At 41.6% G+C, this 66,069-nt stretch overlaps 1 protein-coding gene and 1 long non-coding RNA gene across 3 annotated transcripts; one reads left to right on the forward strand and one right to left on the reverse strand.

The window, feature by feature from the left end:
- Nucleotides 1-1,249: 1,249 nt before the first annotated feature.
- On the forward strand, nt 1,250-46,577 carry LOC141512065 (uncharacterized). 2 transcript variants are annotated; one of them, XM_074220967.1, is made up of 7 exons: nt 1,250-1,319; nt 1,890-2,001; nt 4,572-4,698; nt 5,082-5,177; nt 8,864-11,028; nt 18,331-18,391; nt 45,021-46,577. In XM_074220967.1, exons 2-7 carry the CDS (start codon nt 1,969-1,971, stop codon nt 46,490-46,492), a joined length of 3,954 nt encoding a protein of 1,317 aa, XP_074077068.1. In that variant the 5' UTR covers nt 1,250-1,319; nt 1,890-1,968; the 3' UTR covers nt 46,493-46,577. The 2 variants fall into 2 exon arrangements, with proteins under 2 accessions (XP_074077068.1, XP_074077065.1); XM_074220964.1 differs by lacking the exons at nt 1,250-1,319; nt 1,890-2,001; nt 4,572-4,698; ... (1 more) ...; nt 8,864-11,028; nt 18,331-18,391 and adding exons at nt 33,384-33,516; nt 39,386-39,512; nt 39,916-40,011 and having other exon boundaries at nt 44,640-46,577.
- On the reverse strand, nt 12,563-36,521 carry LOC141512495 (uncharacterized). The gene is made up of 2 exons (XR_012475517.1): nt 36,368-36,521; nt 12,563-12,736 (listed from the first exon to the last, which is right to left on the reverse strand). It is a non-coding gene; the product is annotated as an uncharacterized LOC141512495 (long non-coding RNA).
- Nucleotides 46,578-66,069: the final 19,492 nt, after the last annotated feature.

Genomic DNA, 66,069 nt, shown 5'->3' on the forward strand with positions numbered 1-66,069 from the left:
TCTAGTCTGTCCTCTTTGCAAAGAGATTAGGAGAACTCGCCCAGTTCGGTGGCTGGCTGGGCCGGTCCCCCATGGTCATGGATTTCAAAGGGGCCCCAACAAGGCCCTGCATTCCTCCCACTCCTATTTTCAGCTTTCCTGGATATGTATAGAACAGCAACTCTGGCCAAGGGAGGGAGGGAGGGAGGGGAGCCCCGGGGGGGAGGGGAGGAAGAGGAAGGAAGGGGGGCCCCGGGGAGGGGAGAAAGGAAGGGGGCCCGGGGGGAGGGGAGGAAGAGGAAAGAAGGGGGGCCCCGGGGGGAGGGGAGGAAGAGGAAGGAAGGGGGGCCCCGGGGAGGGGGAGGGGAGAAAGGAAGGGGGCCCGGGGGGAGGGGAGGAAGAGGAAAGAAGGGGGCCCCGGGGGGAGGGGAGGAAGAGGAAGGAAGGGGGGCCCCGGGGAGGGGGAGGGGAGAAAGGAAGGGGGCCCGGGGGGAGGGGAGGAAGAGGAAAGAAGGGGGCCCCGGGGGGAGGGGAGGAAGAGGAAGGAAGGGGGCCCCGGGGAGGGGAGGAAGAGGAAAGAAGGGGGGCCCCGGGGGGAGGGGAGGAAGAGGAAGGAAGGGGGCCCCGGGGAGGGGGAGGGGAGGAAGGAAGGGGGCCCGGGGGGAGGGGAGGAAGGAATGGGGGCCCCGGGGGGGAGGGGAGGGGAGGAAGGCAGGGGGGCCCCGGGGAGGGGGAGGGGAGGAAGGCAGGGGAGCCCCGGGGGGAGGGGAGGAAGGCGGGGGGCCCCGGGGGGAGGGGCCCCCACGCTGCTCCAGGTGGGCTCCTCTCCAAGCTTTCCCCATCCGGGGTCAGGCACTCCATCAGGAGCCCCCGAAGGGCCTGCGGGCCCCAGAGGCCACGCGCCCCCGGGACCCCGGGGCCTCCCCGCAGCCGCTGCGCTTCGGGATCGCCTCGGGGCAGGGGAGGCCTCCGGGGCTGTTCGGGGCTGTTCGGAGCCTCTAGAACCTTCTGGAAGGGGAGGCATCCCCGCTCAGGCCCGGCGCCCCCTCGGCAGGGCCAGGTACGGACCAGGATGGGGGCCCATGGGGGAGGGGCGGCCCCGCCCCGTCCCGCCCCGGGCCCAAGGGGAGGGAGAGTGGGGGCGGGGCAGCGGAGGCTTCATCCCATTGGTCGAGGCGTGGCCAGAGCGGGGCGAAGGCGGGGCCTGAGGCCGCAGCCCGGGCTGTGATTGGAGCAGCGGCCCGGGGGCGGGCGGGGGCGGGGCCGGCGCGGCTCTCCCAGAGTGCTCTGCCGCCGCCCCTCCCCCTCCCCGGAGCCCGCGCGGCGCTGGGCGCCCCCAGGTAGGCCCGAGCCCCGCCCCCCATCTCTCGGGGAGCGCCGCGGCTTCCGGAGCCCCCCACAGGGCGGGGCGCCCCCTCGGGCCCCACGTGTCCCCCCGCCCCCGCTTCCCCTTCCGCCCGGCCCCCCGAGGGGTCCCCAGCCCCCCATGCGGCCCCGGCTCCCGGGCCGCAGTCTCCCTTTCGGGGTTCCCAGCCCAGCTCTCCCAGGGGCCCCTCGGGGCCTCCCTGCCAGGGCCAGGCTTAGCCCGGCTGGGCTCCCAGCCCTTCCCTCTGGGGGCCCCCGGCCCGCCGGGGCCCCCAGGCTCGGGCTTCCCCCCTCCTGGATTGCAGTTAATCTGTGCCCGTTGGGGGGAGCCCCGACCCGAGCGCCCCCAGCTGGGATCCCCAAGCCTGGAGGAGGGTGGGGGAGGGCGGCCCCCGTCCTGTGTTGGGCGGAGGGCCGGGGCCGGGGCCGGGGGACGGGGGACGGGGACTGGGCCGGGGCCGGGGGGCCGGGGCCGGGGCCGGGGCCGGGCCTGGGCCTGGCCTTCCCGCGTCCCGTGGGACCTCCCCTCTCCACCTTCCTCCTAGGCCGGCCTCCTCCTCCTGAAGACTACGGATCCCCCCTCGCTCCCAGTCCGCAGAGGCCCGGGCAGGAAGCCTGGCGGGAATGGCCCCCGGGCACCCCAGCCCCCCAACCCAGGTGAGTGTGGCCCCTCCAGAATTGGCCAAGACCGGCCATGGAGGCCCCATCGCTAGACACGCAAAGATGATGCTCCAGGAAAGTGCCAGGGCCTCACGGATGGACCATTTTCTTCGAAAAACAGGCTCCAGTAGTTCCCCCCCTTCAGAGGTCCAAAGTGAGCCTCCAGCGCTGTAGCCCACTCTCACAGTTTTTGTTCTCCAAGGATGACCACTTCCCTCAGTCTCTGGTCCAAAGGGATCATGTCTTTCTGTGGCTTTGGACCTGCCTGGCCCCTTCTCCATACACAAAACTTCAGGGATGGCGGTGGAAGTGGGGTTTGGGTGACCTTCCCTCCTAACAACTGAAGGTTCAGGAAACCTCACTGAGTCTTGTAGGGCAGAGCCCTGAAGCCTTCCCCAGCTCCTGCCCTCCACAGTGCAGTCAGAGCAGACAGTGGTCTCCTGGCGCTGCTTGGGGCCCCCCCAGCCTTCCCAGGCCTCTCTGAATCCCTCTTTTACCAGTTCTTAGGCCCAGTCCATAAAGACTTGAAAAGCCCCTACCATGTATCAGCACTGTTCAAACCTTCAGTAGCCTTAGAGGAATATGCCTTCCCCCCCGGGGAGCTCCCAGTCCACTGGGCAGAGAGCCTGAGAGCAGCTGTGTCCAAACCAGCCCTACACAGGGATTGTGGGAAGGTCTTTGAGAGGGAAGGGTCTGGCAGCTTCAGGGCCCAGAGAAATCACTTGTCAGATGTCAGAAGAAACTTGAGGAAAACCAAGAGGCTGGGGTGAGGAGGTCCAACTTCCCAGACCTGAGGACCCTTGGAAAGACACAGTCAGGTGAAGGGGGTCCTGGTTGAGGGTCAGCTTGGAGACCAGTCTCTAGGGCAGACCAGAGGAGGAGGAGGGGAGTTGAACTCATTTATAAGGAATCCTTCTGTTTCTTTAGCGTAAAACTGCCTGTTTTTTCTTTTCTCATTCTGGTTTTTCCGTGATTTTAACCTTTTTCATTTGCTTTGCCATTTTCCAAATTGATTTTTCTGCTTTCTTTTTGTCAATTTTATTAGTCTTTCCAATGAACCAGCTTTAAATTTGGGTTGTCATTTCTTTGGCTTTTCAGTTTTCAGTGGATCTGTTTCTCTTTCAATAGATTTTTCTCTCTCTCTTTATCAATGCCACATGGTTTAAGGGAATTTCTGCTTTAGAATATAGGTTGAGAGGTCTGCAGGTGCTGCTCCTGATTTTCATCATTGCCCTTGATCTTCTGGTTCTTTGGTTTTTCCCAAATGAATTTTATTGTGATTTTATTTAGCTCTTGAAAACATCCCCTACATAATTGCATTAGTGAGGGAGTTATTTATTATTTCTTCATTCAGGAATCATGTTCTGTAGTCTCTGAGAAACCAAAAAGCTTCTTTGTCTCTAGGGGGGGTGTTGGATCATGTTTTTCCTCACGAAGAAACTGGCAGCATTTTTTTTTTTTTGAATTTGTTCAAACAAAATCCAAGAGAATTAAAAATTGCTTTTTTTAGGTTTTTTTTTTTTTGCAAGGCAAATGGGGTTAAGTGGCTTGCCCAAGGCCACATGGCTAGGTCATTATTAAGTGTCTGAGACAGGATTTGAACCCAGGTACTCCTGACTCCAAGGCCGGTGCTTTATCCACTGCGCCACCTAGCTGCCCCTAAAAATTCCTTTTTTTAATTAATGAAACAACCCTCCCTTCTCTATTATTGAAACTCTTCTTTCTTAGTAGCAAAGTATAAAATTAAGGAAACTATTTCACAGACAAATGAAAACAAGCATAAAGCAAAAGTGTAAACTGTTGTGCCTATGATACTACATCCTAAGAATGACCTAAAGCCCTTTATGAAAGAAACAGATACCTCCTATTCATTTGCCTTGAACCACCTCATATCACTCAGTACAATTCAGATTCTGACTAACACTATCTCTTTATAATCTTCTGCATCTTTTTATCCAGAAAACATCATTTCTGCCATTCAGGAAGCAAACTAGATCTTTTCTTTAACTTTGTTATCTTTTAAGTGATCACATAAAACTCTCCACTTGCCCCTAGAATACCATGTGTTTGCCAACTTCTCAAAATGATTCATATATTTTTTTTTGTGAAATATCACTTATATCAGGTCATTTTCCCCTTTTCTCCCCAACAGATAAACCTGCATCACAAATTGAGCACATGCTTTCTCCCTGATTCCAAAGGAAGACATTTCTCAGCTCTTTTTTTTTTTTTTTGCAAGGCAAATGGGGTTAAGTGGCTTGCCCAAATCCACACGGCTAGGTAATTATTAAGTGTCTGAGACCATATTTGAATCCAGGTACTCCTGACTCCAGGGCTGGTGCTCTATCCACTATGCCACCTAGCCACCCCTCTCAGTTCTTTTTTTAACTAATCATTAGGCTGTTTATGACCATAGTTTTAAATGTTGACTTTGACACTGGTCAGGGATATGACCTTCATTTAAATCCTTTCTCTGTGCTTCAGTTTCCTCCTAAATTGATGATGGTTAGACTAGGGGAATTCTGAAGTATCCTATAACTCTATATCCTATTTGTTTTATAACTTAGGAGTTGGTGACATTCAAGGATGTGGCTGTGGATTTTACCCAGGAGGAATGGGGCCTCTTAGACTATCCTCAGAAAGAGTTGTACAAAGAAGTCATGTTAGAGAATGCACACAACCTATTCTCTGTAGGTAAGGATGCTTTGCCTCCTAACTCTGAACCTCTATTCCCTAAAGTGCAGGGTATTGGAGAATTTATCAATTATTGGAAAGCGAAAAATGCTGTTCTCCTGTGTCTGAATCAAGCTCCTCTTACCCTCCATTGTCCTGTAAAAGGTGTGTGATAGGAATCTGAGGTTTTCCCTTGTTGCTTCTGAAACTCTAAGTTCCTTCAGGGCAAAGATCAAATAGGTGTGGAAGAATCTCAAGTGGAACTAATCTCAGAGGTTATTTAGTTAATCACCACTTGATGGGAACTACAGATACGTGTTTAACCATACACAGCCCATTCCCTGAGGAGAACTAAATGACAAATTTCTCTCCAAGCTCATCCTTAACTGATTCCTCTTGTTCAGGGCTTCCAGTTACCAGAGAAGATATGATCTCTTATTTTGAGCAAAGGGGAGCAACCTGGATGTTTGAGCAAGAAGACCCAAGGAGTTGTTATTCAGGTGAGTAAGGTGAAAGAAGGTATATGAGAGTTATGTTTACTAGAGACTTCTCTGTGTTGTGGTGAAGGAAGTGCTAGCTTTGGGGGTGGGGTAGGAAAACCTGCCTTGGAATTCTTTTTCAGATTTTCTTTTGACCATAATTTCCTGGGTGTTTCCCTGAAGCAGTGAGTAGCCTTAGGTTTCCTGTTTGATAAAATGAGGGGATAGATTTTAACCTTTCAATTTTTGTCCAGTGATTATTCCATGTTCCTATATAAAGTCATTGAAATTTGAGGGTGTGTGGGGTGACTAGGTGGCGCAGTGGATAGAGCACCAGGCCTGGAGTCAGGAATACCTGAGTTCAAATCCAGCCTCAGACACTTAATCATTACCTAGCCGTGTGGCCTTGGGCAAGCCACTTAACCCCATTTGTCTTGCAAAAAAAAAAAACTACCTAAAAAAAAGAAATTTGGGGATGTGAAACTAAGTCTTAGGGTACAGAGGATGAGGTCTTTCTTGGGTCTTCTTCAGGTGAATAAACATTTAATTGGCTGCTCCTTGCCAGGCCCTAAGCACTAGTGACCTAAGGAAAGACAAGGGCCTTTCCCTGATCTCATGGAGCTCACCATCTGGAGGGACAGGAAACACATACGTTTGTATGTAAAAATATACTATGGACAGGATAAATTGGACATAACCAAAAGAGGCTAGATCCTAAAATTAAGGAAGACTGCAATAGACTGATTGTAGAAGTTGGACTCTTCATGGAACAGAAAGAGGTCCAGTTATTCAATGAATTATGAGACTAGATAATCAGTTGATAATATATGGAGAAAGGAAGAAGGATGCAAGAAGGGAGAGTGTGGGGTTGAAAGAAAAGATCTTGAAAAGCTCCTTTGTTGAGTTGCCTAGGGAGTCAATCAGGGAGATGTCAGAAGATTGCCTTGCCACAAGGTGGGCTCAACCTAGATGTAGAGCACTAAATTTGTAGAGCACTCAGCCAAAACAGTTGATTTTCTCTCTGTGAAGGGGGCTGCCATACTTGGAAATCATCTAAGGTGAAGTTTTGTATAAATCATCAGTTCAAGACCCTTAACTAATATCTGTAACTCCATCTCTGACTCATTCTTTGAGAATCATTGGCCAGGCTCATATAGGTGACCATGGGGAGCTGGCATGGGAGAAAGAGATTCTCTGGTGTTCCATAATAGGAAATTGTACAGGAGCCTAGACAGAAACCTCTGATCTTCAGCACTGGATCTGGTCAAGTCCTATCTGGGTCTCAAAGGTAATTGGGTGTTAGAAAGTGATACAATGATGAGTGAGGTCAGAACTTGCCTTTGAAACTAGGGAAGGGAGTAGAAGGCAAAGAATTGAGCTAGGGCCTGGTGCTTGGTGTCAGCCCTGGACCCAGTTAGTTCATCATTCATTGATGAAGCACCTTCTATCTTTGACCCATTGTGCTGTCCTGAGCATGCAAAAGAAGACCAAAGGCAATCACTCCTGTTACTGAGCTTCTATACAAACATGGCTATGGTTTGAGAAGAAGCAACAGATCATGAAACTCACACTTAGCTTATCTAGATAGAACAACTTTTAGTTCTACAGGGACATTAGAAAAAAGGAGTGATTGTAACAATAGTATAAGAAGGGTAAGCAAAATTGGGGAGGAAAGAGTAGAAATCAACAGAATGATAATAGTAACAGCATACATTTTGTTTAATTTCTAGTCATTTCTTATACTTCTTGACCCCATTTAGAGTTTTTTGACAAAGATACTAGAGTGGTTTGCCGTTTACTTTCCAACTCATGTTACAGATGAGTTAATGAAATGGGTTAAGAGATTTGCCCAGGATCACACAGCTATTAAAGTTGGAAGGCCATATTTGACGTACGGAAGATAAGTCTTCCTGACTTCAGACCTGGTGTTCTATCCACTGTATCACCTAGCTAGCATTTACATAGGGTGGGAGGAAGGGGGTGTGCTGTGCATTTTATAAATATTATCTTCTTGGATTCTCATAATAAAACTAGGAGATCTATACTAATGTTATGCCCATATAATGGATGAAGAAACTGAAAAACAAGTCTTTGACCATCATCACAGGATTAGAAAATTTGGGTCTTCCTGACTTGAGGTCCAGCATAATAGTCATTGTACTATCAGTAGTATTGCAATTTTATAACAGAACACTGAGAAAATTCACACATGCATATGTCAAAAAAGGAAGAAAAATTAGGCAAACTCTTGCTTCAGGATAGAAATGCTTATTTTCTTTTTAGCTCACTAGTCTCCAATAGTTGATTACTATATAAAAGATTTTCATCTTGGTTCATGAGTAGTGCACTGATAATGCTAAATGAACTGGAAGGTCAATTTTACATATTGTTTTGTTGGTTTTTTAAACTTTATTCTTTTGTTTTATTTTGGTTTTGGGAGGGCAATGGGGTTAAGTGACTTGCCCAAGGTCACACAGCTAGGTAATTATTAAGTGTCTCAGACTGGATTTGAATTCAGGTCCTCCTGACTCCAGGACTGGTGCTCTATCTACTGCCCCACCTAGCAGTGTAAATCTTTATTCTGAAAATCACCTCTATGTAAGGATAGAATTTTTCAGCCTTCAGTATCTCTTTTCTCCTGCTGTCAATCCATCTATACTCTTACTGAAACTCTACTGAAGGACTAATCTGTATTGCCAAACACTTCCTTGGTGAGACTGCCAGGGAGACAGAGAGTGAGAGAAGTTGGTGATGGTTCCCAGTAAGGAGGGTTTGTTCATGATGGTGACATTTTGCACAAGGAAATTTGGAAAGTTTAGAAATAATTTGATGTCAAGTTGAAAGAATAGGGTATACTTAGTCAGACATAGTCTATGATGTCATCACTTCACAATCCCCAGAAGCTTTATAGGTCTGATTGTAATGGTTTGGAATCAATGCAGACAGAATTTTGTTATGGTGTAAACCACACTAGGTATCAGAAAGGAAAAATTTCTTTGTAACAAAATTGGGCCTTTCTTTGCTGCTTAAGGTGCCAGTAACAAATTTGTAGCACAAACCCCTTGGATCACTGCCTAGAACCTTCAGAGGCTTTGTGAGCCACTAAATGGACAAGACAGCAAGCAGTTCATGGGGAGGCATGCTGTCCATTTCCTGACAAAAGGATGATGGACTCAGGTTCCTTTATGAGAAACACATTTTTCAGAGATGGAAAATGACATGCATTTTTTGAACTTGGGTTCAGTATCTGGAATTTATTTTTCTAAATGTCTGTATTTTAGGCATTGAAAGATAATTTTTATACAGAATCAATTACTGTCTTGCCCAAAAACAATAATGTGAAGCACTAAGGTTCAAAGTGGAGACAATTTGTCTAGTGCCATGGACAGAGCATGTCTAGTCAGAATGTTTGAGGCCCAGTCTCAGCTGATGGTATTTGGGTCAAGTCACTCAGCCACTCTGAAGTCATATCCTGAGTTATGCTTGTAATGAGAATGCCAGCCCTGCCTGTATCACAACAAATTTGTTGTGTGAATCCAGTGTGATTGTGAATCAGTTTCTGACCATTTAAGTTTGAAGAGTTTTCTCTTTGCCTGGGGAAACAGAATGTAAATCAGTTTGCATTCTACCAGTGAAGGTAAGAGGTTATAATTATACATGTATGGTTTTGTAACTATGTATATATTTTTAATATTTGTGTTCTTTAGAAGGAGACATCAAACTTGAAGACAAAGAGACTACTGAAGAGATGAGGCTTTCAGGGGAAAAAATGAACAGGCAAAGATTCATGAATGACATATCCTGTGAAGATTCTTGGAGAGAAATATGTGCTGTATATCAGAGAATTCCCACTGGAGAGAAACCATATGAATGCACTCAATGTGGAAAAACTTTCCTTAAAAAAGATAAACTTGCTAAACATGAGAGATTCCACACTAGGGGCAAACCTTATGAATGTAACCCACATGGAAAGACTTTTACAAGGAAGGTTGTACATCGGAGAACTGATAATGCAGAGAAACTTTATACATGTATTCATTGTGGAAAGATTTTCACACAGAGTTCCAGTCTTACTGTACATCACAGAATCCATACTGGGGAGAAACCTTATGAATGTAATCAATGTGGAAAGACTTTCAGAGGGAGCTCCTATCTTGCTGTCCACCAAAGAATCCACACTGGAGAGAAACCTTATGAATGTAATCAATGTGGAAAGACTTTCAGAAGGAGCTCCCATCTTACTGTACATCAGAGAATCCACACTGGGGAGAAACCTTATGAATGTAATCAGTGTGGAAAGACTTTTGGATTGAATTCTCATCTTACTGTACATCAGAGAATCCACACTGGGGAGAAACCTTATGAATGTAATCAATGTGGAAGGACATTCACAACAAAAGACATCCTTTCTGGACATCAGAGAATCCACACTGGAGAGAAACCTTATGAATGTAATCAATGTGGAAAGACTTTCAGACAGAGATTTAGTCTTGCCGTACATCAAAGAATCCATACTGGGGACAAACCTTATGAATGTAATCAGTGTGGAAAGAATTTCAGAAGGAGCTCCCATCTTGCTGAACATAAGAGAATCCATACTGGGGACAAACCTTATGAATGTAATCAGTGTGGAAAGATTTTCACACGGAGCTCTGGACTCACTAAGCATCAGAGAATCCACACTGGGGAGAAAACTTATGAATGTATGCAATGTGGAAGGACATTCACAACAAACTGCATTCTTGCTGAGCATCAGAGAATCCACACTGGGGAAAAACCTTATGAATGTAATCAGTGTGGAAAAACTTTCAGATGGAGCTCTGATCTTGCTGTACATCAGAGAATCCACACTGGGGAGAAGCCATATGCATGTAATCAGTGTGGAAAGACTTTCAGCCAGAGCTTCAATCTTGCTGTACATCAGAGAATCCACACTGGGGAGAAACCTTATGAATGTAATCAGTGTGGAAAGACTTTCAGACAGCGCTCTGGTCTTGCTGAACATCAGAGAATCCACACTGGGGAGAAACCTTTTGAATGTAATCATTGTGGAAAGATTTTTACACAGAGCTCTGGACTTGCTAAACATCAGAGAATCCACACTGGGGAGAAACCTTATGAATGTAATCAGTGTGGAAAGATTTTCACACAGAGCTCTGGACTTGCTAAACATCAGAGAATCCACACTGGGGAGAAACCTTACGAATGTAATCAGTGTGGAAAGACTTTCAGGGAGAGCTCCCATCTTTATGTACATCAGAGAATCCACACTGGGGAGAAACCTTATGAATGTAATCAGTGTGGAAAGACTTTTGGATTGAGCTCCCATCTTGCTGTACATCAGAGAATCCACACTGGGGAAAAACCTTATGAATGTAATCAATGTGGAAGGACATTCACAACAAAACGTATTCTTGCTGAGCATCAAAGAATTCACACTGGGGAGAAACCTTATGAATGTAATCAGTGTGGAAAGTGTTTCAGACGGAGCTCCCATCTTGCTGTACATCAGAGAATCCACACTGGGGAGAAGCCTTATGAGTGTAATGAGTGTGGAAAGACTTTCAGAGAGAGCTCCCATCTTTATGTACACCAGAGAATCCACACTGGGGAGAAACCTTATGAATGTAATGAATGTGGAAGGACATTCACAACAAAACGTATTCTTGATGGACATCAGAGAATCCACACTGGGGAGAAGCCTTATGAATGTAATCAATGTGGAAAGATTTTCACACAGAGCTCTGGACTAGCTAAACATCAGAGAATCCACACTGGGGGGAAACCTTATGAATGTAGTCAGTGTGGAAAGACTTTCATTCGTGGTTCCAGTTTTGCTGAACATCAGAGAATCCACACTGGAGAGAAACTTGCTGAATTTGCAGATCTGACAAAGATCCAGTTTGCAACAGGACTACTGTCTCCTCTTTTGAGTTGATCTTTTTTGTTATTTTCAGATATAATATTTGCAGAGAAAACATTGGGATTTCTCCTTTTCCAACATGTCATAAGTAGAATTTATTCAGTTACTTATAGTGATAATATGACCAGTTTCCTGCCTTACTCTCATTGTTTACATAACTGAAAGCCCGGACTTTTAAGTGCAATTAGAGGGGGACTAGGCTGTTTCACACAGACAGAGCCTGCCTTCAGATTTAAAACTGGAAAGACACAGACTTAGGGAGGGCAGAGGCTAACATTCGCACTTCAAAACCTCAATTAGAGTGTGCTGAAAAAGTTGTTGACCAGAAATACAGTGTATTAGAATTAGGCATTACCCCGCTTTCATCAGTTAGCCTTTACTGTCATGTGAAGATCAATCAATAAAGATTTAGGGAGATGATGGGCATATTGGAGGGAGAATGACATCTTTAGCACTTGGTGTTGTCAAGAGCTATGAGCAGGCAATGTAAGGTACATAAAGTGGGTCACACAATAACAGTGTACAAATAAAAGACAAATTGCAGAGATCAAAAATGGGCAATCACCTTTTGGTTCTATAGACTAGTTAGTTAAGAAGCACAAAACAGCAAAGAAATTCAGGTCCATTTCTTCTGGAGCCATCTGGTGCAGTTCCATGTCTTCAGATGTTGTTTCAGAGATTTCCTCAATCCAGGTTACATGGTAGTGATTTTCCTTTCAGATGAAAGAATTTTTTAGAAAACATTTTAAGCAAGTCAAAACCAATTAATTTTACTGCTCAAAAATGAAATTCTGGAGCTCTTTAGACCATTATGATTATTAGTCTTATTGTTATTCCCCATTTGGATGATGCTATGACATTTAGCCAGATAAACTTCCATAACAATGAAGGTTCCACTGCAAAAGTAATGCCAAAATCTCATACTAGCCTGACTGGCTATATGAATTTCGATGTGTGTAGAACAAATGATTTGAATTTGAAACCTAATTTTAAATACTGATCACCTGACATGATTATAGCATTTAACCATAAAGATCAGGGACATTAATGGACATGTTCCCCCATTGGGTTTTCTACTTTCTGTAGACTGTGACCCACCAGCATTTCTTAGATACCTAGACTTCAGACTCCAGACATGAAGTCTTTAACATTCAACTCCCTATAATAAGACTGATTAAGCTTTAAGTTTATAATCTAAAGGATCATAAAATGTCAGGTAGTAATTTCAGTGTTAAGAATAATAAAAACAGGGCGGCTAGGTGTTGTAGTGGATCGAGTACTGGCCCTGGACTCAGGAGTACCGGAGTTCAAATCTGGCCTCTGACATTTAATAATTACCTAGCTGTGTGGGCAAACCACTTAACCCCATTGCCTTGCAAAAACCTAAAGAAAAAAGAATAATGAAAACATCACAGGAAAAGAAATCACAAAATTTCATCCATATTGCAAGGTGATTTTACAATAAAAGACTTGGTAATAGAAAAATTTTCAAAAAGCATCTTTATTAATATGCTCACTTATCCATGTACAAGTAAACAACACACCATTGTTTCCAGAATCCTTTAAAAAAACTGGTTCTTAAAATATTTCTCCAGATGTTCAATGGTAATATCCAGATATCTTTGTAGAAAATGGAAAGAGAAAAGAAAAATGAGTCCTAAAAGAAAAAAAAACCAAATAATTGTTTTAAAGTATAGTAACCCTCATCTTATATCTTAGGTTGAGAACATTATCTACAATGACTTGTTTGATCATCGAAGAATTGCTACTAACTTTTTAAAATACAAAACTGTTAAAAAAGACAAAAAAAATCATACCAATCCTAAAAACGAAAAAGATTTTTCTGCATGATCATCTCATAACACTAATGTCAGTCTTATTTATGCCATGGAATGACAATAAATTTAGATCAAAGCAACAAAATTGTTCTACTTTAAATGCTTTTAATATTAGCCCAATAGTTACTTGTTTCACAAACTGTAACCTTGAAAAAATAGAACCTTCTATGACAGCTATAAGCAGTATCATCACATAGCAATAAGTTAGCTTACAGATTTGAAAATTTAGTAGGCTTTATAGAAATCACATATAAAGAATCAGTTATTAAAATTTAATGGCTAAGAGTGATGGATCAGTGGAATAAACTAGGAATAGCAGGAAATGATTATAGTAATCTGCTGTTTGATAAACCCAAAGAGTTCAGCTATTGGGATAAAAACTGTTGGGAAAATTGGAAATTAGTATGGAAGAAACTTGGATTAGACCAACACCTCATACTCTATACCAAAATATTCTTGTTAAAAATAACAATAAAATAGAGAACTTGTAAAGTGATAACATCTCTTATTCAGTTTTAAAGCAAAAATAAATCTTAAAATTGGAATTTGTCAAACATGAATTGGTATAAAATTGATTTTTATGCATTATAAAGTAATCCCACAATGTTTTTCAAATGCAGTAAATCCCAATTAGCAGAGATCTAAGTACCACTTTCCTTGAATTGAAGGGTTTTAACAAATGGATCTTTTGGTTTAAGACAGGGAGAATATTACTTAGCTCTGTGGCCTTGGGCAAGCCACTTAACCCCATTTGCCTTGCAAAAACCTCAAAAAAAAAAGTCGGGGAGAATATATACTTAGCTAAATTATCTTATCACAAATGACAAAGTTTATCAAGGTCTTAAGATTTACTCAAACACAATTTTTCTTTGGCCACATAGATGGTTTATTTGAATAGCACTGATAAATTTGCTACCTATCTTCTACCTTAAAGTATGCTTAAGTATATTAGACAAAACTTGTTTGACAATTTAAATTACACAACTACTCCCCATTCTGTGCAAGGATTTTGTCAGAATTTTGTATCTATAACACTGGATACTCTTGCAACAAGATTAACTTCAGTTCAGAAAAGTAATTAAGGAACTAAAAGTTGATTGACCTCATCTCAAGAACCTGAAAAATAGGATGGAGTTAGCTGTGTATATTGCCTTTAAAAATATGAGCTACAATGGTCAATGCTATTGAAACAATTTAAACATATTTTCCTTTTCAAAATTCTTCTATCATATTCTCTATTAGCTCAAATGAAGTAATTCACAATTTTTCATGTAGACAAACAACCTTAAGTCAAATTCCTTTAAAAAGATTGACTTTAAAGAGTGACATCACATGATTAACTCTTATTAGCAATTTATTAGCAATTAAGTTAATTCAAATGACCAAAATCAGGTGGCTCAAATTGTTAAATGTCCATCAGACATCCTCACAGAAAATTTCTAATAACGATTTATGACATATGTTCTAAATATTTTTTATGATTACAAGACTTTTCTTTTTACTTAATAATCTTATGAAACATCAGTTATAGCCAAAAAGCAAACAAAAAGAACCTTTGATTATTATAAGCAATAATAATACATAAGAAATGCAATTTTCCTTAATTCAGTTATTTGTTTACATCACAATTATAAACTATCAATAACTTACCATTGATTTTTTAATATTTGAAACTTCAGGACAAGAAGGGATCGAGTCTTAGGAGCTCTCTGATAAAACTCATCAGCTAAGGACTCTAACTAAACTTTCAAGAGACAGAACCCACAAAGGGACCCAGTGAGGCAAGTTCTCCTCCTCAAGGTAACCTGGAAAAGAGCAGAAAGGCTCTGCTCCCGGGATGGGAGAGGCGGCCTGCCAGAGGGGTGGCCTGCCAGAGCCAAAGAACTTCAGCTCCCAGAGGCAGCCCCAGGGTGCTGGGAGCCTCAGCTCACAGCAGCGGGGGAGTCTCCAGAGCTGCACCCCGAGGAGCACCAGGCACAAAGTGGGGGGAACTCTGCCAGAGCGTGGAGCCCAGTCCTCCGGACACACAGGGAGCAGCTAGGTCTTTCTGCAACCCAGACCAGGAAACAGAAGCAGGCGGAGCCAGTAAGCAGGAGCCCCCAGGGCATGAGCCCATTGAGCTGAGGGAGGGGAGTGAAAAGAAACTGCTAGCTCGGTCCTCTGCCACTGTAACAGGACTCTGGGGCTCTGACCACATTCAGATCCTGATAGCAGTCTAGGCCCCCCCATAGAACAGCAGGCCCCCCCCCACCTCAGCCCCGTGGCAGAGGGGGGCGCATATGGTCATTCACAGACCAGGAGGGAGGACAGAGCCTCACACACTGAGACCCTTAGTGTCCCAAAAGCTCAGGAAGCACCCCAAAACCAGGCCCAGGCTGGGAAAATGAGCAAGCAGAGAAACAAAAAGAAGACTATTGAGAAATATTTTGCAAATGAGCCCAAGAAGGTTCAAAATACTCAGTCTGAAGATGAGGAAACACAAGCTCCTGCATCTAAATCTCCAAGAAAAACAGAAATTGGGCTCAGGCTATGACAGAGCTCAAAAAAGACTTTGCAAATCAAATGAGGGAGTTGGAAGAAAAACTGGGAAAAGAAAGGAGAGAGATGCAGGAAAAACATGAAAATGAAGTCAGCAGCTTAGTCAAGGAAATCCAAAAAAAATGCTGAAGAAAATAGCATGTTAAAAACCAGCTTAGGTCAAATGGATAAAACAGTTCAAAAAGTTATTGAGGAGAAGAATGCTTTAAAAAGTAAAATTGGCCAGATGGAAAAAGAGATAAGAAAACTCTCTGAGGAGAACAAATCCTTCAGACAAAGAATAGAATTCAGGGAGATTGATGAATTTACCAGAAATCAGGAATTAATACTTCAAAACCAAAAAAATGAAAAATTAGAAGAAAATGTGAAATATCTCACTGAAAAAACAACTGATACGGAAAACAGACTTAGGAAAGATAATTTGAAAATTATTGGAATACCTGAAAGTCATGATCAGGAAAAGAGCCTTGACATCATTTTCAAAGAATTACTACAGGAAAATTGCCCTGATATTCTAGAAGCAGAGGGCAAAATAGAAATGGAGAGAATCCACTGATTCCCCCCCCCCCCCCCAGAAAGAGATCCCAAAAAACCAACCCCTAGGAATATTATAGCCAAGTTCCAGAACTCCCAAGTCAAAGAGAAAATATTACAAGCAGCCAGAAGGACACAGTTCAAATATCGTGGAGCTGCAGTCAGGATCACACAGGACTTAGCAGCAACTACATTGGAAGCTCGTAGGGCTTGGAATACAATATACTGGAAGGCAAAAGAGCTTAGAATGCAGCCAAGAATCAACTACTCAGCAAGGCTGAATGTCCTCTTCCAGGGAAAAAGATGGACTTTCAATGAACCAGGGGAATTTCAAATGTTCCTTTTGGAATGGCCAGAGCTGAACAGAAGGTTTGATCTTCAGATATAGGACTCAGGTGAAGCATGGCGATTGGAGGAGAGGGGGGGAATATGAGGGACTTAATGAGGATGAACTTAATGTATAGAAAAATGATACTGATAATATTCATATGAACCTTCTCAGTTAATAGAGCAGGTAGAAGGAGCTTTTATACTTGAAGCACAGGAGAAAGCTGAATTCGAAGATAAAATATGGTCTAAAAATGGAGTCAATAGAAAAAAAGGGAAATGGAATGGGAGAAAGAAAAAGGAGAGGGGGAATAGTCCAAGATATTTCACATAAGATTTTTTTTATTACAATGAGCTATGATATGGAAGGGGGGAGGCAAGGGGGAATGAGGTAATCTTTGCTCTCATCAGAGATGGCTAGGAGAGGAAACAGCATATATACTCAATGGGGTATAGACATCTGGAGTAAGAAGGAGGGGGGAGCAGGGGGAAGGGGTGGGGATGGGAATAAAGGAGGACAGGATGGACCATGGGGGGAGAGTGGTCAGATATAACACATTTTCTTTCTTCTTGCAAGGGGCTGGGATTGGAAGGCCTGCCCAGGACCATAGGGCCAGGTGGATTCTGGGCCTAAGGGGTGGTATGGGGGCTGAGGGCTTCTTGGCCCCAGGACCAGGGATCTGTCTGCTGAGCCAGTCAACGACCCTACAGCAGAGTCAGAGTGAAAGGAGAGAGAAAATAGAGTACATGGTAGTGGATAAATAAGAAAGGAGGGAGTTGTGATCAGCAATGGCAATGGTGGAAAAATATGGAAGTAACTTTTGTGATGGACTTATCATAAAGAATGAGATCCACCCATGACAGAGTTGTTGGTGTTGGAACAAAGACTCAAGCACATTTTTTGTTATTATTTGGGGGAGGGTGCAGGGCAAGTGGGGCTGGATGGCCCGCCTGGGGCCACATAGCAGGGTGATCTTTGGCTGTCTGGGGCCAGATTTGGACCCAGGTGCTCCTGGCTCAAGGGCCAATGCTCTGTCTACCACCCAGCCACCCCTACTATTATTACTATTTTAATTTATTTTGGGTCTTACCTACAATTATTACTATTATTTTTGTTTAATTTTAATTTTTTTCTCTCCCCTTCACTTTTTTCGCCCAAGCAAGTCTATCTATATTCATGGGGGAGGAGGGGTATTTTATTTACTTGTAAACAAGAATATTTTATTAATGTAAAAAAAGCATTTGTACAAAATGAGAATAAAAAAATAAATTTAAAAAATTTAAACTTCAGGAACATTACATAATACAAATTATGCATTTTTTCAGCTTAAAACCCTATCAATTTAATATAATATATTTAGAAATGCACAGAAAATCATATATGGTTCTCTAATTAAAAAGGTGGTCATGTAGCTTTAATACATTTCTTAATTTATGTCATCCTGTTACTTTTCCCTTCAGAACTAAATTTTTTATTAAATCAAATGAGATTCAGGTCCTTAGCTCCTAATACATGTATCGCTATTTTAAAAAATAATAATAAAAAACTTTTCCTTCTGTAATTTCTAATTGAAAAACTGTTAATAGCAGAATAACATTTTCAGCCTCTATTCTTCATTCTGAAATCAATACTTGATGATTTCATGAGAACTCTTCAAACCACCATGGTTTCATGATGTGAGGATTCCTTCTGACTCAAACATGAACACATCCTAAAGCATTTCAAATATTGGTTCCACACTCCCATAAAGATTACATTATTTTTTAAAGTCTATAGACATATATATATATATATATATATATATATATAGAGAGAGAGAGAGAGAGAGAGAGAGAGAGAGAGAGAGAGAGAGAGAAACAATAGAACAAAAAAAATAGAACAATAGAACAAAGAGTGGGCACTTGCTTCCAGTGTTTTAAGATTTTAGGAGCTCTGGCTTAGGCACCCCCTTAACACCAAGAAAAGCCTGGTGACCTCAGTTTTCCAGGACAGAAATTGGCTGTTCAGGGAGAGAAAGCTTATAATTGTAAGCACTGTGGAAAGGCTTTCACACAGAAACCCAATCTTATTCAGCATCAGAGAATACACACAAGAGAAAAACTATAAGGATCTAGAATGTGTAAAGTTTTTAATTCATGCTCTTCCCTTGCTAAATATCAGTGAATCCATGATGGTCACAAAAAAAAAGTTGGAAAATAGAAAAAATTCCTTAATATCCTTAATGGCTTATTCATAAGAATTTGCTCAATATCTCTAGCTGAATCCAATCTACAAAGATTATCATTTTCGTATCTCTTCCTGAATTCTTCTCTCCTCTCTTCCTGGGAATAGATATTGTGAGCAACACACTAGGGGCTTAACTAATAAGGCATGATGCCCTGATCTGAAGCCTAGGATTCTCTAACCTGAATTAATCTTCTGTCTCAAAATAGTTATGAGAAATTATTATTGCTTTCACAACAGCGATGAGGAGAGGAACCGAATATCTATCAGAAGAGTAAACTTGTCTGGAGATCATTCATTATTTGATATCAAAGAGAACCATCCTTCTCCAATACTATTTGGCTAGAGAGAGTTTGAGTTTAAGGGGGTAGAGCAAGGACTCTTCAAATTATAAAGTTTTTTTATGGACACAGAGGGGAAGTACAGGTCTTCCTTTCAAAGTCTAAGGAGGACACGTCTCATTCTTCACTAAAGCTAAGAAAAACTGCCGTTTAATCTTTTCATTCAAGATTCTTCCATATGCAGTTTTATACTTTTTGTCATGAGTGGTCAGAAAATGCAATCAGGTAAAAATCACTTCAAACTTCTAAAAACAGTCCCAGCCTTTTAGACCTGGGAGCACTTTTAGTTACTTAGTCAGAATTCGACAAACAACTTTCTTCAGTTTCTACTGAAAGCCTGGGAAGATTTTGAAAGAGAAAGGCCTTAGAGGTGTTCTGTTCCTGTCTAAAATTCCTGAGAATTTGCAATGTGTTTGGTATTTTTCCTAAATGATGTTATATCATTATTTGTTTCAAAACAAAATATGCCCAATTAATTTTTAAATATTGGAACCACATTATAAAATAGTTTAATTCATCATTCCATAGCATCAAGATCTAAAGAGAGGTTAATTTAGTAAGGGTTTAATTGCATCACCCTTATTTTTTAATTTGCAATGGTGAAAGCAATAATAATTTCTCATTACTGTAATGTAATAGATGATTAATTCAGGTTAGAGAATACTAGGCTTCAAATTAGGTCACCTTGCCTGACTAGTTAGAAATTAAGCCCTTGGTGTGTTGATCATGATATCTAGGGGAACAATGCTCAGAATGTGTGGAAACCACCCTTCCAGGAAGAGAGAAGAGAATTCAGGAAGAGATCACTTTCAGCCAGAAATATTGAGGACATTCTAATGCATAGGTCATTAAGGATGTTGTGTGAGGAATGTAGTGCTCTATCCCTGTGCCACCTAGCTGTTCCCTCTGAGAATAAATTTAATCTCTCATATTCATGACTTGTGGCTCAAGAGTTTTCTCCACTGCAGTATCAGCTGACCTTAATTTTTAACTACTGAAAACTAAGCAATGAGTTAATCCTCCTTTGAAGAAAGTGCACCAAGATCATATTTTCTGATTCCAAATTGAGTTCCTGATTTCTCACTCTCTCTCTCCAAAGCTCTAAAAAATCAAATGCTGTAGAAGCATCCTTAAATAATTCTGGGATCCATTCTGTGCTCCTTGCTTACCTACTCCTGTCTATGGCAGCATTAGCAGACTGACCAAGAATGAGTTCAACAGCAGGAAATTCTCACCTGAAGGGGCAAAACTCCCTAAATGAACAGAACACAAGGTTTTTATGGATCTCAGGGATTGAGGAACCGGTAGGGGAAACAGGGAAAAAGTCAGTTCATTATGGTCATTTATGCTTGGATTTGTGACTGATCTGGCACAATGACCTTTTTGATCTGTTTAGGGGTTAGTAGTTTCTGCTACAATGGAGCAAAAAAAGAAGGTGGTGGGGAGTTTACCTTATTCCCAGAACAGGTGAAAAACCAGGCTATTACAACACATCCTCTTTTGGATTATTGCATTGCATTGCAATAAACAGAAATTGTTCTTGTCCTTTGTTATTGAAGACCTACAAAATGATATCACTATGTTTGAGACAAATTGCAGTGTGTCTGACTGTGGCTGAACAGACCAATATGAGCTTGGAGCGCTCCATCATAGATCCAGCACAAATTGTCCATGTGAGTACCTAGGGATTCTAAATTATGTTTCCTTTGAGCTGCTTCAATTCTGCCTTCCTCATGGATTGCAGCACCCTCAATGATGATGCATGCCATGCTAAGCGGTCCTGTGCCAGTGTCTCCCAAGCTGTACAATCAATTTTAAAGTTCTTCAGCATGTCCCAGTATTACTACTTTTGACCCCCTTGTGAGTGCTTGCTCTATGTGAGTCCACAAAATAGTCTTTTTGACAAGTGTACTTCTGGCATTCTAACGATATGACCAGCCCATTGTAGTTGCACTCTCTATAGTAATGTTGGAATGCTAGGCAGTTTAGCTTGAGAAAGGACCTCAGTGTCTGGTATCTTCTCCTGCCAGGTGATCTTCAAAATCTTCCTAAGACAATTTAATTGGAAGCAATTCATTTTCCTGACATGGTGCTAGTAGACTGTCCAGGTTTTACAGGCATATAGCATTGAGGTTAACACAATGGCTTTGTAGACCTTCAGTCTGGTACGTAGTCTAATACTTCTCTCCCATTCTTTCTTTTGGAGCTTCGGAAAATAGGGAGCAAGTTCTGGCAATGCGAGTGTCAACGTCATTGTCAATGTTTACCTCCTTAGAAAGGACACTGCCAAGGTAAGTGAACTTGTCCACAGTACTCAAAACTTCTCCATTTGCTGAAATTGATGGTTCCACATATGGAAGGTGTGGTGCTGGCTGATGGAGCCCCTGGGTTTTCTTAGTGTTAATTGTTAGATGAAAATTAGTACAAGCAGCAGAGAATCAATCCATACTTTGTTGCCTCTCAGCTTCAGAGGCTGCACTGAGGGCACAATCATCTGCAACAGAAGATCATGCACCAACACTCAATGCTCTTTGGTCTTGGCTTGTAACCTTTTCAAGTTAAAGAATTTGCCATCAGTGCAGTGGCTGACCTTGAGGCCATGTTTATCCTCATAGGTATTTGATAACATGGCTGAAAACATCATGCTAAAAAGTTTGGGAGTAAGGACACATCCTCATTTTACTCCATTGATGACTGGGAAAATCTCAAGAAATAGTCCACTATCCAGAACCCCAACTACATATGCCATCATGAAATTGATGTACAATAACTTCTCCAGGCAAGCAAATTTGACATAATTTTCCATAATCCTGGCATTTTCCTGGAGTTTTCAGGCAGCAAACACCATATTGACTGTTCCTTAATTTTTTTTGAAGCCACACTGGTTCTCAGAGATGACCATCTTCCAGGTGAAGGAACAGCCTATTGAGAAGGACTCTGGTAAGAATCTTACCAGCAATGACTAAAAGAGAAACACCCCTGTGATTTTCACAGGACAATTCCTTCCCTCTACCTTTATAGATGGAATCTTTTTTTTTGCAAGGCAAATGGGGTTAAGTGGCTTGCCCAAGGCCACACAGCTAGGTAATTATTAAGTATCTGAGACCGGATTTGAACCCAAGTACTCCTGACTCCAGGGCCGGAGCTTTATCCACTGCACCACCTAGCTGCCCCCCTTTACCTTTATAGAGATGGACAATGGAGGCATCCTTGAATTCTTGGGGATAACCTATTCATGCCATATAACCTGAAAAATTTCAGTCAGTTTTTGGATGAGCAATGGACTCCCCATCTTGTAGATCTTAGTTGGAATAGAAGCAGCACAAGGTACTTTGCCACTTGAAAAGCACCTAATGGCATTCAAAAAACCACTTCTTCAGTTGGAACTTCAGCTAGGGATTCATTGACTTCATCTTGAGGTAAGCAGCCACTGATTGATGGTGGTCTATTAAGAACATTATGAAAGTATTTAGCCCATCTCTCTAGGAATATGTCCCTATCATTAAGCAAGGAGGCTCCATCATCACTCAGTAGTTGAGGTGCACCAGATGTCTTTGGTCCATAAATAGCTTTCAGGACATCATAAAAGCATTATAGTTTGTTACTGTCTGCATAAAATTGAATTTCATCTGCCTTCTTACTAAGCCAAGAGTCCTGCAGCTCTCTAAGCTTTACTTGGACTTTACTTTTAATGGAATTAATGCTGCCTTCTTAGAAATGGATTAACTACCCTGTGTAGTTCTCATTTTTCATTTAGCAGTTTCTGTATTTCCCTGTCATTTTCATCAAACCAATCTTGGTGTTTCTGAGTGTCCTGGTCCAGATGAGCAAATGCAATGCTGTATACGAGATCTCTAAAAGCTTTCCACTCCTTTTCTACTCCACTGTTGCCAACTGTATGTTGACTCAATTTCCCCTCCAAGTTCTCAACAAACTGTTCCAGCTCAGAGAGACACTCTATCTCTTCACATTATTTCTTCTAGTATTCATTTTGCCTTGGGGCTGCCTTGGCTGAATTGGAATATTTAGCTTAGAAAGGTTGAGTCTAGGGGTGGCTAGGTGGTGCAGTGGATAAAGCACCGGCCCTGGAGTCAGGAGTACCTGGGTTCAAATCCGGCCTCAGACACTTAATAATGACCTAGCTGTGTGGCCTTGGGCAAGCCACTTAACCCCATTTGCCTTGCAAAAACCTTAAAAAAAAAAGGATGCTTCTGGGATCAGTCCAGCATTCTACACTACACATTGCCTTTGACACTCTCACATCCTGTCTATTTCTTCTCCTTACAATCACATGGTCTAATAGATGCCAATGTTTCTCAGGAGGGTGCTTCCAGTAAGTTTTATTGCATTTAGGTAAATGAAAGACAGCGTCTGTGATGAGAAGGTCGTGAGATGTATGTTTTCAGTAGAAGATGACCATTGTTGTTGTTTCCAACTCCATTCCTCCCAAGGACTCCCTGCCATGTCTGATAATCTAAGCCTACTCTAGCATTATAAACTTGTCTATTTTTTGGTACTTTGATGATAAAGGTCTCCAGGTATTCATAAAATTTTTCTTTAACTTCATCAGTATTTGTCATGGTGGGAGTATAAGCACTGAATGAGGATGGCATGACATTTTCCTAGAAGTGGCAATCTCATTGTCATGAGCCTGTCATTCACTCCTCACAGTAGCATTCAAGAACGTTGACTATATTAGTTTTGATCGAAAAACCTATCCCAGGGTGACCAGGTGGTGCAGTAGATAGAGCATCGGCCCTGGAGTCAGGAGTACCTGAGTTCAAATCCGGCCTTAGACACTTAATTACCTAGCTGTGTGGCCTTGGGCAAGCCACTTGACCCCATTGCCTTGCCAAAAAAAAAAAAAAACACGTAAAAATAAAAGAGAAAAGAAAAACCTACCCCAGCTTCACGGCATTCCATTTCACTGTGACCACTCCACAAAAATGTGTATTCAGCTCCAACTTTAGGAAGCTGACTTTCATTTGCCAGCCTTGTTTCACTTAGGGCTACCATTTGGATATGGCATCTGCTGAGTTCTCTTGCAACAAGAGCTGTTTGTCTTTCAGGTCTATTGGAGCTTATCTATGAGTGTACACAGGTACAATGCACTGATGTTGAATGGAATCTTCATTGAAAAAACTCTTGTAGATTTTTTTGTGTCAAGTTCTTATAGATTTTTTTGTGGTTGAGACCACAGTGTGGGCCTGTAGTGGTAATCAAGCTAGGATTGGGTAAGCAGACAATTTTTAGGGCATCTTTTCTATCCCCTTCCTCACATCAGGAGGTGAGCAGTATGATCCTTAAAAGGGATTCTCAATCACCTAGGGGGCTGTCAAATCTCATCCAGGGGGCTGCCTTCAGTGGATAAATGACCCTAAGGCCCTGGGCTGCCTGTGTGTAGGGTTGTGACTACAGCTGCCAGTGTTTCTTCACCTGCTGCTTTGTCACTTGCTTGTCACCACAGGTCTTTGACAAATGATTATGAGTGGTGTCTTTTATTGTGTGCATAAATTGGATTGAAGTGAGGCAGAACTGCATGAAATCACCTGCTTCAGTCTCTCTTCCAGAGTCATCATGATCCAGCATAGCAAGGCAGAATCAAGACAACTGGTGATGACTTTAGATGCAGTGGATGATCCTGGTGTCTTTGATATCTAACCAAATCTAAGTGCTCCACAGTAGCTGTTTCATCTGGGTTCATGGCCATTGGAATCAATTGTTCTCCTCTGTTCATTCCACAGTGGAACACTTCACATGCTTTGGGTAGACCCTCCCCCCCACATACACCAACTCACTTATGGGTTTGAGACTCCCTCAGTTATTCTCAACCTGGTACAGCCTGCCTACTAAAACAACACTGTGCATGCTGCAGCTTCTTGGAGCCACAGGTGAAAATTAGGTGGCTCAGGTGAACAACAAAGATGGAAAGCAGCCTTGAAGAGGGCTCGGCAGCCCTCACAACAAGATACAGAGAGACAAATCTGTGTTATAGTTCACAGAATGCACACAGGAGGGAAAGCTTATGAACATCATCATTGTTGGAAAGTCTTCAGTCAACCTTCATTCCTTAGTAACCATCAAAAAATTCAGAATGTAGGGAAACCACATGAGTTTGGTGAGACTTATAGTGAATACTTATCCCGTATGAAATCAGAGGGTTCACACTGATAATAAACCTTATGAATGTAATCAATGAGGAAAATCTTTCAAACATAGCTCCAATCTTACTGCATATCAGAAAATCTACACTGGAGAGTAATAAGGAACAAGAAAGATATTGTAAAACTAAGGCTAGCTAATAGATGTCTTTTGGAAATTTTGTGAAGTATTCCTTATCAGGTGAGTGGTCTGACTTCAGAAAAGCCTGTAAAGACTTGCATGAACTGATGCTGAGTGAAGTGAGCAGAATCAGGAAAATATTGTACACATTAACACCAACATTGCGAGAAGATGGAAGCAACTTTTCTCAGAAATTCAGTGATCAAGGACAACACAGAGAAACCTGTTACAGAAAATGCCATCCAAATCCAGAGAAGAAACCATGGCTTCTGAAGGCTGAGCAAAGTGAACTAATGTTCATTTTTAAAAACTTATTATTTTTTCTTTCTTTCTCATGTTTTTTCCCCCACTTAGTTCTAATTCTTCTTTCATAATATGACAAATATAGAAATATGTTTTAAAAAATTTTTAAAGTTGTTTTATGTATTATGGTTTTTTCTCATTAATATTTTGTTCCCATTTGAATCTGCTTCTTCTTTCACAACATGATTAATATGGATCTATGTTTAGCATGGTTATACATGTATAGATTATATTAGATTGCTTTATGTCAAGGGGAAGGGGAGGGGAGGAAGAAAAATGTGTGACTCAAATACTTGCAGAAATGATTGTTGAAAACTACTATTGCATGTAGTTGGAAAAATAAATGAACAAAATATTTCACAAAGCAAAACAAACAAACAAACAAAAGTTCTATGCCTTATGTAAAAAAGAACAAGGAGGGGCGGCTAGGTGGTGTAGTGGATAGAGCATCGGCCCTGGAGTCAGGAGGACTTGAGTTCAAATTTGATCTCAGACACTTAATAATGACCTAGCTGTGTGGCCTTGGGCAAGTCACTTAACCCCATTGCCTAGCAAAAACCTTAAAAAAAAAAAAGAACGAGGAAGTTTCCTTGTAGTTCCTGAAGCTGCCTCGCCAGGGCTAGGTAGATTGAAATAAAGATCAGCTCAATGTGGAAGGATTTCAGATGTGGAACTAAACTCACAGGCTATTTAGTCCCACCTCTGCCTGGACATGAATATTGTTGGTAAAGTCTCTAAAAATGAGGAGGCAGCTTTTCCCTATACTAAATGAAACCTCCACACAAACATTAAAGCTAAAAATCTCACCCCCCAAAAAGAATCAAAACAAATTTTCAACGAAAGACATCATGAAGGATCTTTAATGAAGAACAGATCTTTAGTCTCTTCAGGGGGAAAAGGGGAAGTAAAACTCAGCTAGTTTTTTGTTTTGTTTTTAGGTTTTTGCAAGGCAATTGGGGTTAAGTGACTTGCCCAAGGTCACACAGCTAGCTCATTATTAAGTGTCAGAGGCCATATTTGAACTCAGGTCCTCCTGACTCCAGGGCTGGTGCTCTATCCACTGTGACACCTAGCTGCCCCAAGTACTATTGTTCTATAAGAAACCATGAATGGTTGGACTCAGAGAAGCCTGGAAAGAATTACAGAAACTGGTACTGAGCAAAGGGAGAAGAACTCATCGAATCTTGCACAAATTAACAACATTGTGAGATGATCAGCCCTGATGGCTGCAGCTCCTCTCAGCAGTTCAGAGAGCTCGGACAACCCTGGGGGACCTCTTATGGGCAATGTTATCCACATTCAGGCAAAGAAAAAAATAAAACAAAATGAACAACCCTCCCCCAACAGAATCTGAATGAACATTATGTTACTTTTACAAAATTTCTCTTATGTTTTTCCTTTCTATCCCATGATTTTCTTTCTTTGATTTTAGTCCTAATTACTCCTATGGAAAATGACTAGCATGTAAACACGCTAAACACAAATGTACAATGCTCACTAGGCTGCTGCTGGGGGAGGGGTGAAAGGAAATTATGTAACATATATAAGCATGTGGATAAATATTGAAAAACTTTCATAATATGTTATTGGAAAATAAAAATAAAATATCAATTAGGAAAAAAAGAATTATTACAAGGAAGACAAGGAGTGAAGCTAATAATAGCAGAAGGAGGAAAGCAGGATTAGGGAGGAAAAAGTCAAGATGATAAAATTACAGGTCCTTCTCAGAGAATATTTCACATTTGGTTCTAGAACAATGTAGCCAAGAAGGTCACAATGAAGCAAGTCACATGATTTTTTGTGCTAGAAAAGTTAATTTTACATTCTACTGGAGCCTATCTCATGATTGGGGTTTAAGGGTGTGTTCATGGAAGACTAGTGCCTCTGCTGTGAGGGCTGTTGAGTCCTTATCAGGGTTGCTTTCCACCTTCCATGTCCAACAGATCCACCTAGCTCTCACCTGGGGCTCCAAGAAGCTGTAGCATGTACAGTGGTCACCTTCTGGTAAGCCTCTTAGGCAAATGGGTTAAACCAGGTTGAGGGTAAGTGAGGGACTCTTAAACTTAGCAGTGAATTGCGGGGGGGGGGGGGGGTGTCTACCTCAAACATATGAAGTCTTTACTGGTGGAATGGGAAGGATTAGGAGAATTCATTCCAACAGCTATGAAAGCACCTGAAGTAGATGCCATGGAGTACTTAAAGCATGGTTTGATGTTGAGGATGTCAAGATCATGCACTGCATCTTAGAGCCATCATCAATTGTCTTGATTCTGTCTTGTCACTGAACCATGAAGACTTTGGAAGAGAGAGTGAACCAACCACTTTGTGCAGCTCTACCTCACTTAAATCCAATTTACGCATAAATCAAAAGACATCACCCATACTGTTTGATCTTTCCTATCTTAAAGTCCTTTGGTAACAGGCAAGTGATGAAGCAGAAGGTTTGAATAAATTGGGAGCTGTAGTCACAACCCTGACCACAGCTAGCCCAGGCCATCGGGTCTGGAAGCCTCAGTGGGATTCAGCAGCCCCCTAGGTAGCTGAAGGAACAGCCTTTTGTAGATCACACTGCTCACTTCTTGGTGTGAGGAAGGGTTTAGAGAAGATCCGGTAAAAATTGTCTGCTTGCCCAACCCTGGCCTGATTACCATGGCAGGCAAAGATTCTACCCTGAGGTCACAACAAAAAAATGTACAAAAATTTCTTCAAAGATTAAACTCACCATTAAATGTGCCCACACTCATAGATATCACAAGATCCAATAGATTTGAAAGATGAATAGTTCTTGTAGCAAAATAACCTGGCAGGTATCTATCCAAATATCAGCCCAGGATGAAACAAGACTGCAAATGAAAGCCAAATTACTGAAGTTGAGAGCTGGAGATACATGTGTTTCTGGAGTGAAAAGTGAAGGGGAGGGGCGGCTAGGTGGCTCAATGGATAGAGCACTGGCCGTGGAGTCAGGATGACCTGGGTTCAAATCAGGCCTCAGACACTTAATAATGACCTAGCTGTGTGGCCTTGGGCAAGCCACTTAACTCCATTTGCCTTGCAAAAACCTTAAAAAAAAAAAGAAAAGTGAAGGGGAGTACTGTGAAGTCTGTGGGAGTAGGGGGTGGGGTGGGGTGTTAAAATCAAAAGTAATCTAGTCAACAAGCTTGAATGCCTACCAAAAGGAGTGAATGACAGGCTCATGACAGTGAGATTGCCACTTGTAGGAAAATGCCACACTCATCACTACCATCATCAGTGCCTATGCTCACACCATGACCAAACCTAATGGAGTTCAATACAAATTTTATCAAAACTTGGAGACCATCAAAGTACCAAAATGAGGACCTGCTTATAATTCTGTGTGACTTTAATGTTAGAGAAGGCTCAGAATACCAGACATGACAGAAGTCTTTGGGAGGAGTTGGAAACAGTAACAGCAGTGGTCACTTACTACTGAAGACTTGTGCCATCTCAGAATCTTCCCATCACAAACACTGTCTTCCATTTACCTAAATGCAATGAAACTTCCTGGAAGCTCCCTCAAAGTGGTCACAGAAAACACTGGCATCTAATAGACTATGTGATTGTAAGGAGAAGAGACAGACAGGATGTAAGAGTGACTAAGGCAATGTATGGTGTAGAGTACTGCACTGATCACAGACTGATCATCCTCTCTAAGCTAAATATTTACTTTTTTTTTTTTGCAAGGCAATAGGGTTAGTGACTTGCCCAAGGCCACACAGCTAGATAATTATTAAGTGTCTGAGATCACATTTGAACTCAGGTCCTCCTGACTCCAGGGCCAGTGCTCTATCCACTGTGCCACCTAGCCGCCCCTTAAACATTCACTTTTAACCAAAGCTGCAGCCCCAAGATAAGTGACTACTAGAAGAAATAGTGCCAAGAGATTAAAGTGCCCCTCTGAGCTGTAACAGTTTGCTGCTAACTTGAAGGGGAAGTTGAGTCAATACACAGTTGGCAACAGTGGAGAAGAAAAAGAATGATCAGCTTTCAGAAGTTTGGTTACAACTGCATTTGGTCTTCTGGGTCAGAACATATATCAAGATTGGTTTGATGAAAGTGATGGGGAAATAAATAAATTGATAAATGAAAAATGAGGACTCCACAGGGTTTGCCAGCAGGATAGTTCATCTATTTTTTTTTTAAGGTTTTTGCAAGGCAATGGGGTTAAGTGGTTTGTCCAAGGCCACACAGCTAGGTAATTTTTGAGTGTCTGAGGCTGGATTTGAACTCAGGTACTCCTGACTCCACAGCTGGTGTTCTATCCATAGAGTCACCTAGCCACTCAGTTCATCCATTTCTAAGAAGGAAGCATTTAATTCCATCAAAAGTAAAGTACAAATGGGGCTTAGAGAGATACAGGACTCTTGATTCAGTGAGAAGGCAGATTAAATTCAGCTTTATGCAGATAGTAACAATCCAAAGTACTTTTATGATGCCCTGAAGGCTATTTAAGAATCAAAGACATCTGGTGCATCTCAACTACTGAGTGCTCATGGAGCCTCCTTGATTAGTGATAGGGACATGATCCTAGAGAGATAGGCTGAACACTATTACGTAGTGTTCCTATCAATCAATGCAGAAGTCCATGCCTTTTTACCTCAGGTTGAATTCAATCCATCCCTAACCGAAGCTACCAACTGAAGAAGAGATTTTGAATGTCATTAGATTTCTTTTATGTGACAAAGCACCTGATGCTGCTTCTATTGCAGCTGAGATCTACAAGGTGGGGGCTCCATTGCTCATACACAAGCTGACTGAAATTTTCTAGGTTATATGGCATGGCTTACCCTCCAGGAATTTAAGGATGTCACCCATCTCTAAAGGTAAGAGGATTGTACTGTGACAATCACAGGGGCATTTCTCTTTTAGTCGTTGCTACTAAGATCCTTTCCAGAATTCTCCTCAATAGGCTGATTCTTCACCGGGAAGATGGTCACCTATAGAGAGCCAGTGTGGATTCAGAAAGACTTGCAGAACAGTTGATATGGTGCTTGTTACCCAAGAACTCCAGGAAAAATGCCAGGAGCAGAACAGAGGTCTATCTACAACATTTGTGGATCAGATCAAGTCTTTGATACCATCAGTCATGGAAAATCATGTCAAAATGTGGTAGACTGGAGAAGTTCATCAGTATTGTATGTCTGTTTCATGATGCAATACTTGTCTGGGTTCTGGATAGTGGATGATGCTGTTGTGTTTCTCAGTCACCAATGGAATGAAATAAAGCTGTGTCCTTGCTCCTGTGCTTTTTAGCATAATGTTTTCAATTACGTTATCAAACATAGACACTGAGGATGAACAGTGCATAGTCAGTTCTTCAGTTTGAAAAGGTTACAAACCAAGACCAAAGTGAAGGGAGTATTGGCGCATTATTTCCTATTTGCAATTGATTGTGTGCTCAATGCAACTTCATAAGCTGAGATGCAACAAAATATGGATTGATTCTTTGCTGCTTGTGCTCATTGTGATCTAACAATGAACACCAACAAAACCCAGGTGCTCCATCAGCCAGCACCTACACCTTCCATATGTGGAACCATTGATTTTAGCAAATGAGGTTTATATACTGTGAATATGTTCATTTACCTTGGCAGTGTCCTTTCCAGGGAGGTACACATTGATAATGAGGTTGACACACCCATTGCCAGAGCTAGCTTTAGTCTCTGGGAAGCTCTGAAAATTAAGTGTGGTGGAGAAGAGGTATTAGACTACCTACCAAACTGAAGGTCTACTGAGCCATTGTGTTAACTCCATAGTTGTATGTCTGTGAAACCTGGATAGTTTATTAGTGACAGGCCTGGAAATTGAATCACTTTCATTTGAATTGACTTGGGAAAATTCCAATGATCACCTGGCTGGAGAAGATAGCAGACCCTGAGGTCCTTTCTAGAGCTATACTACAAAGCACTAGCAAAGAGGAGGCAACTTTGGTGGGCTGGACATGCTTTAGAATGCCAAATGTACCCTTGCCAAAAGGACTGTTTTATGGAGAACACACACAGGGTAAGAGCTCATGATGGGGGTCAGAGGACATGATACCGGTATACCTTGAAGGACTCTCTTGAGAACTTTAGAATTGATTTAGTTACATGGGAGACACTGGGACTGCCCTCATCAGAGAGGGTGCTGTGTTCGAGGGGCAAGACGGAATTGAAACACTTCAAAGGAAATAGGAGATATGACAGTTTAGAGTAAGGACCCTGGGTGTTCCCATGGCCTGTCCACTCCTGACCTGTAGCGGAGTCTCCGAGCTCACGTTGGGTTGATCAGCCACAGTCCGACCCACGCGACTCATCTCTATCATCCTGGTGTCATTTGGGCCTTCTTCAATACGGAAGGACAAGAACCAAGGGATGGGCCTTTGCCATTTATCTCCCATATCCAAGGGACCTGGGCAATTCTCCGAGGCTAGGGGAGAGACTTGTCCTAGTTCCAAAGGCAGGGGAACCCGGGCGCCCCCCCAGAGTGAGGACAGCCTGGTCCCCTTCCTCCAGGCTTCCTGGGGTCAGTGTCTCAGTGGGTCATGAGGGTCTCTCTAAAGGTTATGGGATCTGGGTCTCGGGGCTCCCCGATGATGGGGAAGTTGGGAGGGGACAGCGGGGAAGGACCAGGGTTCTTGGGGGTGAATAACTCGCGGACGGAGCAGCAGATCTTTATTCTCAGGGTAGGAAGCCCATCCGAGGCCCCCACAGAACAAGCACAGACCTAGGAAAGAACTGAGTGCCAAGCCTGGGCCTTGGCAAAGAACTTAGAGGAAAGAATGGCCGGGAGCCTGGAGAGGAGGACGGGGCGGGCGGTCGAGGCTTTGGAGCTGGGCTGCCCAAGTCAGGGTTCAAGGGGAACCTGGAGCGCGGGAGGGGGCGCTGAGGGGGGGGACTAGTGGGGGGGGACAAGCCTGGGGCCGCTTGACCCCATTGGCCCGCGGGGGGAGGGGCGGGGCGGAGAGGCTGGACCCCATTGGCCTGCGGGGGGAGGGGCGGGGCGGAGAGGCTGGACCCCATTGGCCCGAGGGGGCGGGGCGGGGCGGGGAGGCTGGACCCCATTGGCCCGCGGGGGCGGGGCGGGGAGGCTGGACCCCATTGGCCCGCGGGGGCGGGGCGGGGCGGAGAGGCTGGACCCCATTGGCCTGCGGGGGCGGGGCGGGGCCCTGCTCCCCGGCCGCTCCCGCCTCCGGAGCCGCCTCCCGCCGGGTCCCGCGAGGCCGCGCGCCGCCCCCCAGCTCTGAGCCCGGCCCGGACGCGGGGCCCCTCCCGCTGAGGCCGCCCGGCCCTCCCCCATCCCTCCTCCCCGGGCCGAGCCCCCCAACACCCCAACTCCGCCTCGCACCCGGACCTGCCGGGCCCGAGCTGGGCCTCCTCGGCTGCGGGAGCCGCCGCCCCGGCCCGGCCGGGCTCTGGGCCCGCGTCCCCGCCCGTGGGGCCTCCCCGAATCCCCCGCGGCTCCTCGGTAGGCCTCAGCCCTCAGGCCTCCGGCTTCCCAGGCTCAGCGTCCTCCGGGAGGCCTGGCCCCCCCTCTGCCCGGCTTCCCTGGCGTTGTCATCAGCTTCCGGCTGTGTCCGCGCGCGCGTGTGTGCGTGTGTCCGTGTGCGTGTGTGTGTGTCTGTGTGTGTCCGTGTGTCCGTGTCCGTGTCCGTGTGTCCGTGTGTGCCTGTGTGTGTGATTTTGAAAGAGAGACTAAGGGGGGCCGAGGCCCAGTGGGAGGGAGGGCCATGACCCAGGAACCCCCCTTCCTGCTCCTGTCTGGGATCCCAAAGCCCCTTCTCCCCCCTGGAGGATGGGGAGGAGAGGGAGAGCGCTCTGGTCCCTCTCTAGGACCCTGAGAGCTGGGCCTGGGCCTTCCCGATGCCCCTGGGACCTGACCCTCTGAAATCCCCCCAGGCCAGCCTCCTGCCCTGGAAGACAAGGGAAGGACCCCTGCCCGCTGGGATCCGTCTCCCTCCCCGGCTCAGTCTGCAGAGGACCCAGGCCTGGCCCAAGCAGGGAGCCTGGAACCAGAGACAATGGCCCCCGGAGGCCACAGGCCCCCGGCCCAGGTGAGTGCTGTCCTTTCGGACTGGGCCACCGTCAGTCATCGAGGCCATTTCCCTAGACACGGAGCATGCTCTAGGAAGCTGGCACTGCCCCATGGATAAAAACAGGCATGAGAGGGAATCCAGTAGGACCCCCCCCATTCCCTGCTTCTGGGGTTCAGACTGAATCAATGGCACCCAGTGTCTCCAGCAGTGACCCCACTCCCCCAGATTGCTACCCCCCCATTTTTTGTTTTTATGTTCTTATTCCAACTGACTCCCAAGGATGACCACTTCCCTCCTTAGTCTCTGGTCCACAAGTAACATAAAATAGTCTTTTTGGCAAGTGTACATTTGGCATTCTAAAATGTGTCCAGCCCATCAAAGTTGCATTCTCTATACTCATTCTCAAAGAAAACCAGGACATCACAGTGATGCTATGACATTCAAGTGAATTGGATTTCCATAAGGTAGTGCTTGGCAACGTCACCAGCTTCACTTTCTCCTTGGAGCCATCTGGGTCCAGTGGCCAGATATGGATGGGGTAACTGGAGATGGCTCTGGATGCAGTGGAAAATCTTGGCATCTTAAAACTAGGTCTTTCCCAGGTCATAGTTGGATGGACACAAAGGCCATTCAGTGATTAAGGATAGGTAAGAGAGGAGACAGAAAGGCCAAGAATCACCCTTTTGTTTTGTTTAAAAAAAAAAAGGGAGGCCAAGACTCTCAGGATTTCTCAGTGATCTAGGCAGGTAAGAAAGAATTGTAGCAAAGAAGAGCCTCTTAGCATAGTGACAAAAAAACCACAGCAGTCTGGGAAGGGAAGACCCTCAGGGATTCTGGCCAGAACAGAAACAGTGGCTATTTCCATTTAATCTGAGCCAATGAGTGCCCCCAAAATGACCAGTGGGGCTCAACTTGAGACACCTTGATGGCCAATCAGCATAACTGTCCATATCAGAAAGAAAACGGGTCATAGCTCAAATGCTGAAAGAGCCTTTCACAAAATACAATACTCTTTCCTATTAAAAACACCAGAGAGGGGGCAGCTAGAGTAGATTGAGCACCCTGGAGTCAGGTGGACCTGAATTCAAATCTGGTCTGAGATACATAATAATTACCTAGCTGTGTGATCCTGGCTGAGTCATTTAACCCCATTGCTTTAAATAAATAAAAATTTAAAAAATAATAGGGTTAAAATAAAATAACAGAAAATAAAGGTTAGATGGGAAGTTTTATTCTCTAGGATTTACCATAAACCTAAAGGTAGTAACCATCTGTCCAAAATAGCCCCCTTGAACAGAGAGAGGGGAATATTTACCCTTAAACAAATAAGGGGAATCATTAAACTCATTGGTGACCTGACTAAGATTGCATAATGTGAAGTTCCTCACTTGTTCCTTAAAGATTATCATCCTGGGGCGGCTAGGTGGTGCAGTGGATAAAGCACCTGCCCTGGAGTCAGGAGTACTTGGGTTCAAATTCTGTCTCAGACACTTAATAATTAGCTGTGTGGCCTTGGGCAAGCCACTTAACCCCATTGCCTTGCAAAAGAAAAAAAGATTATCATCCTCATTCAATCATATCTGATGAATTGTAATCTCTTACAGGACTTTAAGCATGATGAGGGCAAGACATGGTTGCCAGCATCTGATCATTGTCTTCCCACATTTGCAATTTACAGGAGGGAGATATTCAGGGGAAAATCTAGGAATTATATAGGATACAGGGGATGGCCTACAAATATTTAGGAGGCAAGCATAGTGAAAGGATATTCAAGAGTAACAAAGACTTATTTGGGAATTTAAAAAGCTAACAGTTCTGAGTTCAAATCCAAGACATTTAATAATTACCTAGCTATGTGACCTTGGGCAAGTCATTTAACCCCACTGCCTTGTCCCCCAAAAGCTAACAATTTGTTACAGTGTTGATCTCCTGCCTCAGTTTCCTTGTCCTTGTAGAATCCTCCCACTTGGGGAGATGGGGGGGGGCTCCCTATCTATTTGACAGAGACAAGTGTACCCAAGGTGGCTGTTAGCAATTCAAGGACTGGTATAAGGGAGGATGTTCTCAGGACTGTTTCTCAGAGAGAGTAAAAAGCAATGGCACAAAAGCATATTTTCTCAGAATGATAAAGTCCACATTACCCTTGATGTAGCCTAATACACAAAGATCCAAAATTCAACTCCTCCCTTTCTGCCTAGTGTTTGTACTGCAATATTCTTCGAGTTGAATGGCTTTGGGAGAAATCCCTCTTGTTTCTTCAGCATAATGTTCTGTGTTTCCCTATTTCTTCTGGTTTTGCTGTGATTTACCTTTCTCCTTTGCTATTTTACTGCTTGATTTTTTTCTGCTCTCTTTTTGTAATGGGATGAGCTAAGGGATTTGTTCATTTGATTAGTCTTTTAAAGGACAGTTTTAAGTTTTCCTTGTCATTTCTTTTTTGTTGGTTTAGTTGTTTGTTTGCAATGATTTCCCTTTCTGTTTACTAATGCCAGATGACCTGGGGGAATTTTGGCTTTAGAATGTAGTTTGAGCTCTGCAAGTGCTGCTTTGCTTTTGCCAAACGAATTTTGTTGTGATTTTCTTTAGTTCTCTAAATCATCCCCTTTATAACTTGATTCGTGAGGAAATTCATTTTTGATCCTGTATTTTATTTTTGATTTCACTCAGGAATCATATTCTTTAATCTCTGTGAGAAACCAAAAGACTTCTCTTAGTCTCCGAGAGAAGAAAATCATGTGGGAAAAAGTTAGTCTTTTTCTCTCTCTTATATAGTTCAAAATCAACCAACCTACAACAAAAGAAACTGAGACAGAGCTTTAGTCCAGTAGCATTTTGTTAAAGAGTTAATGGCCTCCATAATGAACTGTACCTGCAATCTTTCTCATTTCCTGGTGGTGGAGGATGGCTTATAGAGGCATTTGAGAAAAAGGGTTTGGAGGAGCTTCCAGTGGTTGTGTGTTCGTGAATTAGCGTGTCAGGCTTCAGGAATGTGGGTCACCATCCTTTGATGAGAACCTACAGTGTCAGACTATTCCATGAAGAATGATGACACAAAAGGGATCCGAGTAGACATGCTTGGGAATCTCAAAGGGTGGATCCCAGCACTATGTTCCTCATTTGCTCAGAAGTAAAATAGAATAAAGGAAATGAAAGGTGAATTATGGATACAAACAGACCATAAATCCAAGTTGAATATTTAAGAATTTTAATACATTTTATTTTCCCCAAAATATAGCAAAACCATTTTAAACATCTTTTTAAAATTTTGAGTTCCAAGTTCTGTTGTTCCTTCCTTAACCCTCCTCCTCCCTAATATAATAATAATGTGTCATGTAAATTGTGCAATCATATAAAGCAATTCTATTTTAGTCATTTTTTTTCTTAGAAAGATTCTATTTATTTTGAGGGTTTTTTTTTTTAGGGTTTTTGCAAGGCAATAGGGGTTTAAGTCACTTGCCCAAGGCCACACAGCTAGGTAATTATGAAGTGTCTGAGGTTGGATTTGAACTCAGGTACTCCTGACTCCAGGGCTGGTGCTCTATCCACTGTGTCACCTAGCTGCCCCCATTTTGAGTTTTATAATTTTTCCCCTAATCTTGCTTCCCTCCCCCCACCCCCACAGAAGGCAGTCCATTAGTCTTTCCATTGTTTCCATGGTATACATTGCTCTAAGTTGAATGTGATGAGAGAGAAATCATATCCTTAAGGGAAAAAAAAATATAAGAGATAGCAAAATTATATAAGATATTGTTTTTTTTTTAAATCAAAGGTAATAGTCTTTGATCTTTGTTCAAACTCCACAGTTCTTTCTCTGGATACAGATGGTATTCTCCATTGCAGACAGCCCCAAATTGTCCCTGGTTGTTGCACTGATGAGATGAGCAAGTTCATCAAGGCTGATCATTACCCCCATGTTGCTGTTAGGGTGTACTGTGTTTTTCTGGTTCTGCTTATCTCGCTCAGCATCAGTTTATGCAAATCCCTCCAGGATTCTCTGAATTCCCATCCCTCCTGGTTTCTTTTTTTTTTTCTCCTGGTTTCTAATAGAACATACATATACCACAGTTTGCTAAGCCATTCCCCAACTGAAGGACATTTACTTGATTTCCAATTCTTTCCCACCACAAACAGGGCTGCTATGAATATTTTTGTACAAGTGATGTTTTTCCCCTTTTTCATCATCTCTTCAGGGTACAGACACAGTAGTGGTATTGCTGGATCAAAGGGTATGCTCATTTTTGTTGCCCTTTGGGCATAATTCCAAATTGCTCTCCAGAAAGGTTATATGAGTTCACAGCTCCACCACATTGGTCATTTTGTACAAGAAGATACAAATGAAAGGGGGGAAAAAAAAAGTGAAAAATATAGGATTTTCCAGTCTGTATTCAAACAACACCAGTTTTTTCCCTCTGGAGGTGAATACTATGCTTCATTGGTCCTCTGGATTGGTCTGGGATCATTTTATCACTGAGAATAGCTAAGCCATTAAAATTATTGTAATTTTATTCTTACAGTGTACAACATTCTCCTGGTTCTGTTCACTTCATTCTGCATCAGTTTGTGTAAGTCTTTGCAGGTTTTTCCAATCAGAAGAAAAAGAAATAATCACTATAATGAATAATAAAAGGTAATTTTATGCATACAATGGAGAATGGTTCTCAAACATTAGCGTCTTTGCTAAAGTATATCTTATCATCAAGATGGAAATGGAAGAAAATCTAATAGAAGGTCATCATCAGTTCTAAGCCCATTGCTAAAACTCATGTTGGACAAGTCGTAAGTGGGAAATAGAGATGATCCCTCCCATGTATCAAGGTATTTTAGATGTGACCAACCTCTCCTTTATGGTCCCTCAGTCTACCTCTTAACGCATTCTCTTGACTCTTATTCTCCCAAGGATTTAGAGTTCTAGGGGCAACATTTTTTGGATGAATTTGTTCAAACAAAACCCAAGGTAATTAAATAATGCTTTTTTTAAATTAATGAAGCAACATTTCCTTCTCCATCATTGAAACTCTTGTTTCTTTGCAATGAAATATTATAATTAAGGATTATATATCACAGACAAATGAAAACAATCAAAGCAAAGGTATAAGCTGTTATAGCTATGACACATCCTCAGAGTGACTTCAGATTGTCTATGAAACAACAGATATCTCTTCTTTACTTGCCTGGGAACCATCTCATATCACCCAGTGCAATCCAGATTCTGATGAATAATATCCCTTTACAATTCTCTTCATGTATCCATCTAGATAATAAGATCTCATTTCTGCTGGTCAGGAAGCAAACTAGATCTTTTATCTTTCTTCTCTTTTAAGTGATCACATAAATTTCTTCCTCCTGCCCCCAGAATATCCTGTACTTGTCAGCTAATCTCAATTTTTTCACAGAATTTTTTTTAAAGAGTATATCACCTGGGCAGCTAGGTGGTACAGTGGATGGAGCACCCGCCCTGTAGTCAGGAGGACCTGAGTTCAAATCTGGCCTCAGACACTTAATCATTACCTAGCTGTGTGGCCTTGGGCAAGCCACTTAACTCCATTTGCCTTGCAAAATCCAAGAAAACAAAAAAAGTATATCACTTAGATTAGGTCTGATAAGAAATTTCAGATCACTCACTTTCTCCCTTTCTCTCCTAAAGATCTACCCACTTCTCAGATAGAGCACAGATTTTTTTCTCTGATTCCACAGGGAGACATTTCTCAACTTTTTCCAACTAATCATGAAGAATCATGATGATGGTTTAAAGTGTTGACTGCAACACTCGTAGAGTAGCTTTTGGACAACTCCCTTCTCTGTGTTTGTTTTCTCCTAAATTGAAGATGATTAGATTAGGGGAGTTCTGAAGTATCTTTCAGCTCTATGTCCTATTTTCATAATTTAGGAATTGGTGACATTCAAGGATGTGGCTGTGGATTTCACTCGGGATCAATGGGACCTCTTGGACCATCTTCAGAAGGAGTTGTACAAAGAGGTCATGTGGGAGAATGCCCAGAATTTGCTCTCTGTGGGTAAGGACATTTTCCCTGGTAACTGAGTCTTCATTCCCCGATGAGTACAGTTTGGAACATTTATCAGTTATTAGAGAAAGATGTGGGTCTCTCCTGTGTTTCATTGATAGGATCCTCTTGCTGTCCATGGTCCTGTAAAAGATCTTTGTATTGTGTGATAGGATCCTGAAGGTATTGTTTCTGAAGCTCTAGGTACCTTCAGGTCAAAGATTCCATCTCTATGGAGGCATTTCAGGTGTGGAACTAATCTCAGAGGTTATTTAATCTAACCTCTACTTTATTTATCAGAATTGATAGGGAGAACAGCTATATAACTTTGAGCATATTCACAGTCCTTTCCCTAAAGAGAACTAAATTGCAAGTTTCTCTCCAAGCTCATCCCTAACTGATTCCTCCTGTCCAGGGCTCCCAGTTCCCAGGGAAGATATGATTTCTTATTTTGAGCAAAAGGGAGCACCATGGATGCTGCAGCAGGAAGGCCTGAGGAGTCGCTGTCTAGGTGAGTGTGGTGAAAGCTGATCTATGGGGCAGCTAGGTGGCACAGTGGATAGAGCACTGGCTTTGAAGTCAGGAGTACCTGAGTTAAAATCCAGCCTCAGACACTTAATAATTGCCTAACTGTGACCTTGGGCAAGTCACTTAACCCCATTGCCATAAATAAAATTTAAAAAAAAAAAGAAAGCCGTTTGTGTTGTGGTGAAGTAAGTGTTACTTTTGGGGGGCAAGACACCAGCCTAGGAATTCTTCTTCAGATTTTCTTTAGTAGCAGCTTCCTGGATAAGTCCCTGAACCAGTGAATAGCCTCACTTTTCCCATTGGTAAAATGAAGGGGTTGGACTCCCTAGCCTTTCAATGCCTTTCCAGTGATTAATCTATGATCCTATTAAAAGTCATTGGATTTAGGGACATGAAACTAAGTGTTAGATTATGCAATATGACCTCTTTTAGGTCTTCTTCAAGTGAACAAACTTTTAAGTGCCTGCTACTTGCCAGGCCCTAAGTACTGAGGACACAACAAACTCAGGGAGTTCACAGACTGGAGTGGTAGACAACACATAAATATCTATGTGAAAACCTGTTATGGACAGGATAAAAATTGGAAGTGGTCAAGAAGGGGAAGGCCATAAAGTTAAAGAAGACTGGAAAAGCCGATTGTAGAAAGTGAGATCTTGCTGGGGGTTTCAGGAAAGCCCTGGCAAACGTTCTGGGCAATAGTGATAGGGAGGAAAAGCCTCAGAGTAAGGGAGTGAAGTCTCCTGTCCATGCAACAGAAAGGAGGCCTTGACCACCAAATTATAGTAAATTTGTAGGGGGAAGGAAGACTGGAAGAGTAGCAGAAGTTGGTGATAATGTGCTGTAACAATTCTAAAGAGAATAGTATATTTGATCATTTGGATAGCCATTGGAGGTTGTTGAGTGACATAGTCAGGAGAGCTTTCAGAAGATGAACTTGACAAGTGGGTGCAGAATTGACTGGACTTGGGGGAGACTTGAGGCAGCCAGACTTGCCAACAAACTCTTACTTAGTCTAGCTGTGAAGTGATGGGGGACAGAACTTTGAAAGTGACAATATTGCAGGACAAGCATGTGTAGTGGGAGTTGTGACATAGGTGGGACCACAGGACTTTGAAACAGATTGACCATCAGTGTAAGGAGTGTGAATTTGGGAGTCAAGGAATGTATGACACATCATTTCAGAGCATGGACTATTTGGCAGATGCCTCAGATAGCATTAAAAAAATATAAGAAGAAAGAATGGTTGGGGAAAAGAAAATGAATTTTCTTTTGGATAGCATGAAAGGAGAACCAGGAGGTACATGATGGGATGGGATGGGATTGAATTATTCGCAAAGAATTTTATTTAGCAAGCAGGATTATCTTTTTGTCTGATCCTGAGGTCAAAAAGGAAAATAAGGCATCTGATTTGATATGCGATGATGAGGAGAAGACAGTACTCAATAAACATTCAGTTTTCAGTGGATTATGACACTGTTCTCAGGTGATAATGTGTGGATAGAGGAATAGGGGTACAAGTTAGCCAGAAGTGGGGAGTTGAATGAAAAGACCTTTCTTATCTCTTTGGTTCCATCTTTTCCCCATGCTTGGAGAATGATTGGCCAGGTGTTCCATATGTTTCTTTAGGGAATTGGGTGGTAGAGATTCCCAGATTTTCCATAATCAGAACCTCTTCAGGAGCCCAGATAGAAGCCTCTGTGATCTTCAATACTGGGTCTTGTCATGTTCCATCTGAGTTAGATTACTTAAATTCCTTAAGTGATTACTTAAAGGTGATTAGGTGTAAGAATAAGATAGATAGGGGGTGCCTAGGTGGTGCAGTGGATAGAGCACCAGTCCTGCAGTCAGGAGTACCTGATTTCAAATCCAGCCTCAGACACTTAATAACTACCTAGCTGTGTGACCTTGGGCAAGCCACTTAACCCCATTTGCCTTACAAAAACCTAAAAAAAAAATAAGATAGATAACTGAGGCCAGATGATGCATTTGACAACTAAGGGAGAGAATAGAAGGCAGAGATTGATCCAGAGCCTGAGGCTTGGTGTCAGCCCTGGATCCAGTCAGTAAACATTATTCCAGCACCTTCTATCTTCTAGTCACTGTGCTGGCCCTGAGCATATAAAGAAAGACAAAAGTCAGTTCCTCCTGTCATTAAACTCACAATCTGCTGTACAAAGAGATAGGAGGAGAAGAAGCAACATATCATGAACCTCATTCAGTTGATCCAGATGGAAATATATTTAGTTCAACAGGGACATAAGGAAAGATTAGTAAGTATAATGATAGTTTAAGAAGATAAGCATAATTGGGGTGGTAAGAGCAGAAATCAAAATAACGATAATACTAACAGTACACACATTTTGTGGTTCAGTCATTTTTCCAGTCATTTTCTCACTCTTTGTGACCCTATTTAGAGTTTTCTTGGCAAGATAGTTGAGTTGTTTGTGAGGTCAAGTATGTTATTTATTGTGTACTACCAGTGCTATTCTGATTTTTAAACAGAACACTAGGAAAAAATCACATGCATGGAGTGGCAAATGAAAGAAGAATTGGGCAATCTCTTGTTGAGGGTTGGAAATGCATGTTTTCTTTTTCTTTTTGTTTTTAACTCCTTAACCAGTCAATATAATGACTGTTTACTATGTAAAAAATTTTGTTTGCTATAGAAAAGTGAAAGATAATTTTTACTATATAGCAGATTGTTTCTGTCCTGGCTCATGACAAAGTAGACTATTGATGATGATAAAGGGACTGGAAGGCCAAGTGCATGTATTACTCTGTTGTTGCTTTTTTCATGGTTTTTTATTAAAACCACCTTCAGATTTCAGTTTTTCTTTTCTCCTGCTGGCAATCCATCTACACTCTTACTGAAATCATACTGAATGGTTAATCTATATTACCAAACAATTCCTTGGAAAGACTGCTGGGAGGCAAATAGTCACAGGAATGGCAGCTTCTAGTAAGGAGGGTTTGTGCATGTCAGTGACAATATAACATGGAAGTTTGAAAAGTTTGGAAACAATTTGATGTCAAGTTGAAAGAATATGTCATACTTAGTCTGAAGTAGAGTGTGATGTCATTACTGCATGATCCTCAGAAGAATTGTAGACCTAATTGTGATGGTCTGAAATCACTACAGACAGAATCATAGTAAGGTGGAAACCAGGCTTGTTTTCAGAAAGGAACAATTTGGCCTTCGTAAGAAAATTGGACCTTTATTTCCTGCTTAAGGTGCCAGTAACAAATTTTTAGCATAAACCCCTTGGATCACTGTCTAGAACTTCCAATGACTTTGTGAACCATTAACTTGGAAGGGTTGCAAGAGGACTCATAGGGAGTCATGCTGTCCACTTTCTTGTAAAAGGAAGATGGACACAAGTTCCTTTATTAGACCTATATTTTCAGACATGGCAAGTGGCATGCATTTTTTAAATTTGTGTTTCTTGTAAGGAATTTTTTTTATTGAGCAGAGTCATTTAAAGATAATTTTTTATAAAATAATAATAATTTTCTAGCCCAAACACAGTAACGACCCAAACAAAATTTCTTTTTTCCAAGGTATATATAACACTAGTGTTATCAGGCTTTCAGATACTGAAGCAGAATAAATAAGATTGAAATTGCTAGGGGTAGCTAGGTGGCACAGTGGATACAGCACTGGCCCTGGAGTCAGGAAGACCTGAGTTCAAATCCAGCCTCATGCACTTAATTACCTAACTGTATGGGGTGGCTAGGTGGCGCAGTGGATAAAGCACCGGCCCTGGAGTCAGGAGTACTTGGGTTCAAATCTGGTCTCAGACACCTAGCTGTGTGGCCTCGGGCAAGCCACTTAACCCCATTTGCTTTGCAAAAACCTAAAAAAAAAAAATCACCCAACTGTGTGACTTTGGGCAAGTCACTTAACCCCATTGCCTTGGAAAAAAAAATTGCTAACTAAAGAAGTTTCATTATTTTTACAGAGAAGCTAGATTATGTAATAATAGGTATGTTAAGTATTTGTTTACAAAACAGTATAATGTTTAAAAAGAAAAGATTAAAAATGAGACGGTGATTGTGAAATTGAAGCAGCAAGATTCATAGTAGAGACAATTTGTCTATAGATAGAGCATGCCCAGTCACAAGGTTTGAGTTCCAGTCTCAACTGCTGATATATGGTGTGGTGGATAGAGCACCAGCCTTGGAGTCAGGAGGACCTGAGTTCAAATGTGACCTCAGTCACTTAATAATTACCTAGCTGTATGACCTTGGGCAAGCCACTTAACCCCATTGTCTTGCCAAAAAAAAAGTCACTCAACCAATCTGAACTCATGGTCTGAGTTGTGAATGTAATGAGAATGTCAGCCCTGCCTGTGTCACAACAGGTTTGTGGTAAGGATCCAATGTGAATGTGAATGAAGCTCTCTGTAAATAAAATCATTGAACAGATGACCTAATATGAACTAATGTTACTTTTAAATGATTGATTCTGACCATTTAAGTTTGAAGAATTTTCTCATCAACTGGTGAAACAATATAGATCGCTTTGGATTCTGCCACTGTAGAGAAGGGAATATAATTATGCATGTGTGTATTTATGACTGTGCATGTATGTTTAATATTTGTTTCTTTTAGAAGGAAAGATTAGACTTGAAATCAAAGAGACTACTTCAGAGATAAGGCTTTCAGAGGAAAAAACTGAAAAGCAAAGATTCATGAATGATGGTCTGTATGATTACACTTGGAGAGAAATCTGTGCTATATATCAGAGAATTCCCACTGGAGAGAAACCATATGAATGTAATCAGTGTGGAAAAACTTTCCAAAAAAAAGATGAACTTCATAAACATCAAAGAATTCACAATAGGGGCAAACCTTATGAATGTAATCCATGTGGAAAGACTTTAACAAGAAATGTCAGTCTTATTGTACATCAGAAAACCTACCCTGAAGAGAAACCTTATAAATATAATCCATGTGTGAAAACTTTTAAAAATAACTCCAGTCTTTCTGTACATCAGAGAAACCATACTGGAGCGAAACCTTATGAATGTAATCAGTGTGGAAAGACTTTCACAATGAACTCCTACCTAACTGTGCATCAAAGAATCCACACTGGGGAGAAACCTTATGAATGTAATCAATGCGGAAAGACTTTCAGAACAAGCTCCCATCTTGCTGTACATCAGAGAATCCACACTGGAGAGAAATCTTATGAATGTAATCAGTGTGGAAAAATTTTTACACAGAACTCCAGTCTCACTGATCATCAGAGAATCCACACTGGGGAGAAACCTCATGAATGTAATCAGTGTGGAAAGACTTTCATTCGTAGCTCCAAACTTGCTATCCATCAGAGAATTCACACTGGGGAGAAACCTTATAATTGTAATCAGTGTGGAAAGACCTTTAGAACAAGCTCCAAACTTACTATACATCAGAGAATCCACACTGGGGAGAAACCATATGAGTGTAATCAATGTGGAAAGACTTTCCGAACAAGCTCCTGTCTTTGTGTACATCGAAGAATCCATACAGGAGCAAAACCTTATGCATGTAATCAGTGTGGAAAGATTTTCACACAGAGTTCCAGTCTTGCTGTACATCAGAGAATCCACACTGGGGAGAAACTATATGAATGTAATCAATGTGGAAAGACTTTCACAACAAACTCCAGTCTTGCTGTACATCAGAGAATTCACACTGGAGAGAAATCTTATGAATGTAATCAGTGTGGAAAGATTTTCACACAGAACTCCAAGCTTGCTATGCATCAGAGAATCCACACTGGAGAGAAACCTTATGTATGTAATCAATGTGGAAAGAGTTTCATAATGAGCTCCTATCTTACTGTACATCAGAGAATCCACTCTGGTGAGAAACCTTATGAATGTAGCCAATGTGGAAAGACTTTCAGAACAAGTTCCAGTCTTGCCGTACATCGTAGAATCCATACTGGGGAGAAATCTTATGAATGTAATCAGTGTGGAAAAATTTTTACACAGAGCTCCAGTCTTGCTGAACATCAGAGGATTCACACTGGGGAGAAACCTTACAAATGTAATCAATGTGGAAAGACTTTCATTCGTGGCTCCAAACTTGCTATACATCAGAGAATCCACACTGGGGAGAAACCTTATGAATGTAATCAATGTGGAAAGACTTTCAGAACAAATTCCAAACTTGCTATACATCAGAGAATCCACACTGGGGAGAAACCTTATGAATGTAATCAGTGCGGAAAGACTTTCCGAACAAGCTCCTGTCTTTGTGTACATCGTAGAATACACACTGGAGAGAAACCTTATGCATGTGATCAGTGTGGAAAGATTTTCACACAGAGCTCCAGTCTTGCTGTACATCAGAGAATCCACTTTACAGAGAAACCTCATGAATGTAATCAGTGTGGAAAGACTTTCACAACAAGGTCCAAACTTTCTGTACATCAAAAAATCCACACTGGAGAGAAACCTTATGAATATATCTAATCAGTGTGGAAAGATTTTCAGAAAGCAGTCCCATCTTGCTATACTTCTGAGAAACATCCTTATGAATATAAACAGTTGGAAGGGCTTTCACTCAGAGGGTCAATCTTTATATAAGAGAACTGACAATAGTGAGAGTCCTTGTGGAAATAATCAGTATGGAAACTAATGATCCATGTGATGTATCCATCATACCAGTCAACTCTTGTTCCACCTCAGAGAATTCATGCTAGATAGATGGAAATCTCATCACTGTGTGAATGAGGAAAGTCATTCAAATGGAATACAAAACTTCTTAGCAGAAAATTCTCTCTGGGCATGGGCCAGAGATTCTTACTTTACATTAGAGAATTCATACTAGAAAGAAGCTTTATGAATTCACTCAGTGGGCACATGCCTTTCTCTGGATTCTGGGAGTCATTGATAAAAATCTTTTCAGAAGATAAGAATAAAAGAGAAAGTGACACAATAACTTTATTATATATTTTAAAGGAACCTAATGGTTTTGTAATTTCTTGTGCAATCATCTTTTCTTTTTCTATACTATGTTATGAAAATTCTTATTTTTCCTTAAGTTCAGAATAAAAGAATTTAAAATAAAATAAATGTGATCTTATTTAAGGAACTTCCTCTTTCCATTAGGAGCTGTGGCCATACCACTGTAGGAGGTGTGGGGAAGGTCTGGCAGCTGGTCACAGGGAGGGACCCAGGTTAGGTTATGGTAGGATTCTGGGTTCCTCTCCAGCTGGTGCTGAAGGCTAAGAACATTGTGATGGTGTCCAGTATAGTCGTAGCAAAGGCCTCTAAGCATGACAACAAGGACATCAAGTGTCTCTTGCCTGTGGGGTCAGGAGTATAAGACCAGGAGCCTTTGTTATTCGTGATGTGACTCCAGGGGTAGTCAGCTTCAGGATGATGTAGAAGAGAGAATCTTGTACTGCAGGTAGAGAGGGTAGAATGAGACCAGCTGTGAGTAGATTCCAAGTCACTCTCCATTGTGCTGGCTACTTTCTCCAGGATACTGTACAGGCTTGAATTTCAGACACTGGGTTAATGACCCTGGTTGGGACTGATACCTTCACCTCAGTGTTGTCCTTTGTTTTCAAAAAAAAATGTGACATCAGGATTAATGATCCAACATGTATGTGAAATGGATTTGAGTTAAACTCGGGGGATTGAGTGGGAGGTTCTGTGCTAAGTCACCAACCTCACTTTCTCCTTAGCCACCTGGATTCAATGGTCAGATATGAATCAAGAAGACTGAAGATAACCCTGGATGTGAAGTGATCACAATTAAGTGACTTGCTCAAGTATCTAAGACTGGATTTGAATTCAGGTCCTCCTGATTCAGGGCCAGTTCTCTACCCACTACCCACTGCATCATTTAGTTGATGCTGAAATGTCACTGGTTACAAGTTAGTTTGGTCAGGTATGGTGCCTGTTCTAGGAAAAAGAATCACAAGCATTCTAAGCCAGGAACAGACCATGGTCAATGTAGTGACCATGCTCTGACCTGAAATACAACAGGCCTTAGAATCTTCTTAGCCATGAGTTAGAGGAAGCAGGGATCTCAGGCAACTGTATATGGGAGTATTTAATGGGTTTTTGTCCTGGACCCCTTCAGTGGTAGGAAAAAGTCTATGTATACTTTCTGGTTATAAGACTTTTTAAATACATAAGACACAAATAATTACAAAGAAAGGCAATTACAGGTTAATAAAGATGGCATTTCCCAGTCATCCCTCCATCCACATTAATGATATCCATCCTTGGATCCTTGGTGCTAAGAGGAGGGGTCTTGGGCCCCAGCTGAAGGCTTGCTGAAGAATGTTAGATAAGTGTCCAGGAACCTCCCTTTGGTTCCTGCTGCTGGACCCCTTATTGATGGGTAAAGCCTCATCTAGGGGCATCACAGCCTCTCTCTCCATATGTACAATTATAATAATCCCAGTCCCATGTTGGGCCTTCCAAGGTCAAGCACATTGAGACATCTCAGTCTGGGATGAGCTACTCCATCTCAAGGGCCTTACTAATGTGAAGAGCTCTCACATCTAGTGGCCACGTTTGTGTTTAGAAGATCCCATCTCACAGCCCTCCTTGTCCCCTCTATGTGATACTGAGGTCTTCCACCCTTCAGTGGGATCTAGAGCCGCAGGAGTTAGGATAGACTTGGAGGGAACCCCTTTGTTGGCCATACTGTCTTCCAGCAGTCTTCAAAGTGCTGACTTTAGCAGGGTGAAAGGCAGCAGCTGCCACACACATTGAAGGTGCCCTAAGAGGACAAGTATTTGAGTTTGCTGCCCTCTGCTGATCAAAGGCAAGCTCCTGTTTCCCCGTCTTCCCTCTGTCTAACAAAATCCAGTCTATGGAAGGGGAGCTTGAAACTCCACCTCCAGAGGCAGAGGAGAAAGCACAGAATGCTTCCCTCCTGATCCTTTTTGTGTACATTGTGCATCTACAGAAGTTTTTTAATTTCATGAAGTTGAAATGATCACTTCTATCATGGTAACTGCCTCTCCACCTTGTTTGGTTGGAGTTCATCCCCTTGCAGCTAGGTAGAGCAGTGGATAAAGCCTTGGCTCTGGAGTCAGGAGTTCAAATATGACCTCAGACACTTCATAATGACCTAGCTGTTTGTCCTTGGGCAAGTCACTTCACCCCTTTGCCTTGCAAAAACCAAAACAAAGTCCAACCCTTCCTGGGAGCTTTCCAGTGAGTTGATGTCCCAGTTGAAAAGAAAAGGATATCTTCCAGTGTTCATTTTGGCCTTCTCGTGGATCCTGGCATAAGATGGTCTAGGGCTTAGTTCTCTCAGACCGCTGTCCAGCTTTCTCAAAAGCTCTCAACCATGGGGTTTGCGGGAACTGGGAAAGCAATAAGTATCCTCGATGCCATGTTAATAGATTTGGGAATGACATGCGTGACGGATTTCAAAAACATCTCGATTAACTAAAATGTGGAAGTTCAGAAAATTAATTTCAGAAACATAAGATGAAGAGACCTATTTGGATAACAGGCCGTCTGAGGGGGAAAAAAATCTTCAGGATGGGGTGGGGAAGATGATTCTCTTGTCCTCTGCCCTGGCCAGACCACATCTGTCTTTCTACATTCAACTCGAGAGACCATATTTATGAGAGATACATATGGACACTGGAGATGATCAGTCAAGGGCAATTGGGAGAGTGAAAGTCCATGAAATCATGCCACGTGAGACCTGGCTGTAAGAAATGTTGAGAAGAAAGCCTTGCAAAGAAGAGCCATGATAACTTTCTCCAAGTATTTGAAGGACTTGCTCCATTGGTCTGGTATCCAGTGTTTGTCCCACTATTTCCTGCCACCCTAAGTGTGAGTGGTTGGATCTCAGATTACTACTGTTATAGTCTCTTGATGACAAGAGCCAAGGGTCCATCTTTCAGAAGCAGGTTCTAGGACAAATAGATGCCTAGGAAGGGGAAAAAGAAGAAACATTTATCTAGTGTCAGACATTGTCATAAGTGCTCCTCCTCTTTTGACAAGTATTATCTCCTTAGATCCTCATAACTCTGCTGGGTAGGTGCCAGTTATATCCCATTTTACAGTTGAGAAAACAGAAAAATGGAGGTTAAGTGACTTGCCCAGAATCACCCAGCTAGTAAGTGTTTGAGGCTGGAGTTGAATTCAGGTTTTTTGACATCTAACCAACTGTCCTATTCAAGGTTCCACCTGCCTTAGAAGGGAGGGAAAAATTTTTGAATTCATCATCTTAGCTCTCATCCCCAAGACTTATTCAGTGAAGACAGGGTTCTTATAGTGCTCTCTACCCTTCTTCATTTCATCTCCTTGGAGTCATCCAGACCTCCAACTCTGCCCCCTCAGAGGACTCCACAGTCTAGACAAAAACTTACCAAGTAGCTTTGGGGGCTCAAAGAGTAGAATTGTGGTGTACATACATGGCTTCACAATGACATTAGGGAAGAGAGATAATTCTCTGTATAAATATGACTTGGAAGAAAGAGGATTCCTTAGCCAATTTGGGTGCAATGCTGGATCTCTGAAGGAAAGTAAAGGAGAATCCTTGCTCAGTTCTCATAGAAAAAGAAGACAGAACCTCAGTAAAGACTTAGAAAGGAGATTTCCCATTTCTCTCATGAGACTTTCAGAAGGGAGACAGATCTGGTTGGGAGGCCAAGAATACCACAGGGATGATGGACTTGGCTAATTTTGGCAGCAAATCAGGTCCTGGTCCTTATTTATGCTAGAGTGCCATGATATCTCAGCACTGTAACTGACTTATTAGTGATGACCCTGATATTTAATGAGCACATGTCACTGGGCCAGAAGTGCCAGGCAATGTCTAGAGTACCAGACTTGGGGGGCACAAAGTCCTGGGCTTAAATCCTGCCTTGGGAACTACCAGTTGTCTGATCCATGGCAAGTCACTTTATCTTTCTTAGCCTCAGTTTCCTTAATACATTTTGGTCCAGGTGAGACTTTATACTTTTCATAATCAGTGGTCAGAAAATCCATCAGATAAAATTCAGTTCTATATTAGAAGCAAACATGTCACCAAATGTGTAAAGCCTTTTCCTTTGGAGTTGATGTGTCTCTACCATCTTCCTCTGGAGCTGGGATCTCTCTGCCTTCCTTTGCAGCTGAGATATCTCAATCTTCTGCTTTGGAAGCCAGTTTTGTAGATGCAAGTCCCAGATAGGTTTGAGTTAGCCCCCTACTCACCTCCAGGCTTCTTCTGGCTACTCTTGCCTTTGGATCTCATGGCTGACTAGGTGGTAAGTCCTCTAAGTCCACCTGGAACAGTCCTTACCAGGCCTAACTTCAGGACAAGCTATTTTACAGACTGTCAATCACTTCCCAAATTTCCAGGGTCACTTGTTGTGGCTTGCTTCCTTGGGGCCCACAGCAGAGACCTCCCTCCTGGAGGGGAGCTAAGAATAAGGAGTCAAGCCACTACTGCCTTATGCCTCCAGCTCAGTTTTATTACTGCTTAGCTATTACATATATAGTTAGGTCTTCTGGGGTGGAACAAAGAATAATGAGGTGATTGGGGGGGTGAAAGCGGGGTGTAAGTACAGCGTTTTGCATTACAGGATGGGGGGGTACAATTAGGGAAGAGGTGATAAAACACAGCTGTGTCTAGTGCCCTTGGTCGGTGGGGCAGAATGTCCAGCTCCTAAGGACTCCAGCTCCCAAGGACTCTGGCACACCTTATCTCTAAGGGCGGCTTGCCAGCCCCTGAGACTGTCCAGGTGGTGGTCTATTAGAATAGCCTGTGTTCCCACAGTCACTCTCCTCAAAATGACCCAATTTTTCCTAAGCTTAACCTTACCTTTCCTAAAATTTGTTTATAATTGTTTTTGAATATCATTCTTTATGGCACAAACCAAAGACAACTTTAGAACTACTAAACCTAACTTTTAAAAACATCACTGTTTTCCCTAAGCAAAACTGAAGATAAGGTTGAATTGAGTAAGGATCCTAGATCGGGGGAAAGTGAGACTCAAGTATTGTTGGCATTTAGATGAATGAGATACATGGGTATCTGATCTATTTGCAGGCAGTAAACCAAGAAATGCCACCAGCCGCAGCAGCGGGGGGAGTCTTTGTCTCCCCTTGCAATAACACTAGAGTTGTACACATTTGGTTTAGATGGGCTGGTGCTTTCCCATTCTTGATCATCCTTATCTTTCTCTTCTTTGGCATCTCCTCTATGAGAGTGTTTCTGTATAATTCTCATCCCACCAACTTTTACCCCGGGAGGATGTCCAGCTCTAGTCTCTACTTTCTCATTAGTAGGCAAAGACATTGTGGACACTGACTTGCTTTCTCCTTTTTGGTCTCAGTTCAGGGAATCTGAGAGCTGGCACTCAGCTGAGCATGCCCGTCGCTCCATGCTTGATTTCTTACAGAGCAATAGTATTCTATGACCTTCATGTGCCATAACTTGTTCAGCCATTCTCCAGGGGATGGGGATCCCCTCAATTTCCAATTCTTTGCACTACAAAAATGAGTTGCTATCAATATTTTAAACATGTGAGACTTTCCCCATGTTTTATGATTTTTTTTTGGGGGGGGGGGTCTGGACCTAGTATCAGTCAAAAGGTATAATCAGTTTGATTACTTTTTGGACTTAGTTCCAGATTGCTCACCATAATGACTGTATCAGTTCACAACTCCACCAATTATGCATTAATGTCCCAATTTTCCCACATCCTCTCCAACATTGATCATTTTCCTTTTTTTTTTGATAGACAAGGATGACATGACAACTCCCCCCATCCATTTTTTTTTTAGGTTTTTGCAAGGCAAACGGGGTTAAGTGGCTTGCCCAAGGCCACACAGCTAGGTCATTATTAAGTGTCTGAGACCGGATTTGAACCCAGGTACTCCTGACTCCAGGGCTGGTGCCCAATCCACTTTTGATCATCTTCACAACAATCCCACAAGGAAAGTGTTCTTATTAATTACAATTCAGGAAAGTGAGGTAAACAGAACTTGAATGACTTCCCAGGTCACATAGCCAGAAAGTTTCTGAAGCTGGATTTGAACTCAGATCTTCATGATCTTCTACCATTTCCTAGCTCTTTCAACATTGTGTCAGTGTGCCCATATGCTCAAAGCCCCTCAAACGAGAACTCTTTTCAGTTTTTGTCATTTTTGACAATGTGCAAAGGAGAAGATGAAACTTCAAGACTGTTTTGCTTTATATTTCTCTTCTTAGTGGTTTGGGGCATTTTTTTCATGTATTTGGGATAGTTGGCAGTTCATCCTTTGAAAATTCTTTGTTTATATCCTTTGACCATTTATCTATTCAGGAATCACTATTGTTTCAGTCATGTCTGACTTTGTGACACCCTTTGGGGTTTTCTTGGCAAAGACATTGGAGTGGTTTGCCATTTTTCTTACTCAGCACATTTTACAGAACCATATACCTAGGAAATGACTAAGGCTGAATTTGAACTCAGATCTTCCTGATTCCAGGCCTGATACTCTGCCTATGGTGTCACCTAGCTGGTTTTTGACTATTATCCTTTTTCCAAAAAACAAATCATTTTTTCACTAATCACATAGAAAAGTATTTTTAAAAATATTACTTATTTCCTAAATTTGCTTTCTTTTTTTTTTTAGATCTTTTTTTTCAAGGCAAATGGGGTTAAGTGGGTTGCCCAAGGCCACACAGCTAGGTAATTATTAAGTGTCTGAGGCTGGATTTGAACCCAGGTACTCCTGACTCCAAGGCTGGTGCTCTATTCACTGTGCCATCTAACCACTCTTAAATTTGACTTCTAAGTTGTCTGCCTGCTTCCTTCCTATTACTTCTCTCATAGAGAACAATTTGAATTAGGTTATACCTGTGCAATCACTTAAAACATTTCCATATTAGTCATATTGTAGAAGAAAAATTGAACCAAAAATAAAAAAAGAAAAGGAAAAATAGGATGCTTAGATCTGGATTCAGATTCAATTAGTTCTTTCTCTTAAGAGGGATATTATTTTGCATCATGAGTCTTTTGGGGTTGTAGTAGATCACTGTATTACTAAGAAGAGCTAAGTAGGGGCGGCTAGGTGGCACAGTGGATAAAGCACCGGCCCTGGAGTGAGGAGTACCTGGGTTCAAATCCAGCCTCAGACACTTACTAATTACCTAGCTGTGTGGCCTTGGGCAAGCCACTTAACCCCATTTGCCTTGCAAAAAAACTTAAAAAAAAAAGCTAAGTCAATCACTATTTTTCATCATACAGTATTGCTGTATCTGTGTCCAATGTTCTCTTAGTTCTACTCACTTCACTCATCATCATCAGTTCATATAAGGTTTTCTTAATGTTTTTTACCTCATTCTGCTTGTCATTTCTTAGAGCATAACAGGATTTCATTATAATCATGTACCACTACTTATTTAGTCCTTCCAAATTATTGGACATCCCTCAATTTCCCTATTCTTTGCCATCACCAAAAGAACTATTATAAATGGCCTTGTTTTTTCTCTCTCTCTTTTTAAAAATCTCTTTGGGATAACTTTTTTTTTTTTAGGGTTTTTTTTTTTTGCAAGGCAAATGGGGTTAAGTGGCTTGCCCAAGGCCACACATCTAGTTCATTATTAAGTGTCTGAGACAGGATTTGAACCCAGGTACTCCTCACTCCAAGGCCGGTGCTTTATCCACTCTGCCACCTAGCTGCCCCTTGGGATAACTTCTTACTCGGGTTATTGCTACCTCTTTTTTTGTTTTTGGTTTTACTTCAGCTGAAGCATAATGGGTTCTGCTCCATCCCCTTACTTTGACTCTATGTATCTCTGCTTCAAATATATTTCCTATATACAGAATATTGTAGGATTCTGGTTCTTAATTCATTCTACTATGCCTGTTGTATTTTTTGGGTGAGTTCCTAACAGTCATAATTACAATTATGATTGTGTATTTTTCTTCATCCTATTTCCCCTCTCTTTCCTTCTCTTTCCTCTTTCACTCTGTCCCTCCTCACTAGAATTTGGCTTCTGACCAATGTCTCCCCCTATCTGCCTTTCTTTATATCAGTCTAACCCCCTGCTCTTATCCCTGTTCCTTTTGGCTTACCTACAGGATAAGCCAGATTTCTGTATCTGCATATGTATGATGGGTGTACAACCTTTTAGTTCTTCTGAGTTGCACTGCCCAGCAAAAACTTGTCAAGGACAGTATATACATTTTAATATTTATTTATGACTACCAGTGAGTATAATAACAAAATGTAACAATGTAATAAAGTATAGTAAAATGTAAAAAAACACAATATCAAAAAATAATTTTATAACAATAAAATACTTTTAAAACAAAAATACTTTTTAAACAAAAAGTAGTAATATGTCATTTTGAATGTGAACACAATTTTTCTTCACATTATTTTTCTTTTTTCTTCTTTTTAAAGAAAGATTGTATTAATTTTGAGGTTTATAATTTTCCCCCATTCTTGGTTCCCTCCCCTACCCCCCACAGAAGGCATTCTGTTAGTGTTTACATTGTGAACACATTATTTTTTCAATAGTAGTGCAACTATGATAGAGGTTGCAGTGATGCGATGAATATTTGCTGGATGCTTGTCTGAAATTTTGGTTCTATTTTTATTTTGTGTGTGTGTGTTTCATACAGGAAATTTTTTTTTTTGCAAATATAGGAAATGCCCAAAAGAGTCTTGTTCCTGAAATGCTGGATACTATTCTTAGCCAGATACCATCAGAATATATTTTTTAAGGTGCATCTGATAGCAACTCTATATATTTTATTTGAAAGTTTGCAGACAACTTGTAGGGGTAGCAATCGTACTAAAAATCTTGAAATCTATTTTCTAAGACCTAGGATGAAATGATGCTGCATATTTTTCACTGTTTTTGTTGCTTTGTTCTGAGTGTTTCAAAGGGAATTCAGTTATCGTTCTTAATCTGAGATTGCCACAATTGTAAATGCATTCATTATGTGTGGGATAGTTTTGAGATTTCTTCAGTAAAATATTATAGATTGAATCTGGTTAGCTCTGTGCCCCTCTTCCCTTGACAAAGCAAACTTCTGGGATATTGGTGAAGAGTCAACTGACCTTACTTTATCTGTTGATGTCTGGAGAATCATTCAATTCCTGGGACTAAAGAGATAATCTGGTTTTGGTTTGAATTTTATGTTCTTTTCCCTAGATTAGTTTGCTTTGTTTGAATTCTCTGCCCCTTTTCCTAGGGTAGTTTTCATGTTTAGATTGTAAAACCACATTCCTCATTAAGGAGGGTGGGTCAGTGGTGGGGGGGGAATCGAGTTAGGATAAATGTGATTCTTGGGTCTTTTGCTTTTGCCTCAGTCTCTCTAATTGATTGTGGCCTATTTCTCGAGAAATGAATAAAGCCTTCTCTTCATACCTTGAGAGATCTCCGAAATTTACTTAAGTGGCATTTGTCCCACACAGTTATTTGAAACATTATTTGATTTTCACTTTATAAAAGAAGAATAGAATAAAAATAAAGCTGTTTGTTGCAATTAGGATAAATCATTTAGCATTTTATAATAAAGACCCTAATTCTGTGGATATCTTTTGTTTAAAAAAATACTCAAATAGTCTATGAGATTGCATAATGTTAGTTATATGACAAAATCAATTCATGGTGGTGAAGGATTGAGCTGGTCTGTGATTTTGCAGTGCTGGTGTATGCACTCATCCAATCCTTCATTTTTCAGTCATGCCACAGGAGACACATATATAGGTTTTGAGGGCTGAGGATTGGACATGTCATGATATTATTCCCTCTTTGGGCCAATTTTGATGAGAGAAAAATTTAAACACGCCCTTCTGACTTCCCTCATCTTTTCTTTCACTATTATACCTTTTCTTGACCTCTTTTATATGAGATAATTTACCCCCTGCTACATTTCCCTTCCCTTTTCAGGGAGTGCAATTCTCTTTCTCATGCCTTAATTTTTTTGTTTGTTTTTGCAAGGCAATGGGAGGTTATGACTTTTGATGATTTAGATCTTGGTGACCTTATAAGTGGCTTGTGAATACTTAGTCCAGAGTGATTGAAATGGTTTTTATTAAGATATCTTAATAGATGGCACCTCTCCAAATGCTAGATGTCATAGGTACTTTCAAAGCCTTGGTTGCTGCCCCTTTGCACCAGTCATAGGCTGGGGTCACAAATCTAATTGATACATTCACCTCCCATACCTTTTCCCCACCTTGCTCATTATTACTTTCGAGCTAGAACAGCTACTTCCTTCTCCAGGCGTAAGGGACAATAGCACAGATTTTCTTATTCAGCCTGGGCAAAGTTATTTAGCCTTTTCCTTTTGTCTTAACTCTGCCCTTCCTGTAAACAGGTTGGCCACAAAGACCAGGCATCTTGGTTTTTGTAATCCATTATCCTCGTGGACATCTTTCCCACTCTTGGGAAAGCAAAACACTTGATTCTTTCCCACTGTGACATTCAAGGATGTGGCTGTAGACTCCAACCTGGAGGAGTGGGCCTCTTAGACCAGTCTCAGAAGGAGCTGTACAAAGAGGTATGCTGGAGAATGCCCAAACCTCCTCTCCCTGGGTAAGAAGGACACTTCCTCTGGCTACTCTGAGTCTGCAATCAAAGGGAACATCTTTGTTTCTGAGCGTCTAGAGATAGAATATTTATCATTTAGTAGAAAGGGAAAACAACTAGTCTCCTGGGTCTGTGCATCAGAGTCCTGATACTGCTTCATTTTGCTTAAAAGCTTGATGCATGATGTGAAAAGTTTCTTTGTAACTGCTGAAACTGTCTTTTGGCTGGTCTAGATAACCCGAGGCCAAAGATCAGATCAGTGTAGAAGCCTTGCCAATGTGGTACTAAGCTCATGGGCTACTTAGTCCCACTTCTGCCTGGACATGAATTTCATTAAGGTCTCTGGAAAGGGAGGAGACAGGTTTTCCTTGGCTCATTATTTGGAAAACTCTTCATTTCGAGAAGCATCAGTGTGTAGTTTACAGCTCCTTCTTGTGCCTACTGTGGGATGTTTGTCCATCTTTCTTGGTTGTTTTTTTTTTAGATTTTTCAAGGCAATGGGGTTAAGTGACTTGCCCAAGGCCACATGGCTAGGTAATTATTAAGTGTCTGAGGTCACATTTGAACCCAGGTACTCCTGACTCCAAGGCTGGTGCTCTATCCACTGCACTCCCTAGCCGCCCTATCCATCTTTCTTTACAACACCCCCAAATATCTGCACAGATGGTAGGAAAGGAAGGAAAAGACTAAGCATTTATATTCAACTACCATTCACCAAGTCCTGTACAAAGCGCTTTCTTTTCAACACTAAAGTGATATTATTACCCCACCCCCATTTTATATTTGAGAAAACTGAAGCAAATAGAGGATAAATGACTAGTCCAGGAGTACAAAGCTAGTAACAGTCTGAGGCCAGATTTAAAACTTGATATTCATGACTTGTGGCCCAAGGCTCCCTTCACTGATCACTTCTAGACAATGGAAACTATGTGATGAATCCATTCTTCTATGAAGAAGATGCACCAAGACCCAATTTTCTGACCTTCTCCCCCCCTTTTTTTTCAAAGCTCTCAAACATAAATATTAAGGAAACCAAATGTAAGGAGTACTGGGACCATCCTTTTTATTGCTTGCATGTCCCTGTAAGTGGCAGTAAAAACAGAATGGCCAAGAATCAGAATTTGGAGTAACTAAGGTTCATAGAGTTCACCAGCAGGAAAAACTCTCCTGAAAAGGCAAAGACTCCCTGAATGAACTATACCAAGTGTGATAAAAGATTAGGTTTCATTTCTACATTAGTTATAGGAAGCTGAGAAAAGTAGTTTCTATCTTATAGAAAAACTAGAGAAGGTGAGGAAAGGAGCTTTTATAATAGAATATGAGGAATGTTGGATTACATGTGCAAATCAAACTAATTTACATCTCACTGGGAGCTATGGGAATCTCTCTCCTTGGAGAGGAAAGGGATGGGCTTGCCCTGGAAGACAAGGGACCATAGAATCAGCAGGTTAGGTGGAATTAGTGAAGGAAGTGGCACAAGCAGTCAGGTTCACACATTGGTGTTTTCCTTTTCAAAGTGTGACTGCCAGATTGTGGGAAAGGGGAGATTTGATAAGGAATTTGAATCCATATGGGTACTTTGGATAGGCCTTTGACCTTGGCAAAACTCAGCCAATTGAGGACAAGGGAGGGACTGGTGTTTCCAGACAGGAGATAAAGGCCCTGATTTCATGTGACATGTATGCCTATTTCTATTGTGGAACCTATCCTTAAGGATGTTTTAATAAAAGGATCTGCTTTGGTCCACTTATGATGGTTCTGAGTTCTTGGTAAGGTGCTTTCTTCTTATACCAAGGTTTTTATAGGTCTCAGGGAATGAGGAGTGGGTAAGGGAAAGGGCAAAAGTTAATTCTTCAAAGATCCTTTTGCTGGAACTCAAAGCTGAACCAGCACATCCTATTTTGAGTTACTTGCATTTCGAGCACTAGTGGGAAAATGCAAGCCAGATATGTGTGGATACAATGGAATGAATCTCAAAATGGAGAGGCTTTGTCTACACACTCTTGTCCCTAAAGAGAACTAAATTGCAAGGTTCTTTCTATCTACATCCTCCATTCCCCCTGCTTAAGTATTCCAGTCCCCAGAGAAGATGCAATTTCTTATTTTGAGCAAAGAGAACTTCCATGGATGCTGGATCTAGAAGGTCTGGGAAGTCGCTCTCTAGGTGAGTGAGATGAAAGCAGGTACACGAGAACCGAGATGACAAGGTGGCAATACCAGTGCTAGATCTGAAGGCAGGAAGGCCTTCCCTGGAATTCTTTTTCAGATATTTTCAGCAGGGCAGCTGGGTGGTGCAGTGGATAGGGCACCAACCCTGGAGTCAGGAGGATCTGAATTCAAATCCAGCCTGAGACTGGATTACCTAGCTTGTGTGACCTTGGACAAGTCACTTAATCACATTGTGTTGCAAAGCCAAAAGAAGAGCAAATATTTTCAGCAGTGGTTTCTGGGCCATTCACTGAACAGTCACTGTATAATGAGGAGGTTGGACCCCATGACCTTTCATCTCCTGTCCAGTGATTGACCTAGGGTCCCATACAAACTGATTGATATTGGGGGCGTAGAACTCTCCTGAATGTGCAGAAAGGGCTTGGCTTTCCCATCTGGGTTCTCTCTTAGATGTTCTGTTATTATTATTTGTTAGTACAGTTGTTTGGATCCCACCCAGATAAATGCACACACCCATGTCACAGCCTTTTTCAGACCAAGGACTCCTCTGACTGGGGGCCTAAAGGTCTTTGACTTCAGCCCTCATTTTACAGATGGGAAGACAGAGACCCGGGGTCCCATATTCCTCAGAAGACAGATAGGGTCAGAGTCAGAAATGGAGAATGGGAGCCTGGTGAGGAGAGTCTGTTATAATATGTTTTACTATCACCTGGAGGATTCTAGCCCAGATCTCCTGGGGCCACCTCTGAGGGGAGGGTCCCCTCTCTGGGAGGGTTCAGCAGCTGGGAGGTAGGGGCTAGAGTCCCCCTGGCTGAACATCTGGGGTGGGGGGGCAGGGGTGACTGTGGTTCTGGCCACTTCCTGCCTCCCTTCTTCCATCCCTGAAAGTTGCTGCCCAGGAGGAACTGATAGGGCCACCCCTGGGCCGGGAGCCAGATCTTTTTTAAATCATTCATTAAGAAAAAAACAAAGCCAAAAGGCCCATAGAGAGTCCTTGGGACCATTGGAGTCCTTTCCTTCTTAGGTCTAAAGTTCCAAAATCCTCCAAGGTCTAGCTTGGGTCCCAGTCTTGGGGGAATAGAAGGAAAAGAGGGCTGCAGTTCCCTGGGGGAGATAGAGTCAATTAAAGAACACTCCCCACCCCTGTGGCCTTGGGGGTTCAAGAAATGATCTGAATGAATGAAGGGGAGCTTGGAGTTCATATAAAAGAAGAAAAAAAAATTCCATGAGGAAGATCTCTCTGCCCACCCCCCAAACCCGTTTGGAAAATGGAGACAACATTCAAGATTCTATCTAAAATAAAAAAATGAAAAAGGGGAGGGGGATATGAAGGAGGGAGGAATTGGAGAGACCAAGGATGGGGGTGAATGGACAGGGAGGGGCAGAAAGCACAACAAAAACCCTTTGGGATAAATATTTCCAGGTTCTGAAGATGACCAAAAATGGAGATGACTTGATTTTATTTTCCTAATTTGATTCCCAATTCTCTCAAGAAGGGTGAGAAGAAACCTTTTGAGAATGACAGTACATGAAACCAAAGAATTCTGCAGAATTCTTCATGAGGGGAAAGGAAGAAGGAAACCTCTCAAAGGAAAGAGGAAAAGTTGAAGAGGTGGGAGTGTTTTGCCACTGTACACAGGGCAAGAGAGGGAAAGAGAGAAGATGTTGGAGTTGCAGAAGGGGGACTCCAATACACTTGTGGGGGGCCCACTTCAAAGTGATCAGCTTACCATGCCTTACACTTTGCAGTTTTCTCCCACCCAAGCAGAAAAAAAACCCCAAACATCCAGTGCCTACTTGAGGGCTGCAGTCCACACATTTTTACGTAGGAGGAAAGATGACCATAGCAATTAATTAGAATTAGAAAAGGCAATTTAAAATCATAAGGAAAAAATAATTCCTTGAAAAGTAGCATTGGTTGAAATTTAAAATCAATTATCCCAAGATTAATAAAATTGAAAAAATAGTTGAGAATCTGAAATATCCCATTAGAACAGACAACTGATCTGGAGAACAGATCAAGGAGAGACAACATAATGGACCTGAAAGTTATAATAAAAAAAAAAGAATCTGAATACAATATCACAAGAAATTATTAAGAAAAATTGCCCAGAAATTTATAGAACAAAGAGGTAGAGTAGAACTAGAAAGAATCCAACAATCATCTCCTGAAAACACATCCTCAGATGAAAATTAACTGGAATGTCAAATTTCTTACTTTTAAGAGAAAATATTGCAAGCAACAAGACCTAGAAGCTTCTAGACTAAAAGACTGTAGATATTAGAGTATTGTATTTCAAAAAACAAAAGAACTGGGGTTGTATCCAAGAATAACTTACCTGGGAAAATTGAATTTTTTTTTAAAAAAGGGACATTTCATGATTTGAAAGACTTTCCAAGGGGCAGCTAGGTGGCACAGTGGATAAAGCACCAGCCCTGGAGTCAGGAGTACCTGGGTTCAAATCTGGTCTCAGACACTTATTAGCTGTGTGGCCTTGGGCAAGCCACTTAACCCCATTTGCCTTGCAAAAACCTAAGGAAAAAAAAAAAGACTTTTGGGTATTTGTAACAAAAAGACCAGAACTCAAGGATAATTTTGATATTAAAAATCCAGAAGAAATATAAAGAAATTGGTAAAGATTACCTATAAGGCACTGATAAAGGTTAAATTGCTTATGATATATGAAAATGTTATCAGTATTCTTAAAACTTATTACTTAAGGTAGTGTGAAAGAAAGGTTATGGATGAGTTGTAGATGATGGGATGATTCTAAAAACAAATTGGTTAGGAAAAGGTATAACAGGAGTAATCTCATAAAAACAGGGCATAAAAGGAAGAACTAACACAGAAGAAACAGATGGGGTAGAGGTCTGGTAATATTGAAACCTTACTAGCATCTCAGATGAAGAGGAAGCAAAGTGTCCATCTGAAGGAGTTTAGAAATCTACTGAACCTCTAGAGAGATGAGAAACTGAGGGATCGGGTTGGGGATGGACTATTAAAAGGACATATGGGGCAGCTAGGTGATGCAGTGGATAGAGCACCTGTCCTGGAGTCAGGAATACCTGAGTTCAAATCTGGCCTCAGACACTTCATAATGACCTAGCTGTGTAGCCTTGAGTAAGCTACTTAACCTGATTGTCTTGAAAAAAAAAACACCTTAAAAAAAAGGATATATAGAAGCAGCCCTGTTTGTGGTGGCAAAGAATTGTAAATCAAGTCAATGTCCTTCAATTGGGGAATGGCTTAACAAACTGTGGTATATGTATGTCATGGAACACTTTTGTTCTATTAGAAACCAGGAAGGATGGGAATTCAGGGAAGCCTGGAGGGATTTGCATGAACTGATGCTGAGTGAGATGAGTAGAACCAGAAGAACATTGTACATCCTAACAGCAACATGGGGGTGAGGATCAACCTTGATGGATTCCCTCATTCCATCAGTGCAACAAACAGGGACAATTTTGGGCTGCCTGCGATGGAGAATACCATCTGTATCCAGAGAAAGAACTGTGGACTTTGAAAAAAAAGACCAAAAACTATTACCTTCAATTTGGGGGGGGGGGAACCCTGTTAATCTTATTATTTTGCTCTCTCTTATACTTTATTTTTCTTCCCTAAGCATATGATTTCTCTCCCATCAAATTCAATTTAGATCAATGTATACCATGGAAACAATGTAAAGACTAACAGACCCTGTGGGGGGGTGGGGGGAGGGAAGCAAGACTAGGAGAAAACTTCTAAAACTCAAAAATAAATAAAATCTTTCTTTAAAAAAGGATATATAGAATGAGATTAAAAGAGTGAGAACACTCAATTTGGATTAATGGACAATATGGAAACAATATAAAGACTGGCAAATTGCTTTCTGTAGGGGGGTGGGGAGAGGGAAGTAAGATTGGGGGAAAATTGTAAAACAAATAAAATCTTTAATTAAAAAGAGTAAGGGGAAAAGAGGAACTTTAGAGGCATGGGTAAAATAAGAAATAAGAGAGTAAGGGGAAAAGATAAACTAACAGAGATAGGGTAAAAAGAGAGGCTGATAATAATAGTGAGCACAAATATGTAGGATAGAAATTCACAAATAGGAATTATAACTTTAAATAGAAATGAGAAGAATTCGCCCACAAAATGCAGATGCATAGCATAATGGATTAAAAATCAGAATTCCACAATTTGCTGTTTACAAGAAACACATTTAAGAATACTCAGTAAAAATAGAGAATTAGAATAGAATTATGATTATCAGTTGTAAGAAAGACAGGGGTAGTAACTATGATCGCAGACAAAATTATAAATAAAATAAGTTAATTAAAAGTGATAAATAGGGTAACTACATTTGGATAAAAAGTTACCATAGACAATGAAGGAATACCAATACTGAACCTATATACACTAAATATTGTAGCATCTAAATTTTTAAAAGAAATGTTAAATGAATTATACATGAATTCAGACCAATAGGAGTAGTAGCAGACTTTAATCTTCCCCTTTCAGAACTAGATAAATCAAAACCAAAAATAATTAGGAAAGAAGTAAATAGAATTTTAGATGAACAATATGATAGATATCTAGAGAGAATTGGATGTAAATAGAAAGGAATACCCCTTTTTCTAGTGGTTATGGTACTTTTATACAAAGATTAACTAAAGACAGTCTTTTTTTTTTTTTTTGGTAAGGCAATGGGGATATTGACTTGCCCAAGGTCAAACAGCTAGGCAATTATCAAGTGTCTGAGGTAGGATTTGAACTCAGGTCCTCCTGACTCCAGGGCTGGTGCTTTATCCACTGCACCACCTAGCTGCCCCCCTAAAGACAGTCTTAAAGAAAGATAGGGTTAAAGAACAAATCATAGAAACAATAATTTCATTAAAGAGATTGACAATAATGAGAGGACATGTCAAAATTTATGAGATACAGCAAAGGCAGTGATTAGTGGAAAATTTATATATATCAATGTTTATATCAATACAATACCAGAAGAGTATAAGAAGAATTAGATATGCAACTAAAAAAGCTAAAAAAAGAAATCAAACTGAAAAGCCCCAATTAAACACTAAAGTGAAAAAACTATAATTTCTTTTTTTTTTTTTGCAAGGCAAATGGGGTTAAGTGGCTTGCCCAAGGCCACACAGCTAGGTAATTATTAAATGTCTGAGACTGGATTTGAACCCAGGTACTCCTGACTTCAGGGCTGGTGCTCTATACACTATGCCACCTAGCTGCCCCAAAAACTATAATTTCAAAGTGAAATTAAAAAAAAATTGTGTAAAAATATTGAATAACTCAAATTAGAATTTGCTTTTATTAAAAAAACAAAATAATTTATTAATTTGATTTTTTAGGTTTTTTACTTTTGTAAGGCAAATGGGGTTAAGTGGTTTGCCCAAGGCCACACACCTAGGTAATTATTAAGTGTCGGAGAGCGGCAGATTTGAACTCAGGTACTCCTGACTCTAGGGCAGGTGCTCTATCCACTGCGCCACCTAGCCACCCCAATTTGATTTTTTTAAATAGAAGTAAACCAAACCACTAATATCAAATATGAAAAAAAAGGTGAATATACCACTAAAGAAGATGAAATTAAAACAATCATAAGGCATTATTATGCCTAATTAAAGAAAAAATAATTATAACAGTTAAATGAAATAGAAGAATATTTACAAAACTACACATTGCCCCCTAGTAGAAGAGGAAGTATAATACCTAAAACACATTTTAGAAAAAGAAATTGAATAGTCCATAAATGAGTTCCCTAGAAAGCATAGATATATGTGGATTGTTGTTTAGAGATGTATTTGATATTTAGTAGTCTGGCAAGTGGAAAAAGTGCTTTTGTTTTCCATTATTGATCATTTCAGTGACTAAGTGCATGGTTCTTAGTGCACTAGATGCTCAATAATTCTTCTTTGAGTCAGTTCTGTGGAATCTGAATTTCTGGAGGGACTGTTATTGTATCATTTCAGTGATGTCAGCCTCATCAGTGAGGCTGCTCTTAATGAGGAAGGAAGATTTGAAGTATCTCAAAGAAAAGGGCACATGGGTAAGTTTAGGGTAAACAGCCAGGTGTTCACATGGGCTATTTGTGCCCAAGCCATGGTAGAGCCTTCTGGGCTTGTTACTGGTCCTTGGACTCATTGTAACTTACCTCTAACATAGTGATGTCATTTTGGTCTTCTTCCACAATGAACAATCAACAACCAATAAATACTTCTCCAATGAACATGATTAAGGCCCCACTTCAAGAGAATTTGGGGCATTCTCTTATTTTCTACATTCCTAGATATGACAAGATCACCTGTAGCCAAGGAAGGGATGCAACTGTGAGTCAAAGCTAAGGTTTTTGGAGACTGAGGCAGATCAAAGAGCTAT

Source organism: Macrotis lagotis, chromosome 1, assembly GCF_037893015.1.
Source record: "Macrotis lagotis isolate mMagLag1 chromosome 1, bilby.v1.9.chrom.fasta, whole genome shotgun sequence".
In the NCBI taxonomy this organism is placed as follows: domain Eukaryota; kingdom Metazoa; phylum Chordata; class Mammalia; order Peramelemorphia; family Peramelidae; genus Macrotis; species Macrotis lagotis.

Coding starts and splice junctions, on each gene's coding strand:
- LOC141512065 (XM_074220967.1), top strand. CDS start 1,969: ATGGCCCCCGGGCACCCCAGCCCCCCAACCCAG. Junction 2,002..4,571: donor ACCCCAGCCCCCCAACCCAG/GTGAGTGTGGCC, acceptor TTTATAACTTAG/GAGTTGGTGACATTCAAGGA. Junction 18,392..45,020: donor GAAACCCAATCTTATTCAGC/ATCAGAGAATAC, acceptor GTCTTTCTGTAC/ATCAGAGAAACCATACTGGA.